General features: G+C 39.2%; 1 protein-coding gene and 1 non-coding gene across 2 annotated transcripts; both read left to right on the plus strand.

The window, feature by feature from the left end:
• Positions 1–20,562: 20,562 nt before the first annotated feature.
• On the plus strand, positions 20,563–20,670 carry LOC131217945 (small nucleolar RNA R71). Its single transcript, XR_009157525.1, has one exon. It is a non-coding gene; the product is annotated as a small nucleolar RNA R71 (small nucleolar RNA).
• A 10,436-nt stretch (positions 20,671–31,106) lies between these two features.
• On the plus strand, positions 31,107–31,892 carry LOC131217494 (uncharacterized). Its single transcript, XM_058212430.1, has one exon. It carries the CDS (start codon positions 31,107–31,109, stop codon positions 31,890–31,892), a length of 786 nt encoding a protein of 261 aa, XP_058068413.1.
• The last annotated feature ends 40,197 nt before the right edge of the window (positions 31,893–72,089 follow it).

Here is a 72,089-nt window from a genome sequence, read left to right on the forward strand (position 1 = left end):
TGCACAAATCTCTAGTGAGCATGCGTTTTTCAGACATTGAGGGTTTATTAGTTAAGTTATGGATAGGAATACCCTCATCATTCACAGGAATTTCCATAAGGGCTGAAATTAAATGACGATCAACGTTAAAAGGCCCTTCTCTAGTAGAAATTTGAAAAGTTAAATTATCCTGTGAGAAAGCACTAATACATGTAAACATGGATTGGGTAATGGACCGGTATGCAGGCCCACCCCAATGCAATAAGTTAACCCAACCTACAGCTTCAAGCATAGGAAGGATGTCAAAAGGTGCAATGTGATTAACATCAACAGGATGTTCAACAATAACATTACGTGATCTAATGTTGATGGATCATCATTGGGAACAAGAAGATGACGTTTAGAGATAACGGTCAATCTGGAGGAAGAAGAAGGACCACGTGAAGTAGTTTTTTTTACCTCTAGAAGCCATTTGCAACAAGGATTTTAAGAAAATAGAAAGTTGCAAAGGATTGAGAAGTGGGTTTAATCAAAACAGATTTTTCACAATCCAAACCCCAAATCTCAATGATTTTTAAAATAGAAAGCTTCAAGAGAGAAAAGGAAACAATCTAGACACAAATCTGCAAGAAAAATTGATTTGGAACACTAACCTTGAAGAACTTGAAGGATGGGTTCGACAAGTCGAAGTTCGGCTCCAAGGAGAAGAAAGAAGAAATGAGGAAGAAAGTGAAAAATCCCCAATTTGAAGTGAAACCCGTGTTTCACGACTGGTCGTGAGTATCTACAACCGGTCGTAGGACGACTGGTCGTGTATACTCACGACTGGTCGAAGAAACCCCAAAAATTCAAATTACTTGCAATTTAAACAAAAATTGGAATTCAATCTAGCAAATATATACACTATAATACAAGTAGGCATAAATAATCAATTTAAAATACACATGCCAAGATCAAATTTCATCTTTTTGAACCTGCTTTTATCGAGAGGTTTTGTGAAAATGTCAGCTCGTTGATCTTCAGTAGGAATATATTCTAGAGATATAACTTTTTCTTCTACTAATTCCCTTATATAATGAAATCTAATGTCAATGTGCTTAGTACGAGAATGCTGAATAGGATTTTTTGAAATATTTATCGCACTGGAATTATCACAATGTAATAACATAGAATCCTGTTTAATTCCATAATCACTTAGCATTCGTTGCATCTAAACAAGTCGTGTACACGCATTACCAGCTATAATATACCTTCAGCTGTTGAAAGTGATATAAAATTTTATTTCTTACTAAACCAGAAACTAGACAATTTCCAATAAAAACATCCAACCACCTGGTTGATTTTCTATCATCTAGATTACCACCCCAGTCAGAGTACCCAACTAATTGGACATTGGTTTCATGAGGATACCAGAGACCAAGATTTACAGTACTTGCGACATATCTAATAATTTGCTTGACAGCAATCAAGTGAGATTCGTTTGGATCAGATTGATATCTTGCGCAAATACCTACACTTAGAGAAATATCAGGTCTACTAGCTGTTAAATATAACAAACTACCAATCATACTCCGATAAAGTTTTGAGTCAACATTTTTACCATTAGAGTCTTTTGATAGTTTCAGGGTAGTACTCATAGGAGTATCAAAATTCTTACCATTCTCAAATCCAAATCTCTTGATTAGATTCATGGCATACTTAGATTGAGAAATGAATATTCCTTCAGGTTGTTGCTTTACTTGCAATCCAAGGAAATAAGTCAATTCCCCAACCATGCTCATTTCGAATTGTGATTTCATCAAATCTGCAAACTCAGTAGTCAAGTCAGTACAAGTTGATCCATAAATGATATCATCAACATAAATCTGCACCATTAAGATATGATCATTATGTTTCTTAACAAATAGAGTTTTATCAACAGATCCCATTTGAAAATTATGACTTAAAAGAAATTTTGTTAGTTTCTCAAACCATGCCCTAGGTGCTTGTTTTAATCCATAAAGTGCCTTTTTAAGCTGATATACATGATCAGTATTTTTGGAATCTTCAAAACCCATTGGCTGTTCAACATAGACTTCTTCATGTAAATCGCCATTTAGAAAAGCACTTTTTACATCCATCTGATAGATCTTTATCTTTCTAAAACATGCAATGGATATAAATAGTCTGATAGATTCAAGACGTACTACTGGTGCAAAGGTTTCATCGAAATCAATCCCTTCAATTTGAGTATAACCTTGTACCACCAGTCTAGCCTTGTTTCTAATTATATTTCCACATTCGTTAGACTTATTTTTGAAAATCCATTTTGTTCCAATGATGTGTTTATCTTTAGGTCTTGGTACGAGATACCAAACATCATTTCTTACGAATTGGTTGAGTTCAACTTGCATCGCAACAATCCAATTCTCATCAGCCAGAGCTTCTTTTACGTTAGATGGTTCAATTTGGGATGTAAAACATACATAATTACATATATCCTCAAGTTGTCTACGGGTGCGAACACCGGTGAGAGGGTTTCCAAGAATTTGTGTGGTTGGATGATCTTTAACAGTCCTCAACTCAGAATCAGTCTGATTCAATGAAGTATCGGGTTTATCAATGATTAGTACTTCATCATTATCTGAATTAGAAATTGGTGTGTTTAAGTGATCATCAATGACAACATTAATGGATTCTTGAATCACACCATTCCTTTTGTTCAGAACTCTATAAGCTCGACTGTTTAAAGAATATCCTAGAAAAATACCTTCATCACTCTTCGTATCGAATTTTCCCAAATTTTCACGATCACGTAAAATATAGCACTTGTTGCCAAAAACTCGAAAGTATTTAACAGTAGGCTTTTTATTGAACCATAATTCGTAAGCCGTTTTATTATTATCTTTGCTAGTGTATACTCAGTTAATAATATAACAACCTGTGTTGACTGCTTCAGATTTTTAGAGAGCTTCATGCTATTCAACATGACATTAGCCATTTCTTGAAGCACCCTAGTCTTTCTTTCTACAATTCCATTTTGTTGTGGAGTTTTGGGAGCAAAGAATTCATGTAATATTCCTTGGTCGGTACAGAACTTCTCAAAATTACTATTCTCAAATTCAGATCCATGATCACTACGAATTTTACTAATTTGAGAAGATTTTTCAGTTTGAATCCTTTTGAGAACTTTTCTTACTTCTTCAAGGGTTTCAGATTTATCCCTTATGAAGACTACCCAAGTAAATCTGGTAAAGTCATCAACTATTACCAAGATATACTTTTTACCACCACGACTTTCTGTTCTGGTAGGTCCTATCAGATCCATGTGGAGAAGTTCGAGTGGTCTTGATATGGTATTTGAATTCACCTTTTTGTGTGAATTCCTTGTTTGTTTGCCTATCTGGCACTCACCACATATTTTATCTAATTTTTGAAGTTTGGGTAAACCTCTTACAAGTTCTCGTTTGCTCAATCGATATAAATTTCGATAATGTACATGTCCAAGACATTTGTGCCATAAATCCATCTCGTCTGTATAGACCATGTAACATGTTTGATTAGATGAGCTGGATTTGCTAATAATATAGTAAGTTTCAGACGTTCTATGTCCAGTTAATATTACAGAACCCTTATTGTTTATTATCTCACAGCTTTGATTAGAAAACCGAACATTATGGTTATTATCACATATTTGTGATATACTAAGCAAGTTATGTTTTAAGCCTTCAACGTATAAAACATTTTTAAACACCGGAAGATTAAAAAGTTGAACCGTACCTTGGCCTATAATGTTTCAGTTGCTACCATCACCAAATGTGACTGAACCATCAGTCCTATCTTTCAGATCGGTGAATAAAGCTTTGTCACCTGTCATATCCCTGGAGCATCCACTGTCTAGGTACCACTTTGAATAACTTGTTGTTTTGAAAGCAGTGTGAGCAACCAAGCAGGTGACTTTAGGAACCCATTTCATAACTGTTTTAGGTTTAGGAACATAGTTGGTCTTCTTTTGTGTATATTTGTAGGAATGACCTATAGAGTTAGATTTTAAGAGCTCCTTGAGTAAATCAACTATCTTTTCAGCTAGTGGATTTCGTTTCTGATTAAAGTTGACATGGCTGTTTCTAGGTTTTTGAAAAGTTTTTGAATTTTTAAAAAAATCTTGATAAGTACTTTTCCCTTTTGAGTTTGAGGACTCTCCTTTAACAAACATAGGAGGAGTATACTTTTGTTTAGGAGATAGATTTTTATCATAGCCCAACCCGGATCGATCGCCACATTTTCTTGATTCGGATAAAAGTTTCTCTAACTTTGGATCACCTTGGGCATATTTCCATGTGTCCTTTAAACTCAGAAGAGAAGATACTTCAGTTTTAAGTTTCTCAATTTCAGATTTTAAATCAATAATTAGAGAGTTTTTGAATTCCAAATCGCATTTTGATTTTTCAAAACAATCTAAAATTTGTGATTTTTCTAAGACAAGTGATTCAAAACAATTTTTGAGTTTAGAAAACTTTTCTTTTTGAAGTTTAAGTTTGACAGCAATTTTACAACTTTCCTTATATAGGGCATTGTAAGCATCTTGAAGATCATCTTCATTTTCACATTCACTATTCAGATTTTCTTCACTTGTAGAGTCATTATCTGAAAATGTGAATTTGGCTAGAGTCATGAGAGCTTTAACCTCATTGCCCGACTCAGTTTCAGAATCTTCTGATTCAGAAGTACCTTCAGAATCAGATGATTCATCCCATGTAGCCAACATACCCTTCTTCTTGGGTTTGTCCCTTTTAGGACATCTATTTGCTAAGTGCCCATATTCTTGACAGTTGTAACATTGACTATCTTTCAAAGATTTTCTAGATTTGGGTCTAAACTTCTTTTTATCATTTGATTTTTGAAAATCAACCCTTTTCTTGCTATTGAAAATTTTGTAAAATTTTTTAGCTAAAAGAGCCATATCATCTTCTGAATCAGAATTTTCTTCTGAATTACATTTAGAAGATTTTAGTGCGATAGATTTACCTTTATGAGCTTTAAAGTTTAACTCGTAGGTTTGTAGAGAACCAACTAGTTCTTCTACCCTCATATTATCCGTATCACGAAGTTCCTGGATCGCGGTTACTTTAGAATTGAACCGTTTAGGAAGTGAGCGTAGTATTTTTGCACACACTTTACTTTCTGGGATTTTATCGCCAAGACCCCACATTGAGTTTACAATGTCATTCAATCTAGTGTAAAAGTTCATAAACATTTCATTTTCCTCCATATGAATTTCTTCAAATCTGGTTGTGAGGAGTTGGACTTTAGATTTTTTGACAATTGTAGTACCCTCGTGTGTCATTTCTAATATATCCCAAGCTTGCTTTGCGGTACAAGAAATGATTCTTTTGAACTCATCCGGTGATAGTGCGCAAGTAATTGCATTTAGTGCTTTAGCATTTGCACTACTCTCACTTTTCTCAAGAGTGGTCCATTGGTAATATGGTGTGACTTTCATAGATTTTGAACCATCAACCCCAGAAACTTCCATGATAGGAGGTTTCCATTCAGTTGGTGTGGCTTGCCACACACTCTCATCCATTGATTTGAGGAAGATCCTCATCCTGGCTTTCCAATAGGCATAGTTGGAGCCATCAAAGGGTGGAGGCCTAGTGACCGAAAGGCTATCAAAATTTGACATCTTAAATAGCTTAAATCGTTAGCTCAGAATTAAATAAAAAAAAAGAGCTATTAGGCTTTGATACCACTTGAAAAGGCCTAGCTATATGTCCTAGAGGGGGTGAATAGGACAATGCCAAATAAAACTTATAACAGCGGAATTTAAAATGAATATGATAGCCAAAGTAAATCACAATGCAGGAAATTAAAATAACCTCAAAATTCAGATCTTGAGAGGTTGATACAAATGTTATTCTAAGGACAACCTTACACCAAAATCGAGTTTATGGTAGGACAACCTTATTTCTAGAAAGATCTTTGTATCAAATCTCAAATCGAAGAGGAATACGAAAATAAATACAAATTGAATAAATTGTAATTAAAAATGTATTGTTCTAGGGACAGCCATACACCATAAAAATGGCAGGGCAACCTTGCCGGAACAACTTTCAAATGAAATTGAAAATCAAGCTGATAAAGGAATAGCAGAAAATAAATTCTAAACTATTACAACATTCTCACAAAGCTTGAATTAAATAATTACAACATTCACCACCATACATACATCCCACAAAAATTAATTAAAGATTAGAAGAATAAATCAATCAACCACAACACAAGGGTTTATAGTGGTTCGCCTGTGTGTTCACCAACTGTTATACAACAGCCACACAAAATGCTACTCCACTCCTAATATCCTCACACAGGGGATATTAGCGTTCACTAAAAATAGGTTTTCCCGGGTTCACCCAAAACCTTTACAATTGTGTCTTTGTATGTGGGCTTACACAATTAAAAAAACCCCACTTCTGAGTTTTCCTGGCTCTCCTCAGATAACCAATACAACAAGATTTTTCTGGCAAATCTTGAAAGAAACCAAAACAAAAAGGAATTTACAATTAAATGTAAAATACCTGATTATCTCCTTCGTTGTAGCAGCCCGGTAGAACCAAATCAGAGTAGATGATTGAATGTCCAAGTTCAATGTCCAGTACTCAATTACAATGGTTCTAATTCTAATAGATTTTAAATTAAACCTAATAGGGCTTGCCTTAATTGATTTTGATTCCAAAGAAAGGGAATAATAATTCCTCTTTATCAAATCAGATTGGAATAGCAGAAACAAAATCAATTAAAATAAAGCTAAGGAAAGAGAATATTAAATAAGCACACTTAGCTTAGATGGAGTACAGAATTATCTCTCAGAAGTTCGACGAAGATTGTCTTGAATGGATTAAGTAATTCAATGATTTCTTCTGAGATTCGTGCACTATTTATAGGTGAGCAGATCGTGTCTTCGACTGGTCTAGGGAGCTCTTCGACTAGTCAAAGCAACAACAGATATTTGAAAAATCCGGCGGGATATGCTCTGACCATTCTACGACTGGTCGAAGATCTCCTACGACTGGTCGTAGGTCACCTACGACTGGTCGTAGCTCTCCTTCGACTGGTCGTAGGTCCTAAAAAGCTTCGCTGGAATTCGAGTCGAAGATGTTCGATTGGTCGTAGATGCAGTCGACACTGTTCCTACGACTGGTCGAACAGATTTCTGGACTAGTCGAAGCCTAACAGATTTCATTCGGAATTTGTAATAAACTCACGACTGATCGAGGAATTTCTTAGACTGGTCGAAGCAACTCTAGGACTAGTTGAAGAAGGCCTAGGACTAGTCGAAGAACAGACCAATCACATGTAAAATAAACATTCGGTTTATGTATCCGAAATGACCTACTTCTAAGGTCAACCTATGGTCAGTCAAACCTCAATCATGAAGTATGGACATTGAAACATTAGGAACAAGTGACCTTGAAGTATGAGCCTTGAAGTCTTGATGTAGATCAATCTTGAAATCTTCATGTAGCTCAATCTTGAAAGGGTCTTGAGTTCTGCCTTGTACTCTTCTTGAAGTCTTGCAGCTTGAGTCTTGTCTTGTGAGCTTTGCTTGTTGTGAGCTTAGCTTGCTCATGAACGTTCATCCTTGAGAGAGCTTCACTTATGCAAGTTATATATAACATAACAGTGATTTTGGCACCACAAATTTGACAACAGACAGGGATATAAACTATAGCACTTACACATGCCACCAAGTTTTGCTTCAGGAGGATACGAGTTGAGGGTGACAAACCTGGACCATCAACGACACAGTGTCGCCCACCACAGCCTATGGATAGGCCACCTATCGATAATCGACCTCCGTTTCAGAGAATCGTTACTCCACTACAGAATAGAGCCCCTGCGATACAGGTATTCTCTATGTCCATAGAAGATCGGAATAGGGACACTCCTTGAGTTGTCCAAGGTACAACTTATATCAGAAGTACTCCATTATTTGTTCTATTTGATTTTGGTTCAACATATCCCTTGTTAGTGCATCTGTAGCTAAAGAACTGAACTTAGAATTAAGCTGTCTAGAAAGACCCTTAGTCATAGCATCTCCCATGGGAGGATTTGTAGAAATAGTGAAGTTTTATCCTGCATGTCTGGTTGTTTTGGAAGGCCACAAGACGCGTATAGACTTGGTCATTATGAATATGAAACAATTTGATGTCATTATTGGTATGGACTGGCTTACCCAGGCTCATGCAATATTATACTGCCATGACCGAACGGTTATAGTAACGTTACCTGGGCAGTCACCCTTTACAATACAAGGAAGGCGTCAATATGAGACCTATGAGGGTCTACGGGCTTTGAAAGAGGCAGAATCACTAGAGATCACAATCGATCAGATACCAGTTGTTAGTGAATTCTCAGAAGTGTTTCAAGACATACCGGGATTACCGCCAAGGAGAGAGGTAGATTTTACCATTGACCTCCTACCCAGTAACACCCCGATATCCATGACCCAATATAGAATGCCGCCAAGTGAAATGGAAGAATTACAGTTACAGATCGATGAATTATTGGGGCAGGGATTCATCTGCCCTAGTGTATTTCCATGGGGCGCACCAGTGTTATTTGTGAAAATGAAAGACGGATCGCAACGCCCTTGTATCGACTACAGAAGATTGAATTAGGCTACAGTAAAGAACAAGTATCCCCTACTATCGATGACTTATTCGATCAACTCGAAGGCGCCAAATATTTTTTAAAGATCCATCTCAGGTCGGGGGATCGTTAGTTGAGGGTAAGAGTAGAAGACATTCCCAAGACAGCGTTCCGCACCAGATATGGGCACTACAAATTTTTGGTGATGCCATTTGGACTCATTAATGCGCCTATGGTATTCATGGACTTGATGAATCAGGTCTTTATGCCATACCTAGACTGATTCGTCATTGTCTTCATCGACGATATCTTGGTGTATTCCAAGAATCGTGAAGAGCATGAAGAGCACTTAAGAACAGTTCTAAAGACCCTTCAGGAAAGACAGTTGTATGCAAAGTTATCAAAATGTGACTTCTGGAAGGAGGAAGTAAAATTTTTTGGGTCATGTTGTGAAAAAGGAAGGTATTGCGGTTGATCCAACCAAGGTCAAAGTAGTAGTGTAATGGGAATGACCTGACATAGTCACTGAAGTTAGAAGCTTTTTGGGGATGGCTGGATACTATCGACGTTTCATAAAGGAATTTTCTTATATCGCTCGACCCCTAACTTAGTTGACTAAGAAAAATGTGAAATTTAGTTGGAGTACTGAAGCAGAGACGTCCTACCAGGAACTAAAGAAAAGACTCACCACGGCCCCTGTACTTACACTTCCAGAAGTAGGGGCCAAGTACGTGGTCTATAGCGACGCATCGCAAATAAGGCTTAGATGCATACTCATGTAGAATGAGAAGGTAATCACCTACACTTCTAGGCAGCTGAAGAAACATGAAGAAAATTATCCTACTCATGACCTGGAACTCGCCGCTATAGTCTTCGCCTTGAAGATTTGGAGACACTACTTGTATGGGGAAGAGTTTGAATTATACTGCAATCACAAAAGTTTGAATTATATCTTCACTCAGAAAGACCTGAACATGCAGCAATGTCAATGGATGGAAACATTGAAGGACTTCAAATTTAAAGTATCCTATCATCCTGGCAAGGCGAACCTTGTAGCTGATGCCTTGAGTCGAAAGAGGAATCACAAAGTCATGGCCGGCCTCATGATAAGAGCAAAGGACATGCTGAATTCTATTCAGGATGATGATGCACAATTATCTTTCAGAGGACCGAGTATTCTAGTAGCTACATTGGTTGTGGAACCAGCCCTAATTCATTGTATCATCGAATCGCAAGATCAGGATGAATCACTGAAGAAGTTGAGGCTGAGGTGTGTAAGCGAAGGAATGCAGGACTGGTATGTCACTCGGATGGCGGCCTGAGATACCGAGGCTGTATCTGTGTACCGAAGGTGCCAGAATTAAAGCAGGCAATACTGAGCAAAGCTCACAAATCCAGTCTAACCGTTCATCCTGGCAGCACAAAGATGTATTGGGACGTCATGCATCAATATTGGTGGGAAAATATGAAGTGGGATATTGCAGAATTCGTTACAAAGTATCTCACCTGCCAACAAGTAAAGGCAGAACACTGTAAGCCACCAGGCCTTTTGCAACCATTGCCACTCGCCGAATGGAAGTGAGACTGTATTAGCATGAACTTCATCTCGGGATTCCCAAAGACACGTGGGAACCATGACTCCATCTAGGTAATAGTTGACAGACTTACCAAGTCAGCCCGGTTCCTCCCTATACGTGTGAGTAATTCAGTTGATGACTTAGCTAAGTTGTATATTCGGGAAATCGTTCGTGCATATGGTATTCCGCGGGAGATTATGTCGGATCGCGACACCAGGTTCACTTCCACTTTCTGGAAAAGATTATAAGAAGAGTTGGGTACAGAGTTGAAATTTAACATAGCATTTCACCCCCAGACAAATGGTCAGACTGAAAGGGTGAATCAGGTGCTAGAGGACATGTTGAGAGCCTGTGTGTTGGACTTCAAGGGCAGTTGGGACGAGCATATCCATCTCGTAGAGTTCGCTTATAACAACAATTTTCAAACTAGCATTGTCATGGCTCCATTTGAAGCTCTATATGGACGACCTTGTCGAGCACCATATTGCTAGGCTGAAGTTGGAGAGAAAAGCTTATTGGGACCAGAGCTAGTCTAGGAAACTATAAAGAAGATCGATCTAATTCGGAAGCGCCTGCGCATGGCTCAGAGCAGGCAGAAGAGTTACGCAGACAATCATAGGCGAGATTTAGAATTTACTGTCGGTGATCACATATTCTTGAAGATCTCCCCTATGAGGGGCATCATGCGATTCGGGAAGAAAGGGAAGCTCTCCCTGATTCATTGGGTCTTTCAAAATCATGGGCAGAGTGGGAGTCGTTGCCTACCACCTAGCTCTTCCACCAAAGTTTGCCAATATTCATAATGTTTTTCACATATCTATGTTAAAGAAATATGAATCGGATGCATCTCATAACATCAGCTGGGAGGAGATCGAGTTGAACGATGACAGTAGCTACATCAAAGCCCCAGTTCACATATTGGATCACAAGGAGCAGATTCTGCGCACCAAAACCATTCCCTTAGTGAAAGTTCTTTGGTCTCGTCGTGGAGTTGAGGAGGCAATGTGAGAGCGTCAAACTGAGATAGAATAAAAGTATCAGCACCTTTTTGACGACCCTACTTAGGTACAATTTCGAGGACGAAATTCTTTTTAGTGGGGGAGATTATAATGACCCTAAAATATTTTCTTTCTTTGTATAAATTCCCAATTTAAATAAGATGAATCATCCCACCTAAAACAATTATCAAATCTTAGACAACCCCGTGATACTAACTAACATGACTAAATGAGAACTAACTATCTAATCGAAATAGTCAACACTAAACCATCTAGCGCAAGCCTTTACAAAGTAGAAACAAGCTAATCGTCGGTCCAGGGCAAGTTATAAACCCTGTTTGAGAACTCGACGACTTGATCCCATCCACTACTACAGCCGTGGGTAAATACCAACCCTTCAAGGCTGATGGATGGAGCTGATCGGCCTAGACCAGATCGTGGGACCTACATTTGATATGAGGGTGTACACGGACTTCATACACACACCGTGCACAAAATCTCCATCTCGGGTCAAAGCAGTTTGACCCGATAGAAATCGTTAAAGCTAAGGAAATTTAAAATTTCCTCTCACCCAGCGCTGCTCCAAAAATGGACCGACCATTTGATAGTGTAAATGACCACTTTCCGAATACAGTAACCAAATCCACAGCATCCATCTGATTTGTTGGGTCTCACCGATCACGTCCATGTCGAGATTATATATTGAAAACCACCTTGCCATCGCTGTTAGCAACCCAGCAAGCAACGTACAAGAAAGATGCTGACGGGGAAGCTATACCCACATCCGCCACACCTCTGACCAATCCGACCGTTGGAAACAGACAGACGGAGGCCACGTACGTGGGGAAAATCTGTGTCAGCCCTACGATTTCCAGAAATGGATCCCTATGTTCCTAAAGGCGGAAGAAAAAACTTCCGTTTTGGGTAAGAGCGATCTCCAACCTTCTCCGACTTCTGAAAGCTTCCCTTGGGCAGATCCTGCTCGTCCGTGTTAGGGCTATTCGAAATCTCGTAAGGAGAGCTGAGATTTTGGCAAGATGCCGCATCCATGTGAGTCACCGCCTTTCCAAGATTAGAGTCATAACCAATGGTCCTTGTTCACCGTTGGGTGGGCCACGCATGCCTCCTGGGCGTCATCCAAACCGTTTGGACGTAACTGATCCACTGATCAGTCGGCCATTGCAAAACCACCGTTATCAGTCCATCATCTTCTCTAATCTAGTTGGTGAACCCACATCAATCTAGCTGGTGGACGTAACTGATCTACAGAGAAGTTAATCATTTCACTGATCCAAGCCGTCCAAAGTGTGGTCTACCTCGCCAAAGTGTCATCTGGAAAAACCGATTAGACCCATGCTAGGATTTAGCTAAACTACTAAACTCTTATGATGAGTTTCACAGACCGTCTCTCGCTGAATGACATGCTAATCCTAGTAATTAGCAGTAGAAATATCTAAAATGGGAAAGAACTATAAATACCCATTTTATTAGGGTGAATCCTAAAAAAATGGAGTAGAAAAATAGTAAGAGAGAGAGAAATCGTTTAAGAGAGCACAGCCGAGAGAGTTGCATGCATTGTAGCAACTCGACTTAGCTAAGTTGTCGACTTGCCGTGAAGCTTACTGAGAGGGAAGAAGGTGATAGTGAGAGGGAACGAAGAAAGAAGGAAGAGAGAGAGAGAGAGAGAGAGAGAGAGAGAGAGAGAGAGAGGCAGGAAAGGTCAGCTACTGGAACAAGCCGATTAAAACCTCTCAGAGCCAGCAGTAGGCCCTATTTCATGTAGCTCAAATCCCCAGCCAACTCAGGTAATAACAACCAAACTCATCACTGTCTTACATTCATATCAAACTAGTTGACGTCCAACTGAATTCTCTGCTGTAACAGACTGTTCCACCTCGAAACGACACTTGAAACCGAGTCTGGGGTTGTGAATTCGAGTCCCGATGAACCCGGAGCTAGCTCATCACGTCCAAATCCTTTCAACATCCAAGAGCAACCTCTGATCAGGTAAATTCATCCATTTTCCCTGTCATTGACAAATTCCACTCACTGACCGACTGATTTCACAGTCGGCTCAACTCAGCTACGAGTTGAGTGACTCAACACCCTCTTGGCATGAAAATCCCAATCTGCCTTCATGGTAGTGATCGATTTTCCTGGAGCTGGGACAGGCACTGCAAGCCAAGCTTTAGTTCGCCAGAAACAAGGGGTGGAAGTGCCATTTATCCTTGAGTTACTATTGAGTCAACGGCTCAGGTACGGTGTGAGGTAATAGATCCCAACTCAGTTGGGCCTAGGGAGCTGATTGCCCTAGTTAACCTGAAACATAGTTGGGGGCAATCGAAGCTTGCCCGGTTGGGAACTAACCCAACCGGTTTCCCCAACTGAGCCAACTCACTGCTCAATAACGGACTGACTCGGTCAGTTTCCCGACTGAGTCAAGTCGACTTCGATCATCTGGAGATGATTTGAGTAACATGATATTCCAAGGATTAGCAGCCTAACCTTGATGATGGTAGATCTCTTAAAAAATAACTTCTCTAACTATTAGTTGAAAAATCCACCTGAGTCAACTCAATCATGACTCACTGGAATCTTGAAATGCCTCATTCAGGTACTATTTGCAACTAACATCCTTAAAAGATACTTCACTACAGTCAATCTCAAATCAAGTAAGTGAAGGCAATCTCAAATTATCTATAATCCATGCCTAAGCTAGAAAAGAGTTTGATTTACATTCTTTAGTTTAGGAACTCATAGACTCACCTTATAAGAAGGCTCAAGTTAAGAAGGACGTTCTCTCTAGGTGAGGGATATCCCACATGGCCTCCTCATTTCATTGATTTTCAAATTAGCTTAATCTTAAAAGTATGAAGATAATATAATTATGTGAATGTTCATGTTGCTTCTTAAATTGATATTAACAATCATGTAGGATTGTTTGAATCTGGTTGTTTTGATTCATCTTATGAGAATTGTGCCGTGCTCTCTAAGTCACACTTAGCATTACCTTGTTATATGTGCACTTTCACTAACTATGTTTGGAAGTAATAAATCTCATCTCCATTGAATGATAAATTTACTCCATAATACATATTATATGCTAGAGTCATTCTAACATGAATCTATAATGTTTACAATCTTAGAATGGTATACTATTCCTTTCAATTCTAATTAGTTTTGCTTAATGTGAGTGATATGCAAATGCCTAGTTATCAAGTTCTATATGATCATAGGGTGATTTAGACTTAAGTGTGCATGCTCCAAGTTACCTTTGTAATAGTAAATGTTGAGGCATGATTCTACTAGTAACTACTAGCATGATGATACCTAAACTTATTCTCAAGTCATATAACGAACCCTAGGTGTGGAATGCCAACCATGGTGGGAAGTAGAATGAACTTGTCTAAATGCTAAATTTCTTGATATGTCACACCTATGGGCCCCATTTTGACTTAGAGGAAGTAAATTACTTTATACTTAGCTCTTGTTGAATGTTTGACATCCTATTAAAGGCCACAAGCCTTGATCATATTTATGAAGATAACCTTGTGCATGAGTGTCATGGTGCATGACATCCATACATGACAAGTGAGCTTTTTCGAGTGCTCATTGTAAGCCACATCCTGTTCGAATTTCTGAAGATATTATCCTTTCAGTTTTACTCATGGGTTATGTGCATTTGAGTCACTTTGGCTGCTCTTTCTTTTCATGAGGTTTTTCCGGGATTAGACACTCCTCGGGCGTACCCCGCGTATTTTTCCAGGAGTTATCCTTGGGTGCACTCACCTGCATGGTCTTTTTCGGGTGGCTAGTTCTCCTTAGGTGTATCTTTGAATATTTTTATAGGTAAACTAGTTCTCCTTGGGCGACCCTTTATTTTGACAGCTGGATGGGCATCCTTAGATCTGTGACTTAAGTATACATTCATACATCCATACATTTGTTTATAATTTCATGATTAATCTCCTTGTAATTTGAATATTTTAATTTAAACTATTTTGGAATGACATAATATGTATGAATCCGTGCGGAAAATTTCCACTGAGTTTTCACTCACCCAATCGTGCGGTTGCACCAAATAGACACAGGTATGATAGAAGAAGATGGCGCCTATAATGGGACTCCTAGTGCAGCTGATGAGGAGTATGGAGAGGAGGGATAGTATGCTGATACGGTTAAGCCAGTGGAGCTTAATTAATGTTATAGGATTTATCTTCTTTCTTGTTTTTAGACATTTGCTTATTTGAATTTGTAATTAAAAATCCCCTGTTGTGGGATCTTGCTTTGCTTATTACTTTTATTCACGTATGTTGACTCCTTTATTAGTTTATACAGCTATTACATCTCGTGTTTATAAATTGTGTTGGTAATTAGTTGAATGGTAGTTTTATTTCATGTTGTAACCCTCGGATCTCGTACTCGATCGATTGTCCTCGGGTTATGAGAATCAGGGTGTTACAACCGGTTAACTTCAAGTACTGACATAGTATTCAGTATAGTCCCCATCTATCTAATCATATCATCATCAAAATCATGGGAGTGGGCTAGGTATGTCTCTAAAGGGTCAGAGAATAAGATTAAAAGTTTTCTATATTTCACGAAAGAGTCAATCATGTTAATGTCATGGAAGTCGTCATCATTCTTGAACTGTTTGCTTGTGTTGAAAAAGATATTAAACTCCAATGTCATATTCCCGAAAGACATACTCATGACTCCATTCCTGCAATTAATGATTGTGTTTGAAGTGGCAAGGAATGGGCGACCATGAATCACGGGAATTTGAGTGCTCATGTTACTAATGGGTTACATTTCCAGGATGATAAAATCTATCGGGTAGTAGAATCTGTCAACCTGGACGAACACATCCTCAATTACCCCTCTCGGTACACGAATTAAGTCATTAACAAGTTGTAATGTGGTTAGGGTAGGTTTTAATTCACCCATACCTAACTATTTGTAGACCGAGTAAGGAATCAGATTTACGCTTGCTCCTAAGTCAAGAAGTGCGTGCTCAATTCGGTAGTTCCCAATTACACAAGGTATGGTTGGGTTACTCGGATCTTTGCATTTCTGTGGCACATCTTGCTTTAGGATGGCACTCGCTTTTTTAGTTAAAAAGATTTTCTTTTAAATATTTTACCTTCTTTTGGTCGTACACAGATCTTTCAGAAATTTGGCATATGAAGGTATTTGTTTAACCGCACCCAGTAAAGGAATATTGACCTTCACTTATTTCAACACCTCTAGAATGTCCTGAGAGTTAGAGAGAGATTTTGGTTCAACCAGCCATTGGGGAATGGGGCAATCGTCTTGCTTTGAAGTTCCGGTTTCAATTCTTGTGGAGCAGTGTTAGATCTATCATCGTTGTCCTCTTCCGGGTCCTTAGGCTTTTCAACCCTAACTGGAATGGTTTTATCAATGGTCTTACCACTCCTAAGAGTGGTTATAGATTTAACTTGCTCCATCTAATTTGAAGAGCTTAGATCACTTATCTCATATTGCGGTTTAGGATTGGGGAGAGGTTGAGCAGGAAGCATCCCCCTTTCTATAACTGTAACACATGAATCCATCTTTTGTATAAATTTTGTAAGTTCTCGTATTGCTTGGGTAAGCTCTTGAGTTTGTGTGGAATTTTGAACCAGTTCTTCTTGAGGTTTCCCTTATTTTGGAATTTGATTGAAGAAACCTTAAGGGGTAGCAGTTTGTCCATTCCTTCAACTGAAATTTGGATGATTTCTCCAATTAGGATTGTATGTATTGGAGTTAGGTCCATTGAAAGGTCTTTGGTAATTGTTCACGGAGCATTAGATTCCTTATTCAGCATCTCTTGAAAGGCAGGTATTGTTGGACAATTTTCAGTTTTGTGAACATTGCAAGTATAAATACCGTAAACAGTTTCTTTAACCTTATCCTTCTTCAGTTATGGCCTTAAATTTTCTTATGAGATTAACCATTTTAGCATTGATATCATCATCCTCCTTCAGAAGGTATAATCCACCCCTTACCTTTGATTGAGTGGGCCTAGAAGTGGTACTTGATTTTGGGTATGTGTCCCATGATTTTGCATTTTCAGTAAGTCTATCCAAGTAGTCCCACACATCATCGACATTTTAATTCATACATTCCCCATTGCACATTGTCTCGACCAATTGGCGCATGGAAGATGTCAGACCATCATAGAAAAAGTGTGTAATGTGCCACATTTCAAAACTGTGTTGTGGGTATGAACTGACAAGATCCTTAAACCGCTTCCAACATTGGAAGAATGTTTCATCCTTCCTTTGGGCGAAGTTCATGATTGACTTTCTAAGGGTATTCGTTTTATGATGTGGAAAAAATTTCTTTATGAATTCTCTTATCATGTCATTCCATATGCCAATAGATTGGGGACGTAGTGAATGCAACGACGTCTTAGCCTTCTCTTTCAAAGAAAAGGGAAAGAGTTTCAGTCTGACCGTTACTCAGACACGTTAGGAAAATATAAAGTGGATATAATCTCATCAAACTCTTTTAAGTGTAGATATGGACATTCAGATTCAAGTTCATAGAATTTTAGAAGGAGTTGGATCACACCTAGCTTAATATCCATATGTCCCATATTTTCTGGAAAAACCATGCATGAGGGTGTGCTCACCCCCGCCGGTTGTAGATAATCTCGTAAGGTACGAGGTGGGGATTCTTGATGCACCTCATTCTCATCCTGGACTTCCTCAACCCGAGGTTGAGGTTGTCTTCCCAGTTGATTGGTAGCCATAACCTCAATTAACTTTGAGAATTTCAAGTGGTGTTTAATCCTGCGATGGATAGATAACCCCTCAACCAATCTTCCTTTACCCAAGAGATGTAGAGTATTGTCATGGACCCATTGGGCATCAAACACTCTTAGCCCTTAATTTCAGATTCTAACCTAAACCTAAAAGAAAAAAAGGAAATAGAAATATAGAAATAGAGAGAGAGAGAGAGAGAGAGAGAGAGAGAGAGAGAGAGAGAGAGAGAGAGAATTAGAAAGAAGTTACCAAATTAGAAGTTCCTAAATTAAGATCCTGCAAAACAAAACAAAACAAGTCAGTTTCTAAAAAAAATAGAAATTCTAAAATTAGAAAGCTTCTAAAAATAAATTAGGAAAGTAAACTAGTTTCTAAAAAAGGAAAGTTTCTAAAAACAGAAAATTAAAAAGTTTCTAAAGAGAGAAAATAGAAAGTTTTTAGAAAGAGAAAAGGAAAGTTCCTAAACCTAGAATTAGAAAGTAGATCTAAGAAAGTTTCTTAAAAAAAAGTTAGTTTCTAAAACCAAATTAGGAAAGTTTCTAAACCTATAAATAGAAAGATAAGTTAGTTTCTAAAATAATTTAGAAAACCCTAATCCTAAAAATAGAAACTAGAAAAACCTTAATCTTAACCTAATTCTAAAACTAGCTATTCCTAGAAAAATGCAACCGTTAGTTCCTAGCAACAGCACTAAAAGCTTGTTCACAACCCCAAGTGTAGGGTCGCGATGTAGTAATAATATCGGTGAGACCGAGGTTGAATCCACAGGGACTAACTCATGAGTATTCTGAAAGCAACTAGAAGTAGAACTAGAAAAAGATGTAAAACTAATTCTGAAGTGATTAAGAGTAATTGTGAGAGATTTAATGAAAAAATTAAGAAAATCAAAGGTGGGAAATTAGGATTTACAAGGATCCCCTTGTAGGTTCTCAGGATGTTACCTTTCTTGATTCAAGGACGAAGAGATTTGTCAGATTTCTGAACTTCTCATGGATCTAATCATCAATGGATGAGAGCTATGATGATTTGGAAGTGATTCCATCACCTGACCATGCCCAGGAGACAAGGCAAATAATAAGATCTACCAATCATAAGAGAATTGTGAAGGTTAGGAAGGATTTCATCATCCTGCCATGCCCATGGGACGATGGTGAACAATAGGATCTCCTAATTTCACAATCTCAATTCAGGAAAAGAAGATATCTCAAGCTATTGCAGATCTATTGTAATTTGTCACAACAAACCATTAAAAACTAAAAATATTCATTCACAATCAAACTAGAATCTACGAGAGTTCAATAAAACATGAATTAAAACAAAGAAAACATCCCAATCACACTATAAGCTTCACCTCTTAGCCCTAGCTAATAGGTTTAGCCAACCATAGACATGATTGAACTAAAAACTTTTAAGAAAATCATGAAAACAACTAAGAAAAGGGGAGAAAAACTCTTGGCGTGGGCTTCTTCACATTTTTACTCCACTCCACAAACCTTAGATGATGCCTAGGGACATCCTAGGGAATCTTATTTATAGTTTTATAGTACCTCCTTTCGCACCGACTTGGAAAAATCTAGAAACTGCCTCAAATTTACGCAGTTTTTCAAAATGGACTTCACTTTGCGTAATTTCACAAAATGACCCAGAGTTTCAGAATATACTTCTTCAGGACACTTTCAGGAATATGTTTGTTTTCAGGACAATTTCAAGATTCCTTTTCTTCACTTCAAATATTTGATTCTCTTCATTCCTCACTTGGTTTTCTTGGATCTTTAGTATGTGAATTCTTCAATCTTGGCCTTCTAAGATCCATCCCTTACCTTGATGATTCTTGAGCATCAAATCTATGCTTTTAGCACCCTTTTCAATCCAAGTTCTTAAATTCACCTTGTAACATAAACATAAGTAAAATAGAACATTAAACATTATTATGTTCATAAAACCAAGATATAAATGAGGGATAATATGCAATATGTGACCCTCAACGGCATACCCTGATTAAAAAGATCTTGGTTTTGCATATGTTTTAAGATTGGATCCTCTTGAGGTTTTATTTGATTTAGAAATTGGTTAAGGATCCCTTGAGGAGTAGCAATTTGTCCATTCCTCCAACTGAGATTTGGATGGTTCCTCCAACTTGAGTTATATGTATTTGAGGTGGGTCCACTGAAAGGTTTTTAGTAGTTGTTCATGGCATTCAATTGCTCATTCAATATCTCTTGAAAAGTAGGAATTGTTGGGCAATTTTTAGTTGTATGTATGTTACAAGCACGAATATCACAAACAACTTCTGTAGCCTTTTTAGGTTCTACCTTTTTAAGTTTCATGGCCTTGAATTTTCTTGTGAGTTTGGCCAATCTTGCATTTATATCATATTCCTCTTTTAAGACATAAATTCCTCCCATTTCCTTTGATTGAGTAAGCTTAGAAGTCGTAGTTCTTGAGGAGGTATCCCATGATTGCACATTTTCAGCAAGTTTATCAAAATAATCCCATGCATCATCGGCTTCCGTGTTTATGAATTCCCCATTGCACATCATCTTCACAAATTAGAGTATGGATGAGGTCAATCCTTCATAGAAGAAGCCTGTTATATGCCATGTTTCATAACCATGTTGTGGATATGAATTTATGAGATCCTTAAATCGCTCTCAACATTAGAAGAAGGTCTTATCTTCTTTTTGCACAAAATTCATGATTGTTTTCCTTAAGGTATTCATTTTATGATATAGGAATAACTTTTTAAGGAACTCCCTTATCATCTCAGCCCATATGCCAATGGACCGTGGTCTTAAGGAATGTAACCATGACTTAGCCTTTTCTTTCAAAGAGAAAGGAAATAATTTCAGTCTTACCATATCGTCAGACACGTTCCGGAAGTGTAGTGTAGATATGATCTCATCGAACTCTTTCATATGTAAGTATGGACTTTCAGATTCTAGTCTATGAAACTTAGGAAGGAGTTGAATCACCCCCGGTTTAACATCCACAGTTCTTACATTCAATGGAAATATCATGCAGGAAGGTGTACTCACCCCCGCCGGTTGTAAATAATCTCGTAGAGTACGAGGCGGGGGTGCATAATGCACCTCATTCTCATCCCGGGCTTCCTCAACTGGGTGTTGAGGTTGATGTGCAGCCATCACTTCTACTGACTCAGAGGGTCTCAGGTGGTGTCTAATCCGGTGATGGATATACAACCCTTCAACTAATCCTCCTTCACTAAAGAGACGAAAAGTGTTATTACGGACCCACTTGGGCATGAAACACTCGCAGCCCTTAAGTAGCTAAACAGTTAAAATCTAAAAAAAGAAAAATAAAACCACCAAAAAATAAGAAATCTAAAAAAAAATAAGAGAGATTGGAGAGAGGTTACCCAATTAGGGTTGCTATGTTAAGATCCTACAAAATAGAAAACAAAGTTAGTTTCTAAAAACAATTTCAAAAAATCCTAACCTAAAAGTATAACAGAAAAAAATAAACCCTAATTTTAACATAATTCTAATACCAATTAATCTCAGAAAAATACAACTTTAGTCCACATCAACGACACTAAAAACTTATTCACAACCCCAAGTGTAGGGTTGCTAAGTATTAATTACTCGGTGAGACCGAGGTCGAATCCACAGGGACTAAACTTATACGTATTTTGAAAATAACTAGAACTAGAACTAGATAAAGATCTAAATCTAAATTTGAAATAAAAGAGATTAATTGTGAATAATGTTGATTTAAAACTATCAATTGAAAGGTGGGAACTAGGGTGCCAAGGATCCACTTATAACTATCAGGATGCTGCCTTACTTTGATTCAAGATACACAATTAAAATTGGAGTCATTTCCTATCTAATTGGAAGATAAAACAATTAAATCAAATCTCTAAACTTTTTATTGAGCTAGTCCTCAATGAAGGGGTATTGTGTGGATTGGAAGGGATTCCATCACTCTACCATGCCCAGGAGATGATGGTGAATAAAAGGATTTACCAATCTCATAATCTCAAAACAGGAAAAGAAGATATCCAAAGCTATCACAACATCTATTGTAATTTGAGTCATAATAAATTATAGGAAACTGAAAATATTCCTTTAATATCAAACTAGAAATCAATGAGGTTCAAGAAAAACAAGAATCAAAGTAAGAAAATCATCCAATCACGTTATAAGTTTCACCTCTTAGCCTTAGCTAAGAGGTTTAGCTAGCCATAGACATGATTGAATCTAAAACTGTAAAAGAAAGCATTAAAGATAAACAAGGAAGGAAGAAAAACTCTTGGGATGCTGCTCCACCCTTTGGTTCTGCTTATCAAAACCTAATTCATGTTTAGAACTCTATAAAGAACCCATATTTATAGCCTTTGTCCGACCGTCTTTGAAAACTGCCTCAAATTTACTCACTCTGCATAATGCCATCAATGTCATCAAACAGTCTTCGATGTCATCGAGCGTAACTTGAATCCGGAAGTCGCGCCTTTTTGCACTGCGTAACGCCATTTGCACTGCGTAACTCTTCATGTCATCGAACCTTCCTTCAATGCATTGAACAATCCTTTAATGTCATTAAAGGGTGTTCGATTAGTCGGCAATGTGTCAAGAGTGTTCCAGCAAGTTGCTCTAAAAATTCACAAAAATCTTGATATCATCGAACTGCCTTCGATGACATTGAGCAGGTCTTCAGCAATCGAATAGGGCTTCAATGTCATCGAGAACTGTATCTAATTTGTCTAGTAACCAACTTGATTTTCATGTAATTCTTCGATGTCATCGACCTATGTTCTATGTCATCGAACATTGGCTTCGATGTCATCGACCGATGGTCGATGACACGGACAGTGAAATTTCTGCACTTTGTGCTTTCAACTTCCATCCTTCTCCACTTGGTTTCCTTAAATCTTGGGGTCTTGAAATCTTCAATCTTGGTCTCCTAAGATCCATCCCTTGCCTTGGTGACTCTTAAGCATCAAATCCATGCTTTTAACATTCTTTTCAATCCAAGCTCTTAGATTCACCTTGCAATACAAACATGTATAAAATATACCCACTAAGCATTATCATGTTCGTAAAACTAAGATATAAACAAGGGTAAATATGCAATATTTGACACTCAACAACAGATCGAAGAAGATGTAAGTTTTTATGCTCAAGCACAATCAAGTTTGTCAAATTTCGTAGTCATAAAAGGATCTCAAGCTCTTATGAAGATACTTTTCGACAACTTATGAAGATATGTTATCAACTCGATCAAGCGTCTTAGGGAAGATTCAACATCTTAAGGCATGAAAGTACATGGTTCGAAGATCGGAACACTCTGGATGAGTCAACCATCAGGTGATATAACCTTTGATTGATCTTAGGTTAGGTGTATCTTTCATAGTGTCTTAATGATAATCTTTTATGTTAAAATACGCTCTAGTTTGGCTAGCTTGACATCTGGTTTGGCCAGCCTAACTGTCTTTAGATAACCCTACATGATTCAGGTAAGTTTATAGATTGAACAAGATTTTTCGGAGCATATTTGGCCAGCTCGATCTTGGGTTTGGCTAGCTGAACATGATCGTTCAGCCAGCCCGAATATGTTCGGTCAAGTTTCCGGCAATGCAAGATTTTGGATTTCAGGCAAATTGGGCCAGCCGAACCCTGTGGTCAGCTGGCCGAACCTCCGAACTGGAGGTTCGGCCAACCAATTTTTGAAAATTCTTATCTTGTGAAATCTAATGATCCGTTGGAATTCGGCCAGTCGAACCTAAAATCGAGCTAGCCAAATTTCCAATTCCTTTGGCTGTAATTAGAGGCCTTCTCTCATTCATTCTGACAACTAAATTCATTGAGAAACCTCCTATAAGAAAGAGATAAAGTCAGACCCTTCTTAAGCTTTTGAGCGGTAATTCTAATATTTTGTTTTAGCTTATTTTATTCTCTTTCTCAAGTTGCTTTAACTGTTTGTAATAGAGTGATCTAAACTCTACTTGAGATCTAAAGAGTAGAATTCACAGCACCTAGGGTTTTTGTTTATATTGAATACACAATAGATCCCTATATTCTTTTCAGTTGAACTCACACACGGCTTCATCAATATTTCAAGAACAAGATCACTGCAATCAGGCCATAGTAACGTCTTCGCTTGCCATTGGAAGATAAATACTATAAATTTATTTATTTCATTTTGGATTTTTTTAAGATAGCTCGGAAATCTCAGTAGGTTTGTTTATGGTGATCCCGTGAAAATCACAAAGTGGGTTTTGTTGTGATAGCCTATGAAAATCACAAGAACTGTATTAGGTTGTTTAGGTGACCCTGGAAAAACCTTAAATAGTGAAAGTCAAAATTGCGAGAGTAGTAATTTTGGGAGTGGAGTAGGTGTGGGTTTAAGCACCAAACCACTATAATTTCTTTGTTCATTATGGTGAATGTTTTTATTATTTACATGCTTGTCTTGTAATTAATTTACTCTTACTAAGTTTGATATTTTGATTTCAAAGATGTCGTGAAATAAGATTGTCCTACCTAGGTTGTCCTACGAATTATTTGATATAAAAAATTCAATAGTATAAGCAATGGAGTATTATTGTTTTATTATTCTGCATTATATCGAAATATTTAGCATAGTCCTATTCACCCTCCCTCTAGGACATCTATAGCTTGTCCTTTCAGAAGATGAAGTTGAAAATGAGAAAATGGATTTTTTCCCCCTTCTTGATTCATTTCATACCAGATTCAGCTAGCTCGAGGACGTGCTCGGTTGGCCAAATTTCTCGGTCAGCTATGGTTTGACCAAAAATCCATTTTTTTATATTTGTTTTTCTATTTTCTTTTCTTTTCATGCATATATTATTTACAAGTAAAAAAAGAGAGAATAAATGCAAAAAAATAGAATATTTATTTAACAACACATAATCCACTATCATGCTTTAAATTAGAGAATCTGACACTATCAAGTGGCTTAGTCAGAATATCAGCAAACTGCTTCTCTGTTTGAATGTATTCTAGCACGATGGTCTTATCTTCAACTAATTCTCATATATAATGGTATCATACATCAATGTGTTTTGTACGAGAATGTTGAATAGAGTTTTTTGATATATTTATAGCACTTGTGTTATCACAATATAAATTCATCATATTTTGAGCAATTCCATAGTCAGTTAACATGCGTTTCATCCACATGAGATGAGTACGAGCATTCCCTGAAGTAATATATTCTCCTTCTGTAGTGGATAAAAATACAAAATTTTTCTTCTTGCTCATCCATGATACAAGACAGTTTCCAATATAAAAACATCCACCACTTTGTGGATTTTCTATCATCAACATTACCTATTGAGTCTGCATATGTGTATCCTACTATTTGTACAGACGTATCATGTGGATACCACAAACCTAAGTTAACAGTACTTGTAACATATCTGATTATTCGTTTAATAGCAAATAGATGAGATTCTTTAGGGTTTGATTCATATCTAGCATAGATGCCTACACTGAAAGAAATATCAGGTCTTCTGGCAGTTAAGTGCAGTAGACTACCAATCATACTATGATAAAGTCTAGAGTAAACACTTTTACCTGATTCATCTTTTGATAATCTAAGTGTTGTACTCATAGGAGTATTAAAATTCATACATTTTTCAAATCCAAACCTCTTTACTAAGTTCATTACATATTTGGTCTAGGTGATGAATATTCCATCTTCGAGCTGTTTAACTTGAAGTATAAGAAAATAATTTAGCTTGCCGACCATACTCATTTTGAACTCTGATTTCGTTAGATCTGTAAACTTAGAATAGAGATCAGTGCAAGTTGATCCATAGATAATATCATCAACATATATCTAAACAATTAAGATATTATCATTATATGTTTTGACAAATAAGGTTTTATCGACACTACCCATTAAAAAATTTTGACTAAGCAAAAATTTATTCAGTTTTTCATACCATGCCCTTAGGGCTTGTTTTAAACTGTATAATACTTTTTATAGACGATATATATTATTAGGAAGTTTGAGATCTTCAAAACCCTTTGGTTGTTTAATATAAACTTCGTCGTTTAAATCACTGCTTAGGAAAGTACTTTTAACATCCATTTGATATATTTTGAAATTTTTATAGCAAGCAATGTAAATAAACAATCTGATAGATTCAAGGTGCGAAATTGGTGCAAAGGTTTCATCATAGTCAATACCTTTGATTTAAGTGTAACCTTACACAACTAGTCATGCCTTGTTTCTTATAATGTTACCTAGTTCATCAGATTTATTTTCGAAAATCCACTTAGTTCCAATCACATGTTTGTCAAAAGGTTTAGGAACCAGATACCATACATGATTTCTAACAAACTGATTTAGTTCATCTCGCATAGCTAAGATCCAACTTTCATAAGCTAGTGCCTCATTACATTAGCCAGTTCTATTTAGAAAGTGAAGAAAATATGATTGCATTTATTTTCTCGCTATCTTCTGGTTTGTACACCAGTATAAGGATTACCAAGTATTTGATCAGTCGGATGATCTTTGACTAACCTCAACTCAATAAAATCTGATGTAGATGATGTTTCAGATTGATTAATCATAGTAATATCACCATAATCTTCATCAAGTTTGGGTGTGATTAGTTAATCATCAATAATAATATTTATAGATTCTTGAATCACCCTAGTTCTTTTGTTTAGAACATGATATACTCGGCTGTTTAAAGCATATTCTATAAATATTCCCTCATCGCTTTTAGCTTCAAAATTGTAAGACCCCGTCCATTTCGTACATTTTCTATGCCTATGTGCACGATGATCGATGCCCTTGGCCAGACTTGGATTGGCTATGCATAATGCACACCCAACTGATCAGAAACCCAAGATTTCGAAACCCTCGCCATATTGACCGTCCTGTCGCCGTGGTCATGGAGGTACCACCCGCGCATCTGTACGTCACTTCGTTAGTGAGATATGCCATGAAGAATCGTTGGTGTATCATGTGTGCATGACACCATATATTCCATTCCACACATGTGCACAATGCATGCTATGCACACATGCACCATGCCACACATGGGTGAGAGAATCTCTACCCATGTGTGTGATGTCACACACTCATACTACCCCTCTCTCATGTGTATCCAAAGTCAACCCTTCTCTATATAACACCTTATTCATGATGTCATCATGCCATACTACCCCATGTCTCATTTAATCCACCATTAAGTCCTAATCATGCATTACTTACCATAATCACTGCCTAAGCTAATCATAACCACATTAATCTAACCTAACCACAAATTTATCAAATTCTCTACTAATACCCCTTCAATCCTCAACATTTCACCATTTCCCTACCATAAGTAGATAGATAGAGAGAGATGAGTGTTCTTGGTCGGCTATCAATCCCATCCCTTCCATCTATCTCAACCATCCATCTAATCCATCAAGGTGAGTACCCCCTCCTCACTCATTCTTAGTTTATTTTCCTTGTGTTCATGTATGGTGGAGATGGTGTTGATGATAATGATATGATTAATGGTGTGGATGCATAAGAGAAGACATATAAAATTAATTTTTTTTATAGACCTCATGTGAACCTATTAATAGTGGGCCCATTGTAATGGTTGTATGCCATCCAAACCATCCAAGTGTGGCCCATTGGGTTGTCCAAACCCACACACACACATACCCATGCACACACATGCACTGCACATATCATTAAAAAAAAAGAGAAGAGAGAGGACGTTATTGCTGCCAGCGTCGAGAGGACACTGCAGTAAGCAGCGTCCCAGCTGCTTGATATAAAGGGAGGGGCTGTGGGACCACAACGCCCCCCCACCCCCCATATATATGTATTTGATCCACACCGTCCATCTGATTTCCCAGGTTATTTTAGGCCTTGAGCCAAAGAATGAAGCCAATCCAAATCTCGGGTAGGCCACACCATTAAAAACCATTTTAATAGTGATATTTACTATCAAAACTGTTAGGGCCCGCTGTGATGTTTCTGTGCACCCAAAAATATTGAATATTGAGCTCGTTGGATCTGTCATGAGCCAGAGAATCCAACAGATGGATGGGATCACCTTGATATGGCCCCACTTAGGAAATAACATAAAAATAAATAAATAAATAAAATAAATAGCAAGCTGGACGCCCTTGCTGTCAGCATTCAAAGGACGCTGTAGCAAGTAGTGTCCTGCTGCTTGGAATGAGGCAGGGATGGTGGGTTCCACCATAGGCCCCACCGTGATGTATGTCGAGCATCAACACCGTGCATTTGATGAGTCCCCTTTAAAAATGGGATATCCCCAAAAATTAGTCATACACGGAACTTAGGTGGCCCACACCATTTAAAGTCATGAGAAGAGTAGATAAAACATATAAAAGCACTTGCTGGGGTCCACCTAAAATTTGGATGCATCTGAAACTTGGTCTGACCCCTCAACCAAATGGGACACACAAAATGGACGGGCTGGATTCATGAGCCGCATCTCGGTGGGCCCAATAAATAATTATGAATGTTTTCAAGGAGGGTAACCCTCTTAACTTTTGTGTGTGGTATAGCCCACACGAGCCACAGATTGACTTGATTTCAAGCCCGAGGCCCACTATGGATTGGTGTATCTGATTGATGGTGTTGAGGGTCAACACGCATCATGGTGGGTCATGCACAACTCAACCTCATGAGAAATCCCCTTGAGCTCCACCGCATAGGACCCATTGTGAATTTTATTAATGTGTGGGCCCAAGAATGTTAAGGCCCATTTTGAGTGCATGCCATGTGGGCCCATCAGTGTTAGTCTTGTTTGGGCCAATCATTGGGCCTCTTCGGCAAGAATTTGTGATCTCCATGTGTTGAATGTATGTCGAACTAATATTGTAATTTTTTTGGAGTGATGATGATGAATTCCTTAAGTGGGCTGATTGTGGGAGCCAAACGGACAACCCAACAAGCCATACAGGTAGGTTATGGCAACCCATTAATCGAATCCATTCTAGTAGATAGTAGCTTTTGATAACAAACAAGCATTATTCATATGTTGGTTGTGATTATCTCTGCTTGTGATGGTGGGACGTGTAATGAGGGTGTATATGATGATGATATATGAAGGAGGTTGGATACTATGATAATACATGTGTACACCTATGCCTATGTGAGCCTAAGGACTACGTGGGGCCACCTCATGAACTGCTTGGAATTGGTAAAAGTGTTCTACTTGTTGATTGGTGGCATGATACTTGTACATAAACCCGTTATGAACCCATTAAGATGGACCACTTAATCCTTATATGCCAATGATTGTGTCGATGGCGCGACCATTTTAATAGACCATATGCGATTCTTGTTGTGTGTTATGCTAAGTGATGGCTTGATAACTAGCCATAAAATGGAGTGGATATGTACACACTTGTGATGCAGAAGGTATAAACACTTGCATAACCTTCTTGACCATGTGTAGGGAGTGCACACCAGACTATTGTTTTACTTATTTGAAATTGTGGTAGTTTTTGGATAGCCCAGCATGTTGAACATGTTGGATTTATGTACAAGCATACATATACATACATCATGGATTTGAGGTGCACATTGTGTGTAGTGTGATCGTGCATGGATGCATGTGCATATTGAGATCACAGGATGATGATGGTGCATTTTGTGCAGATGTTGCACATATATCAGGTCTAGGATGACCGTGGATTGAGGTTGGATGTGGATGTGAGAGGAGGCCGATTGGCCTTAGAGCTACCTTAGGTGCATACATGAGGTAAATGCATAACATTGCTCGTGTGCAAATATATTGCCTGGTATGCTTGTGTATATCATAACATCTTTGTGGGACAGATGGAACACCACAACAACATCGTGGTTGTACTGATGAGACCACCATAGCAACATTGTGGTTGATAAATATGGACATAAAAAATTTGGGTTTCTTTATACTAGGTCCTAGACCCCTGGGTGAAACTCCCTAAACCTCGAGTGGTACCCTCGAGCCTCATCTTCAAGACCGAGCGGTTGCCATGCATCACCTGGTGCCGAAGACCATAGTAGGCCTAACTCCCATCGACATGGTCGAGTGAGAAGAGGTTCGACCACGCCTACCTGAAGAGTTGGAGCGAATGTGGTTGGGTTTGACCAGCCCCTGAAATGGGTCCACTACCAGCGTGCCGGGTGGGTATTGGCATGGCTATAGCCCCCCCATTGACAAGGCGGGTATGGGAGGCCTCTATTCAACAAGTTTCAGACTTACTCTGGATACCAGGTCCCGGTGATTCCCAATGATGATAAATATATTGTGATGTGAATTTTTTAGAGGAGGGCTTGCATGCCTACACATATTCAGCATACATTTGCATATCATCACTTATATTACATCCTATCCACTTGGCCTTATATAGCATTACATATCGTTATGTTTCAGTTTGTGTACTCTGATACATTGAATGTTACTGTATACTTGTACACTACACACACACGAGTGTACTCACTAGGCTTTTTGCCTAAGCTTCCTATTCCCCATTTTTTTCAGGGCAGGAGTAGCTTGGAGGACTTAGCTTTTTAGATACACCTTGTCTCAGCTATATTTTGGTGATGCCTTCATTTTTGTACATTTTGGAAAAAAATATTGTATTTGTATTATGACTAAATCTATAATGAAGGTTGTTGCTTGGTATTATGATCATGGATCTTTATGCTCAGATATATAACAAAAAAATCAGTCAAAAATCTTCCTTGTGGTGTGCCGAACTCGGTACTTGGTGTATAGAAGTTGAGTGCCAGATTCGGGGCATTATAGAAGTTGTCTGTTCCCGGATTTGGGGTGTGATAGAAGGTGGTATCAGAGAATAAGATTTGGGATCACTTACAAGCAAAGTCAGAAGCTAGAAAACATAGAAGAACCTAAACTAGGACTCCCGGTGTCATTAATCGAGAACTTATACGCTATTAGTACCCCTGATTTGTATGAATTTAGGATTCTCAGTTTGAGAACTTAGATTGATGCAGGATTCTGGTTTTAACAAACCTAGAGGTGTGAATTTAGGATCCCCATCTTGAGAATTTACCCAAGGACAAGAATTACTACTAGGAAACTTAGGAAACTATTCTTGGCACCCTAACGTGTGCGTTGGGTGCGAGAGCTCTTCCTAAAATGAGAATCTTCATCTCCTTTGTAGATCATGCCGCCGCGTAGGGCCCAGACTCGAGCTGCAGCGACCCAACAAGCTCCGACCGCCCCCAATGAAACTCAGTCGATCCGAGGATTTTTGGTAAGTATGATGTCATGGATGGAGTGCCAGGAGTGGCGTTTGACCGAGGGTTCCACACCTTCTATCCAGGAAAATATGGGCACATTGTTAAAAGAGTTTCGGCATGTGAATCCCCCAAGTTTTAGAGGAGAGCCGGACCCGATGGTTGAAGATAGGTGGAGAGCTCAGTTGGAGAAGATTTTTATTGTGATGGGGTGTACAAAGGAGCAGAAGGTTACCCTAGCCATTTTCCTATTAGATGGGGAGGCAGAGCAATGGTGGGAATTGGTTTCTCGATCGGCAAAACCTGGTGCCATGTGGAACTGGAGAGCATTTTGTGACTGGTTCAAGAAGAAATACTTTCTGAGCAATGTCCGACAGAAGAAGGTAAAAGAGTTTGAGACACTTCAGCAGGACAAAATGACCATGGCCCAATACAAGGCCCATTTTGTAGAGTTGTTAAGGTTCGCTTCACACTTGATTGCGGATGAAGACTTGAAGGCCCAAAGATTTAAGCTGGGGTTGCGGGGTGTGCTTCGATCCCACGCAGTAGCACAAAAGCTTCCAACATATGATGAGGTAGTGGATTTAGCATTAGTAATTGAGGCTGACCTTGAGGACCAGTTGAGGGACAAAGACCAGAGGAGAGACGGAAAGGGGAAGAAGAAGGTGCAGTATCCAAGGCCCCAACATCCACTACCAAGATCACAGCAGTAGCGGAGACAACATCCAAGACACTAGTAACATCGCCAATAGTGGGGACATGTACCTCCCTAGACAGCTCCGGATCGTGTTTATACACTGCAGGAGAGGGATCCTTAGTCCTCTAGAGACATAGTGGAAGGTATTCTTATCGTATGCTTGACTCCTGGTAGGACTTTATTTGATTTTGGTGCTTCTCATTCCTTTATATATGAGGATTTTATGTGTGCATTAGATTTGCCTATAGTAGAAGTTGGGGAAGGGTTGTTAGTTGCAACGCCCTTAGAAAAGTCTGCAGTTTTGGGCCCGGTGTGCCCATCTTATCCTGTGTATGTGGAGGAGTTTGAGATGCCAACCGATTTGTTCATGCTAAGGATGACTGAGTTCGATGTAATTTTGGGAATGGATTGGTTGGCTTCGTATCATGTTATGATATATTGCTTCGAGAAGGCAGTCATATGCAATATTCCCAGCCAGCCACAGTTTCAGTGTGTTGCGGTGCCTAGAGAAGGGCCATTGGAGGCACTTATGGCTTGCGTGTAGGAGGAGCAGTCATTAGTGTGCATCGACCAACTGTCAATCGTTTGTAGCTTTCCAGATGTCTTTTGGGAGATTCCAGGGTTACCACCTAGGAGGGCTATAGAGTTTTGTATTGATCTGCAGCCTGGTACGCACCGATCTCGAAGGCCCCGTATCATATGGTACCGATGGAGTTGAAGGAGCTACAGAAACAGTTAGATGAGTTGCGCGAATTGGGATTTATTCATCCAAGCATTTCTGCATGGGGTGCACCAGTGCTTTTTGTGAAGAAGAAGGATGGATCGTTGAGGTTCTGCGTGGACTACCATGAGGTCAATAAGGTCACTATCAAGAATAAATATCCACTCCCGAGGATAGATGACCTGTTTGATCAGTTGCGAGAGGCGCAATACTTCTCAAAGATAGATTTGAGATCTGGGTATCATCAGGTACGAGTTCGAGAAGAGGATATCCCAAAGACAGCTTTTCGGACCCGCTATGGTCACTTTAAATTTTTGGTCATGTCGTTTAGACTGACTAACACCAACAGTTTTCATGTAATTGATGAATGAAGTCTTCCACCCATTCCTGGATCAATTCGTTGTCATATTCATTGATGATATTTTGGTTTACTCAAGGACCCGAGAGGAACATGAGCAACATTTGGAGATAGTCCTATAGACTCTTTGTGAGAACCATTTGTATGCCAAGTAGGAGAAATGTAAATTTTTGTAGGAGGAGGTGAAGTTCCTCGGGTATGTGGTCGCTCGAGAAGGAGTGAAGGTCGATCCTGCGAAGGTCGAGGCATTATTACAGTGGAGGCAACCCACTAACGCCACTGAGATCTGGAGTTTCTTGGGTTTAGCGGGCTATAACTGGTGTTTTATTGACGGTTTTTCATGCATTGCCACCCTGCTGGCCAAGTTGACCCGTAAGGGAGCACCATTTGTATGGAGCGATGCCTGTGAGCGAGCATTCATAAAGTTGAAGACTCGCCTAATGAAACCACCGGTCCTCACCCTCCCCTCTGGAGGTGAGGGATTTGTGGTATATATGATGCTTCATGTATTGGGCTTGGTTGTGTATTAATGCAGCACGAAAAGGTTGTAGCTTATGCATCTCGTCAGCTTAAGTTTCAGGAGCAGAACTACCCAGCACACGATCTCCAGTTGGCAGCAATTGTCTTTGCATTGAAGATTTGGAGACACTATTCTATGGGGTGAAGTTTGAGCTCTTTTCAGACCATAAAAGCCTTGAGTATCTCTTCTCCCAGAGTGAGTTGAATATGAGGCAAAGGCGATGGATGGAACTATTGAAGGATTATGACTTTACTTTGCAATATCACTTGGGTAAGGCGAACGTAGTGGCTGACGCTTTGAGTCACTAGCTACGAGGCATGATTACAAAGCTTATGGTTTGAGAGTGGAGGATGCTTAAGGACGTAGCGGATTTTTATTTTCAGTTAAGACTACAAACTTCTGTAGCGTAACTTTCGAACTTATCGATTCAACCTTCTTTGGTATTTTGAGTAATCTAGGCTCAAAAGGCGGATCAATCATTGTAGGCTCATAGAGTAGAGGCCAAGGGAGGCAAGCAGCCGGATTGGAAGATTGGGTCTGATGGTGGATTGTGCTACCGAGGCAGATTTTGTGTTTCGACCATAACAGAACTAAGGCAGGAGATCTTAAATGAAGCGCTTCGATCTAAGCTCACTATCCACCCAGGCTCCATCAAGATGTATCGTGATATGAAGAGGCAATATTGCTGGAGCGGAACGTAGCGCGAGATTGCCAAGTATGTGTCCCAATGTAACACATGTCAGCATGTGAAGGATGAGCATCAATATCCTGCTGGTCACTTGCAACAGTCAGAGGTTCCAAAGTGGAAGTGGGAGCATGTAACCACATATTTCATTATAGGGTTGCCGAGAACTCAACGCGGTCATGATGCCATTTAGGTTATCGTTGATTGCCTGACAAAGCCGGCGCACTTCCTGGTAATACGTTCTTCTTGAACAAAGGATCGATTGGCAAGGTTATTCATTGATGAGGTCGTGAGCTGCATGGTATTCCAGTTTTGATCATATCCGACTCTGATCCGAGGTTCACATTGCAATTTTGGAGGATTTTTCAGAGGGCGTTGGCGACTACCTGGAGATACAACACCGCATATCACCCACAAACTGATGGGCAGTCTGAGAAGGTCAATCAGATCCTTGAGGACATGCTTCGAGCGTGCACTTTGGATTTCTCTGGTAATTGGGACGACCACTTACCTTTCGCTAAGTTCGCATATAATAACAGTTATCAGGTGACCATTGGCATGGCTCCCTTTGAGGCCCTATATGGTAGACCTTGTCGGTCCGCGAGTTGTTGGAGCGAGATTGGAGAGTGATGTTTACTAGGTCCTGAGGTTTTGCAAAGGACTTCTGAGAAGATTGATATTATCAGGCAAAGGATGCATACAGCCCAGAGCAAGCAGAAGAGTTATGCTGATTACCGGCGGAAATCCTTAAAGTTTGTTGTAGGTGACCGAATTTATCTCAAGGTCTCACCCATGAAGGGTGTAGTTCAATTCGGATGTAAGGAGGAGCTCGCCCCTAAATATATAGGACCATTCGAGATTGTGGAGAGTATCCGAGTAGTGGCGTATCGGCTTACACTACCTCCACAGTTGTCTGGCATGCACAATGTGTTTCATGTTTTAATGTTGCGAAAGTGTGAGCCAAGCACATTGCTTGTTATTGATTGGCAGCCACTCGAGGTCACTGAGTATGCGTCATACGTTGAGTAATCGGTTCGTATTCTCGACCGGAAGGAGCAAGTCCTTTGGACAAAGGTTAACTCACTAGTTAAAGTTCAATGGGGACATCATACTGAGGACGAGGCCTCTTGGGAGTGTGAGGCTGATATCCATGAGAAATACCCTCATTTGTTCGATGTATAAAGAATAATCCCTTATTAGATGATATATGTTGATATTTGGTTTCCATACTGATCACTTACATGTGGAAATTTTGAGGATGAAATTTTTATTAGGAGGGTAGATTGTAAGACCCTGTCCATTCTGTACATTTGCAATGCCTATGTGCACGATGATAGATGCTCTTGGCCAGACCTGGATTGGCCATGCTTAGTGCACACCCAACTGATCGGAAATCCAAGACTTTGAAACCCTCGCCATATCGACCGTCCCGTCGTTGTGGTTACGAAGGTACCACCCATGCATCTGTACAACGCTCCATTAGTGAGATACGCCACAAGGAATCGTTGGTATATCATGTGCGCATGGCGCCATATATTCCATTCCACACATGTGCACAACACATGCTATGCACACATGCACCTTGCTAGACATGGGTGAGAGAATCTCTACCCATGTGTGTGATGTCACACACCCATACCACCCCTCTCATGTGTATCCAAAGTCAACCCTTCTCCATACAACACCTTATGCATGATGTCATCATGTCATACCACCCCATGTCTCATTTAATCCACCATTAAGTCCTAATCATGCATTACTTACCATAATCCTTGCCTAGGCTAATCATAACCACATTAATCTAACATAACCACAATTTTAGCAAATTCTCTACAAACACCCCTTCAATCCTCAACATTTTCACCATTTTCCCTACCATAAGTAAGATAAAGAGATAGAGAGAGAAAAAGAGGAGTGATCTTGGTGGGCCATCAATCCCATCCCTTCCATCTAACTCAACCATCCAATTAACCCATCATGGTGAGTACACCCACCTCGCTCATTCTTATTTTGTTTTCCTTCTGTTAATGTATGGTGGAGATGGTGTTGATGATAATGATATGATTAATGGTGTGGATGCATAAGAGAAGACATATAAAATTAATTTTTTTATAGACCTCCTGTGGACCTGTTGATAGTGGGCCCATTGTAATGTTTGTATGCCATCTAAACCATCCAAGCGTGGCCCTTTGGGCTGGCCAAACCCACACACACACCCATGCACACACGTGCACATATCATTAAAAAAATAAGAGAGGACGTTGCAACAAGCAGCGTCCCAACTGCTTGATATAAAGGGAGGGGCTATGGGACCACAATGCCCCCCCTCCCCCCATGATGTATGTATTTGATCCACATTGTTCATTCGATTTCAAAGGTTATTTTAGGCCTTGAGCCAAAGAATGAAGCCAATCCAAATCTCGGGTAGGCCACACCATTAAAAACCATTTTAATAGTGATATTTAGTATCAAAACTGTTAGGGCCCGCTATGATGTTTCTGTACCCCAAAAATACTGAATATTGGGCTTGTTGGATCTGTCACGAGCCAGAGAATCCAACAGATGGATTGGATCACATTGATATGGGCCCCACTTAGGAAATAACACAATAAATAAATAAATAAACAGCAGGCTGGATGCCCTTACTGTTAGCGTCCAGAGGATGCTGTGGCAAGCAGTGTCCTACTGCTTGGAATGAGGCAGGGATGGTGGGTCCCACCACAGGCCTCACCATGATGTATGTCGAGCATCAACACCGTGCATTTGATGGGTCCCCTTTAAAAATGGGATATCCCAAAAAATCAGCCATACACGGAACTCAGGTGGCCCACACCATCTAAAATCATGAGAAGAGTGGATAAAACATATAAAAACACTTCCTGGGGTCCACTTGAAATTTGGATGCATCTGAAACTTGGTCTGACCCCTCAACCAAGTGGGAGACAGAAAATGGACGGGCTGGATTCATGAGCCACATCTCGGTGGGCCCAACAAATAATTATGAATGTTTTAATGGAGGGTGACCCTCTTAATTTTTGTGTGTGGTATGGCCCACATGAGCCACAGATTGACTTAATTTCAAACCCCGGGCCCACCATGGATTAGTGTATCTGATTGATGGTGTTGTGGGTCGACATGCATCACGATGGATAACACACAACTCAACCTCATGAGAAATCCCCATGAGCTCCACCGCATAGGACCCATTGTGAATCCATTGATGTGTGGGCCCAAGAATGTTAAGGCCCATTTTGAGTGAATGCCATTTGGGCCCATCAATGGTAGTCTTGTTTGGGCCAATCATTGGGCCTCTTCGGCAAGAATTTGTGATCTCCATGTGTTGAATGTATGTCGAACTGATATTGTAATTTTTTTGGAGTGATGATGATGAATTCCTTAAGTGGGCTGATTGTGGGAGCTAAATGGATCACCTAACAAGTCATACAAGTAGGTTATGGCAACTCATTAATCGAATCCATTCTAGCAGGTAGTAGCTTGTCATAACGATCAAACATTATTCATATGTTGGTTGCAATTATCTATGCTTGTGATGGTGGGACGTGTAATGAGGGTGTATATGATGATGATATATGAAGGAGGTTGGATACCATGATAATACATGTGCACACTTCTACCTATGTGAGCCTAAGGACTAAGTGGGGCCACGTCATGAACCGCCTGGAATTGCTAAAAGTGTGCTAAGTGTTGATTGGTGGCATGATACCTGTACATAAACCCGTTATGAACCCATTAAGATGGACCACTTAATGCTTGCTAATGATTGTGTCAATGGCATGACCATTTTAATAGACCATATGTGATTCTTGTTATGTGTTATGTTAAGTGTTGGCTTGATAACTAGCTATAAAATGAAGTGGATATGTACACGCTTGTGATGCGGAAGGTCTAAACACTTGCATAACCTTATTGACTATGTGTAGGGAGTCCACACTAGACTATTATTTTACTTATTTGAAATTATCGTAGTTTTTGGCTAGCCCAGTGTGTTGCACATGTTGGATTTATGTACAAGCATACATATACATACATCATGGATTTGAGGTGCACATTGTGTGCAGTGTGATCATGCATGGATGCATGTGCATATTGAGATCACAGGATGATGATGGTGCATTTTGTGAAGATGTTGCACATATATCTGGTCCAGGATGACTATGGATCGAGGTTGGATGTGGATGTGAGAGGAGGCCGATTGGCCATAGAGCTACCTTGGGTGCGTACATACGTAAATGCATAGTTTTACTCGTGTGCAAATATATTACCTGGTATGCTTGTGTATATCATAGCATATATCATAACATTGTTGTGTGACAGATGGAACACCATAGCAACATCATGTTTGTACTGACGATACCACCACATCGGCATCGTGGTTGATATATATGGACACCAGAAATGTGGGTTTCTTTGTATTGGGTCCCAGACCCCAGGGAGAAACTCCCTAAATCTCGAGTGGTACTGTCGAGCCTCATCGTCAAGACCAGGCGGATGCCATGGGTCACTTGGTGCCGAAGACCATAGTAGGCCTGACTCCTGTCGACGTGGTCGAGTGAGAAGAGGTTTGGCCACGCCTAGCTGAAGAGTTGGAGCGAATGTGATTGGGTTTGGCTAGCCCCTGAAATGGGTCTGCTACTGGCGTGGCGGGTGGGTATTGGCATGGGTATAGGCCCCCCACTGACAAGGTGGGTATGTGAGGCCTCTATTCAACATGTTTCAGACTTGCTCTGGATACCAGGCCCCGGTTATTCCCAATGATGATAATTATATCGTGATGTGACTTTTTTTAGAGGGCCTTCATGCCTACACATATTCAGCATACGTTTGCATATCATCACTTACATTGCATCTTATCCACTTGGCTTTATATAGCTTTACATATCACTATGTTTTAGTTTGCGTACTCTGATATATTGATTGTTACTGTATGCTTGTACACTACGCACACACGAGTGTACTCACTAGGCTTTTTGCCTAAGCTTTCTATTCCCCATTTTTTTTTCAGGGCAGGAGTAGCTTACAGGACTTAGCTTTTTGGATCCATCTTGTCTGAGCTATATTTTGGCAATGCCTTCAATTTTGTACATTTTGGAAAAAAAACATTATACTTGTATTATGACTACATCTATAATGAAGGTTGTTGCTTGGTATTATGATTATGGATCTTTATGCTCAAACATATAACAAAAAAAAAGTTCTGTAAAAAATCATCCTTGTGGTGCCCCGAACTCGGGACTTGGTGTATGGAAGTCAAGTGTCGAATTCGGGGCATTACAGAAGCTGTCCGTTCCCGGATTTGGGGCGTGACAGAAGGTGTTATCAAAGCATAAGATTTGGGATCACTTACGAGCAAAGTCAGCAGTTGGAAAACATAGAAGAACTTAAACTAGGTCTCCCACCATCATTGATCGAGAACCTAGATGCTATAAGTACCCCTGATTTATATGAATCTAGAGATATGAATCTAGGATTCCCGGTTTGAGAACTTAGATTGATGCAGGATTCTGGTTTTAACGAACCTAGATGTGTGAATTTAGGATCCCTGTCTTGAGAATTTACTCAAGGACAAGAATTACTACTGGGAAACTTAGGAAACTATTCTTGGCACCCTTACGTGTGCGTTGAGTGTGAGATCTCTTCCTAAAGTGAGAACCTTCATCTTCTTTGTAGATCATGCCGCCACATAGGGCCCGAACTCAAGCTGCAATGACCCAACAAGCTCCAACCGCCCCCAATGACACTCAGTCGATACGGGGATTTTTGGCAAGTATGACGTCGTGGATGGAGCTCCAGCAGCACCGTTCGACCGAGGGTTCTGCATCTCCTGCCTATGAAAATATAGGCACGTTGAAAGAGTCTCAGTGTATGAATCCCTCAAGTTTCAGACGTGAGACGGACCCGATGGCTGAAGATAGGTGGAGAGCTCAGTTGGAGAAGATTTTTACAGTAATGGGGTGTACAGAGGAGCAGAAGGTCACCCTAGCCGTTTTCCTACTGGAGGGGGAAGTAGAACAATGGTGGGAATTGGTTTCCCAATCGGTAAAACTTGGTACCGTGTGGAACTGGAGTGGATTTTGTGACCGGTTCAAGCAGAAGTACACTTTCCGAGCAGTGTCTGATAGAAGAAGGCAAAAGATTTCAAGACACTTCAGCAGGATGAAACGAAGTGACCATGGCCCAATATGAGGCCCATTTTGTAGAGTTGTCCAGGTTCGCTTCACACTTGATTGCGGATGAAGACTTGAAGGCTTGAAGATTTGTGTGGGGGTTGTGGGGTGTGCTTCGATCCTGCATAGTAGTGCAAAAGCTTCCGACATATGATGAGGTAGTGGATTGAGCATTAGTAATTGAGGCTAACCTTGAGGACCAGTTGAGGGACAGAGACCAGAGGAGAGATGGAAAGGGGAGAAGGAAGGTGCTGCAAAGTGGGCCGTGGCATGCCCAAAAGAGTCATGCAGTGAGACCCGCCACCAAACCATCAGCTGCACCAACCTATAGATCATTTGGAGGATCATGTTTTCGGTTCAGAGGAGTTGGGCATATGAGTCATCAGTGCCCTAGCCGCAGCAGTCCCAACAGTAGAGGCCTTCCCAACAACAACAGAGACCTTCTCAACAGCAGCAGTCGCAGTCACAACAACCACAGTATTCAAGGCCCCAACATCCACTGCTAAGACCACATCAACAGAAGAGACAACATCTAAGACACCAACAACATCGACACCAGAGGGGACATGCACCACCCTAGACAGCTCCGGCTCGTGTTTATGCACCGCAGGAAAGGGATCCTCAGTCCTCTGGAGACATAGTGGAAGGTATTTTTATCATATGCTCGACTCCTGCTAGGACTTTATTTGATTATGATGCTTCTCATTCCTTTATATATAAGGATTTTATGTTTGCCTTAGATTTGCCTATAGTAGAATTTGGGGAAGGGTTGTTAGTTACAACGCCCTTAGGAAAGTCTGTAGTTTTGGGCCTGGTGTGCCCATCTTGTCCTATGTATGTGGAGGAGTTTGAGATGCCAACCGATTTGTTCGTGCTAAGGATGACTGAGTTCGATGTAATTTTGGGAATGGATTGGTTAGCCACGTATCATGCTTGATAGATTGCTTCAAGAAGGCAGTCATATTCAATATTCCCGGCCAGCCACAGTTTTAGTATGTTGTGGCGCCTAGAGAAGGGCCATTGGAGGTACTTATGGCTTGTGTGCAGGAGGAGCAGTCACTAGTGCGCATCGATCAAATCGTTTGTAGCTTTCCAGATGTATTTTAGGGGATTCCAGGGTTACCACCTGGGAGGGCTGTGGAGTTTTGTATTGATCTATAGCCTAGTACCGCACCGATCTCGAAGGACCCGTATCATATGGCACTGATGGAGTTGAAGGAGGTACAGAAACAGTTAGATGAGTTGCGCGAATTGGAATTTATTTGTCCAAGCAATTCTCCATGGGGTGCACTAGTGCTTTTTGAGAAGAAGAAGGACGGATCGTTGAGGTCCTGCGTGGACTACAACGAGCTCAATAAGGTCACTATCAAGAATAAATATCCACTTCCTGAGGATAGATGACCTGTTTGATCAGTTGTGAGGGGCGCAGTACTTCTCAAAGATAGATTTGAGATTCAGGTATCATCAGGTGCGACTCCGAGAAGAGGATATCCTGAAGACAGCTTTTCGGACCCGCTATGGTCACTTTGAGTTTTTGGTCATGCCGTTTGGACTGACTAATGCACTAGCAGTTTTCATGTAATTGATGAATGAAGTCTTTCACTCGTTCCTGGATCAGTTCATTGTCATATTCATTGATGATATTTTGGTTTACTCGAGGACCCGGGAGGAACATGAGCAACATTTTGAGATGGTCCTACAGACTCTGCGTGAGCACCAGTTGTATGCCAAGTCAGAGAAATTTAAATTTTGGTAAGATGAGGTGAAGTTCCTCGGGTATGTGATTGCTCGAGAAGGAGTGAAGGTCGATCCTACGAAGGTCGAGGTAGTGTTGCGGCGGAGGCAACCCACTAACACCACTCAGATCCGGAGTTTCTTGGGTTTAGCGTGCTATTACCAGTGTTTTATTGAGGGTTTTTCACGCATTGCCGCCCCGCTAACCAAGTTGACCCGTAAGGGAGCATCATTTATATGGAGCGATGCTTGTGTGTGAGCATTCATAGAGTTGAAGACTCGCCTAACGAAACCACCGGTCCTCACCCTCCCCTTTGGAGGTGAGGGGTATATATGATGCTTCATGTATTGGGCTTGGTTGCGTATTAATGCAACACGAAAAGGTTATAACTTATGCATCTCGTCAGCTTAAGGTTCAGGACCAGAACTACCCCGCGCACGATCTCGAGTTGGCAGCAATTGTCTTCGCATTGAAGATTTAGAGACACTATCTGTATGGGGTGAAGTTCGAGCTCTTTTCAGACCATAAAAGCCTCAAGTATCTCATCTCCTAGAGTGAGTTGAATATGAGGTAAAGGCGATGGATGGAACTATTGAAGGATTATGACTTTACTTTGCAATATCACTCAGGTAAGGTGAACATAGTGGCTGATGCTTTGAGTTGCCAGCCGTGAGGCATGATTGCATAGCTTATCGTTCGAGAGTGGAGGATGCTTAAGGACGTAGAAAATTTTGATTTTCAGTTAATACTGCAAACTTCTGTAGTGCAACTTTCGAACTTTTCGATTTAGCCTTCTTTAGTATTTAGAGTAATCGAGGCTCAGCAGGCGAATCAATCATTGCAGGCTCGTAGAGTAGAGGCCAAGGGAGGTAAGCAATCGGATTGGAAGATTGGGTCTGATGACGGATTGCGCTACTAAGGCAGATTGTGTGCTTTGGCCATGGCAGAACTGAGGCATGAGATGTTAAATGAAGCGCATCGATCTAAGCTCACTATCCACCCAGGCTCCACTAAGATGTATCGCGATATGAAGAGGCAATATGGGTGGAGCGGAATGAAACGCGAGATTGCCAAGTATGTGTCCTAATATGACACATGCCAGCATGTGAAGGATGAGCATCAATATCCAGCTGGTCCCTTGCAGCAGTCAGAGGTTCCAAAGTGGAAGTGGGAGCATGTTACCACAGATTTCATTATGGGGTTGCCGAGAACTCAGCGCGGTCATGATGCCATCTGGGTTATCATTGATCACCTGATGAAGTTGGTGCACTTCCTTGTAATACGTTCTTCCTGGATGAAGGATCGATTGATGAGGCTATTCATTGATAAGGTCGTGAGGTTATATGTTATTCCAGTTTCGATCGTATTTGACCGTGATCTGAGGTTCACATCACAATTTAGGAGGAGTTTTCAGAGGGCGTTAGGGACTACCTAGAGATACAAAACCGCATATCACCGGCAAACTGATGGGAAGACTGTGAAGGTCAATTAGATCCTTGAGGACATGCTTCGAGCGTGCACTTTAGATTTCTCTGGTAATTGGGACGACCACTTGCCTTTGGTCGAGTTCGCATATAATAATAGTTATTAGGCGACCATTGACATGGCTCCCTTTGAGGCCCTACATAGTAGACCTTGTCTGTCCTCGAGCTGTTGCAGCGAGATTGGAGAGCGTCATTTGCAAGGTCCTGAGATTGTGCAGAGGACTTCTGAGAAGATTGATATTATTAGGCACAGGATGCATATAGCCCAGAGTTAGAAGAAGAGTTATGTTGATTGCCGATGGAGATCCTTAGAGTTTGTTGTAGGTGGCCAAGTTTATCTTAAGGTCTCACCTATGAAGGGTGTAGTTTGATTCAGATGTAAGGGGAAGCTCACCCCTAGATATATAGGACCCTTCGAGATCGTTGAGCGTATCAGAGTAGTGGCGTATCGTCTTACCCTACCTCTTTACTTGTCTGACATGCACAATGTGTTTTATGTTTCGATGTTGTGAAAGTGTGAGCCAGGCACAGTGCCTACTACTGATTGGCAGTTGCTCGAGGTCTGTGAGGATGCGTCATACGTTGAGCAACTAGTTCTTATTCTCGATCGGAAGGAGTAAGTCCTTCGGACAAAGGTTATCCCACTAGTTAAGGTTCAATAGGGACATCATACTAAGGACGAGGCGTCTTGGGAGCGTGAGGATGATATCCGTGAGAAATACCCTCATCTGTTCGATGTATAAAGAATAATCCCTTATTAGATGATATATGTTGATATTTGGTTTCTATATTAATCACTTGCATGTGGAAATTTTGAGGATGAAATTTTTATCAGGAGGGTAGATTGTATGACCTTGTCCATTCCATACATTTTCTATGCCTATGTAGACGATGATCAACACCCTTGGCCAGACCTGGATTGGCCATCCATAGTGCACACCCAACTGACCAGTAACCTAAGACTTCGAATTGTCATATCGACTGTCCCGTCACTGCGGTCATGGAGGTACCACCCGTGCATATGTACGACGCTCCGTTAGTGAGATACGCCACGAAGAATTGTTGGTGTATCATGTGCGCATGGCACCATATATTCCATTCCACACATGTGCACAACACATACTATGCACACATGCACCTTGCCATACATGGGTGAGAGAATCTCTACCCATGTGTGTGATGTTACACACCTATACCACCCCTCTCTCATGTGTATCCAAAGTCAACCCTTCTCCATACAACACCTTATACTTGATGTCATCATGCCATACCATCCTATGTCTGATTTAATCCACCATTAAAGTCCTAATCATGCATAATTTACCATAATCCTTGCCTAAGCTAACCATAACCATATTAATCTTACATAACCATAATTTTATCAAATTCTCTACAAATACCCCTTCAATCCTCAACATTTTCCCCATTTTTCCTACCATAAGTAAGATAGAGAGAGAGAGAGGAGTAATCCTGGTGGGCCATCAATCCCATCCCTTCCATCCATCTCAACCATCCATCTAATCCATAAAGGTGAGTACACCCTCCTCACTCATTCTTATTTTGTTTTCCTTGTGTTCATGTACGGTGGAGATGGTGTTGATGATAATGATATGATTAATGGTGTGGATGCAAAGGAGAAGACATAAAATTAAATTTTTTTATAGACGTCATGTGGACCTATTGATAGTGGGCCCATTGTAATGTTTGTATGCCATCCAAACCATCCAAGTGTGGCCCAATGGGCTGGCCAAATCCACACACACACACCCATGCACACACGTGCACATACCATATAAAAAAAAGAGAAGAGAGAGGATGTTGTTGCTGTCAGCGTCCCATTTGCTTGATATAAAGGGAGGGGCTATGGGACCACCCCCCCACCCCCCCTCCCCGCCATGATGTATGTATTTGATCCACACCGTCCATCCGATTTCCCAAGTTATTTTAGGCCTTGAGCCAAAGAATGAAGCCAATCCAAATCTCGGGTAGGCCACACCATTAATAACTGTTTTAATAGTGATATTTACTATCAAAACTGTTAGGGCCCGCTGTGATGTTTCTATACAGCCAAAAATACTAATATTGAGCTCGTTAGATTTGTCACGCACCAGAGAATCCAACAGATGGACCGGATCACATTGATATGGGCCCCACTTAAGAAATAACACAATAAATAAATAAATAAATAGTAGGCTGGACGCGCTTACTGTCAGCATCCAGAGGACGCTGCAGCAAGTAGCATCCTGCTGCTTGGAATGAGGCAGGGATGGTGGGTCCCACCACAGGTCCCACCGTGATGTATGTCGAGCATCAACACCGTGCATTTGATGGGTCCCCTTTAAAAGTGGGATGTCCCCAAAAATTAGTCGTACATGGAACTCAGGTGGCCTACACCATCTAAAATCATGGGAAGAGTGGATAAAACATATAAAAGCACTTGCTGGGGTCCACCTAAAATTTGGATGCATCTGAAACTTGGTCTGATCCCTCAACCAAGTGCGACGCACAAAATGGACGGGCTGGATTCGTGAACCACATCTCGGTGGGCCCAACAAATAATTATGAATGTTTTAATGGAGGGTAACCCTCTTAACTTTTGTGTGTGGTATGGCCCACATGAGCCACAGATTGACTTAATTTCAAGCCCTAGGCCTACCATGGATTGGTGTATCTAATTGATGGTATTGAGGGTTGGCACGCATCATGGTGGGTCACGCACAACTCAACCTCATGTAAAATCCCCATGAGCTCCACCACATAGGACCCATTATGAATTCCATTGATGTGTGGCCCAAGAATGTTAAGGCCCATTTTGAGTGAATGCCATGTGGGCCCATCAGTGGTAGTCTTGTTTGGGCCAATCATTGGGCCTCTTCGACAAGAATTTGTGATCTCCATGTGTTGAATGTATGTCGAACTGATATTGTAATCTTTTTAGTGTGATGATGATGAATTCCTTAAGTCGGTTGATTGTGGGAGCCAAATGGACTACCCAACAAGCCATACAAGTAGGTTATGGCAATCCATTAATCAAATCCATTCTAGCAGGTAGTAGCTTGTGATAACAAACAAACATTATTCATATGTTGGTTGCAATTATCTATGCTTGTGGTGGTGGGACATGTGTAATGAGGGTGTATATGATGATGATATATGAAGGAGGTTAGATACTATGATAATACATGTGTACACCTATGCCTATGTGAGCCTAAGGACTAAGTGGGGCTAGCTCATGAACCGCTTGGAATTGCTAAAAGTGTGTTAAATGTTGATTGGTGGCATGATACCTATGCATAAACCCATTATGAACCCATTAAGATGGACCACTTAATCTTTATATGCCAATGATCGTGTCGATGGTGCCACCATTTTAATAGACCATATGTGATTCTTGTTGTGTGTTATGCTAAGTGATGGCTTGATAACTAGCTATAAAATGGAGTGGATATGTACACGCTTGTGATGCGGAAGGTATAAACACTTGCATAACCTTCTTGACCATGTGAAGGGAGTGCACACTAGACTATTGTTTTACTTATTTGACATTGTGGTAGCTTTCGGCTAGCCCAGTGTGTTGCACATGTTGGATTTATGTACAAGCATACATATACATACATCATGGACTTGAGGTGCACATTGTGTGCAGTGTGATCATGCATGGATGCATGTGCATATTGAGATCACAGGATGATAATGGTGCATTTTGTGAAGATGTTGCACATATATCTGGTCTAGGATGACCATGGATTGAGGTTGGATGTGGATGTGAGAGGAGGCCGATTGGCCTTAAAGATGCCTTGGGTGCATACATGACGTAAATGCACAGTATTGCTTGTGTGCAAATATATTGCCTAGTATGCTTGTGTATATCATAGCATATATCATAGCATGCTTGTGTGATAGATGGAATACCACAGCAACATCGTGGTTGTATTGATGAGACCACCATAGTGGCATCGTGGTTGACATATATGGACACCAAAAATTTGGGTTTCTTTATACTAGGTCCCAGACCTCTAGGTGAAACTCCCTAAACCTCGAGTGGTACCCTCAAGCCTCATCGTCAAGACCAGGCGGATTCCATGGGTCACCTGGTGCCGAAGACCATAGTAGGCCTGACTCCCGTCAATGTGGTCGGGTGAGAAGAAGTTCGGCCACACCTAGCTGAAGAGTTGGAGCGAATATGGTTGGGTTTGGCCAGCCCCGGAATTGGGTTCACTACCAGTGTGCCAGGTGGGTATTGGCATGGCTATAGGCCCACCACTGACAAGGCAGATATGCGAGGCCTTTATTCAATAAGTTTTAAACTTACTCTGGATACCAAGCCCCGGTGATTCCCAATGATGATAACTATATTGTGATGTGGATTTTTTTTAGAGGAGGGCCTTCATGCCTACACATATTCAGCATACATTTTCATATCATCACTTACATTGCATCCTATCCACTTGGCTTTATGTAGCATTGCATATCACTATGTTTCAGTTTGTGTACTCTGATATATTGATTGTTACTGTATGCTTGTACACTATGCACACACGAGTGTACTCACTAGGCTTTTTGCCTAAGCTTCCTATTCCCCCTTTTTTTTCAGGGCAGGAGTAGCTTGGAGGACTTAGCTTTTTAGATACATCTTGTCTGAGCTATATTTTGGCGATGCCTTCATTTTTGTACATTTTGGAAAAAAAACATTGTACTTGTATTATGACTAAATCTATAATGAAGGTTGTTGCTTAGTATTATGATCATGGATCTTTATGCTTGGATATATAACAAAAATAAATTTAGTCAAAAATCTTCCTTGTGGTGTGCCAAACTCGGGACTTGGTGTATGGAAGTCGAGTGCCGGATTTGGGGCATTACGGAAGCTGTCCGTTCCTGGATTTAGGGCGTGATAAAAATTTTCCAAAATTTTTTATTCTCGTAAGATAAAGCATTTTCTTCTGGAAGTACGAAAATATTTAACAGAGAGTTTTTTTTATATCAAACTATAGTTTGAAATTTGTTTTATTTTTAGCTACTTTTATATAAACATGCTTAATATATGACATGCAATATTTATAGCTTCCGCCTATAAAGTTTTAGGTAATTTCATGCTATTTAGCATTACACTAGCCATTTCTTGTCTAACTCTAATTTTTCTTTCAACAACTCTATTTTGCTGGGGAGTTTTTGGAGCAGAAAATTCATATAATATCTCATGGTCATTACAATACTTTTTAAAATTGCTATTTTCAAATTTAATACTATGGTCACTTCTTATTTTGATTACTGATAATTCTTTTTCAGTCTGGATGTGTTTAATTAGTTTTTTGACTTCGTTAAAAGCATCCAACTTTTCTCTTAAGAACGCTACCCATGAATATCCAGTGTAGTCATCAACTATAACTAGAAAATATTTCTTTCCACCTCTATCTCCATTCCAATTGGTCTAACTAAGTCTATATGGAGTAGTTCAAGAAGTATTGTAGGGGCTAAGGAGTTCACCTTTTTGTGACTACTCCTAATTTGCTTTCCTATTTGATAGGCACCACATGCTTTGTTTAATATCATTTTCAATTCGGGTAGGCCACATAAGTGATCTCTTTTGCTCAATTTATCTAGATCTCTATAATTTACATGTCCAAGATGTTGATGCCATAGTCTAGTCTCGTCTGTTTAGACCATGTAACATGAATGAATTGTTGAGCAAAAGTCATCAATGATATAACAATTTTCAGAGGTTCTGCGACCATTTGTCACATGTCCTTGATTGTTAATTATCTCACATCCATAATCTAAAAAATTTACACTATGATTATTATCACAGATTTGAGATATGCTAAGAAGATTGTGTTTTAAGCCTTCAACATATAAAACATTTTTAAAGATGGGTATATTGGGAAGTTTTACATTACTTTTTCCAATGATCTTGCAGTTGCTACCATCTCCAAATGTAACCGAGCCGTCATTAAATTGATTGATGTATGATAGTATGGCCTTATCACCTGTCATATGTGTAAAACATCCACTATCCAGGTACGATCTTGAATGGCTATTTGCTTTGAAAGCTATGTGGATAATAAGACACTTAACCTTTGGAACCCATTTCTTTACCGTTCTAGGTTTAGGAGGATCTCTTACCTTTCACTGTAGTTAGGATTTAGGATTTTTCCTATTTCTGTTTACTCCGTTCTTCCTAGAGTTGGATTTCAATAGCTCTTTGAGCAACTCCACAATTTTATCAGGTAGAGGAGGATTTCTATAATTTCTCGTTTGATATTTGTGGTAGTTGGCATAAGTTTTTACTTTAGAATTTTCTTAAAATTATTTTACATTTTTGTTTAACTCCTTTAGAGTTTCTCCTTTAGAGTTTGAGGATTCTCATTCTACAAATATAAGAGCAGAATTCTTAGATTTCATAGTATTATTTTTAATATAACCCAATCCAGATTTGTCATTACTTCGACGAGATGAGGTTAATAGTTTTTCAAGTTTCTGGTCTCCTTGGGTATATTTCCAAGTATCCTTTAAATGCTTAAGCGAAGAAACTTTGATTTTTAGTTTCTCATTTTTAGATTTAAGAATTTTCAATTATGAAATTTTTAGATTTAAATCCAATTTTGTTTTCTCAAAATAATTAGAAAAATGAGATTTTTCCAAAACAACCTTTTTAAGTTACAATTGAAGTTTGGCACAATTTTCTTTTTGAATTTTTAGTTTAGCCCCAATCTGACAACTTTCTCTGTATAGGGCATCATATGCAACTTGAAGATCATCTTCATTTTCAGAATCACTTTTAGGAGTTTCATAATCAGAAGTTTCACAATCATCTGAAGAAGTAATTCGGGATATAGTCATAAAGGCCTTCAGATCTTTCAGAATTTCTTGGTCAGGTTCATCAGTTTTTAAATTAGATTCAGATTCCGATGATTCATCCCAAGTAGCAATCATGAATTTTCTTCAGATTTATCCTTCTTAGGACATTTTGAAGCAAGATAACCAAATTCAGAATAGTTAAAACATTTGGTATCTTTAGATTTTGATTTTCAAAATTTTGAGTTTCCATTTTTTTTTTTTTTTTTTGTCTAATGCTTTTTGAAAATCTGTTTTATTTTTATTCTTGAAAATTCTATAAAATTTCTTAGCCAACATAGCCATATCATCCTTATTTTCATCAATATCAGAAATTATATCTTTGGATTTAGATTTAGAGGATTTGAGAGCAATGGACTTATTCTCAGGAGCTTTGAAATTTAGCTTGTAGGTTTGAAGAGATCCAATTAACTCCCCAACCTTCATAGTATCGGTATCCCTCAATTCCTGTATAATAATAACTTTTGAATTAAAACTATTAAGAAGTGATCGCCGTATTTTTGCACAAACCTTGCTTTTAGGGATTCTATCTCCAAGAGCCCACATAGAATTAACAATGTCATTTAGTTTCATATAGAAGTCTATGAATGACTCACTTTCTTCCATACGTGTTTCCTTAAATTTAGTTGTGAGGATTTGAATCTTAGACTTTTTGACAATGTTAGTTCCTTTATGTGTCATTTCAAGAATATCCCATGCTTGTTTAGCTGTATCACACGAAATGATTCTTTTGAATTCATCTGGTGATAGAGCACATGTTACTGCATTTATGGCTTTTTATTAGCATTATTTTTACTTTTCTGAACAGTTGTCCAAAAAGTATAAGCAATTTCTTTCATGGATGTGGTTTCATTTTTAGCTACTACTTCTATCACAAGAGGGATCCATTGGGTCATAGTGGCTTGCCATACACTTATCATCAATGGATTTGAGGAAAATCCCCATCCTGACTTTCTAATATGAATAATTTGAGCCATCAAAGGGAAGTGGCCTGAAAATGGATAAACTCTCAAAATTTAACATCTTATAGCTTTAGATCTAACTCTAGGAGGTAAATCCCAAAAAGAGCAAATTGCTTAAAGTATTGAAAGATGAGTTATCGATGTCCTTGGGGGGGGGGGGGGGGGAGTGAATAGGACAATACTAAATTCTTCGAGATAATGAGGAATAAATAAATAAATAATCTAAATCGTTAAAGTATTGAAACCTTGATTCCAAATAATTTGTAGGACAACCTCCACCTAAAATATTTAGGCAGGACAACCTTATTTCACAACATCTTTGAAATCAATCTTTAAAACTAGCAAGAGAATATAAAATAAATACAACATTCACCATATAAAATGGAATAAAAATGACATTAACCATAAATAATAAAAATAAGCAATCACCATAGAGGCATAATGAGTTATAGTGGTTTGATGCTTAAACCCATACCTACTCACTCGCAAAATTACTACCCTCGTAATTTTTTCTTTCACCATTTCAAGGTTTTCACAGGTCACATTAACAACCTTATATAGTTATTGTAAATTTTATGGGCTTACCACAAAACAACCCACTGAGATTTCTGGGCTATTTCAGAAAAACTCAAATGAAACAAAAGTAAATACATGGTACTTATCTTTAAAAGCCGATTCGAAGATGTAACCGAAGCTTGATTGCAATGATATTCTTTCTTGGAATTTGATGAAGCAGTATATGTTCAACCAGAAAGAATATAGGGATCTAATGTATTTTCAATGAATAAAAGATAACCCTAATGATGTAAATTCAATTATCTAAATCTCAAGTAGAGTATGTATTACTCTATTAAATTTGATTAAAGCTAACTTGAGAATAAAATAGAATAAGCTAAACAAAGATTATAATTGCTACACAGATAGCTTGAAGAGAGCCTGATTTTCTCTTTGACTTTGAATATATATATATATATATATATATATATATATATATATATATATATATATATATATATATATATATATATTGTAATTTTTGTTGTAGAAATGAATGAGAGAATGCCTCTATTTACAAGCAAAGGATTTGGAAATTCAATAAGCTTGAAATTCGATTTGGCTGGCCTGATTCCAACGATTGCGTTCTAACGACTCTCGAATTTCATGAGATAAAATAAATAAATAAAATTCGGCTGGCTCAAGTCAAAATTTGGTTGGCGGAATCTCCAATTCGGCTGGCCTAATATAGGGTTTGAATGGCTGAATCTCCCTGAATTACGAAGAAAACCATTGTTGGAAACTTGACCGAACATAAGTTCAGCTTGGCCGAACTTACAATAGAAATTCTGAAAGTTGATGTATACTTGCCTAAATTTTAGTAGGTTAGCCAAATTTGGTTAGGCCGGCCGAACTAGAAGTTGGGCTGGACGAACCTATATGAATTTACACTATCCATGTTATATTTACAACCATGATTTATAAACACGTAAACTAGGGTCATTTTAGGGTTATAACAGCTGATGGCTGACATATACTGAAGCTTTAATCTTGAACCATGCAATGTCTTTAAGGCTTAGGATGTTGAGCTAATCTTGAGTTGATCTTCATGAGTTGTCGAAGGCTACTGGAGTAGGAGTGTACTTGTATTCAATCCGAAACTTGGTCTACGAAATTTGACAACTCTTAAGTGTTCTTCAAATACAAGCACTTACAATGTCTATCATGAAGTTCAATGGTGAAATGTTGATCTTCCTCTTCTAATATCTCAAATGCTTTTTGAAACTTTGTTACAACATCTAGCATGAGATATGTGGAGTTCCACCTAGTTTGAACATATAGGCACAAAGAACTTTTATATGTTATCATCTCCTTTGCACATGCCTTGAAACATTGTTCTCTTTATAGAGAACTCCTAACATAACTCACTGCCCTATAAATTGGAGTTAGTGAATCTTTTAATTCAATTAACCCATCTTTCATAATTAAATTAAGAATATGTGCACAACACCTCATGTGAAAGAATTCACCACCTAGAATGAATGTGTCACTCTTCTTAGATATCTCTTTTCAAATATGCAATAGTAACATCATTGGAACTTGTATTATCCACGGTAAGCATGCATAATTTCTTTATACCCCATTCCATAAAATGAGCTATAAGGCAAATGTAAGAAAGCTTCTGCATAGAGGTCCATGAATCCGTAGTGAGACAAGGTCTTTGATTTGAGTTCATTAACAAATCATTCAATTTTTTTTTTCAGTTACATACATTGCCATATAATCCCTTACCATTGTAGTACCTGACACTATTTTGAAATTAGGTTGCATCATGCTGCAAAAGTAACAAAAACCTTCATGCTCAACAAACTTAAAAAGAAACTCATCTATGATTATCATTTTTGCAAGTGCTTCTCTACATAGATCTTGGTCAAATTTCCAAACACTAAGGGTACTACCACCATCTTCTGATATTGATTGCATTGACAAAAGTCTTTGTTTCTCATATTATTGTGAGAAATCTTGGGACACTTTGAAATATGTTTTCTCAAAGAGCTAGTCGTATTCTCACTCGACCATGCATAGGCTGAATACAATAGTAACATCTAGCACCTTTCGCTTTTCCATCCCCTTCATTTACAATTTTGGTTAAATGATCCCAAACTTCAAATTTATGACTATTTTCTTTATGAGGATATACCTTTTTATAAGATGGAGAATTAGTAATAGCCAGCTGCTAAGGATTATTTCTCTTTGGTACTTGAGATCTAATAAGAAACACAAAAATAATAAAATAAATACCAAAAATCAATAAAACACCCAACATTCAATATATTTACCAAAAATCAACAAATTGATAATTACCAACACAGAGAATGACGATGAAGCCGTTGTTGAAGTTCACAATGAGACAAGAGAGATAGAAAGATGTCAGTAGGGTTAAGGGGGTCGACGAGGCTGGCTAGTGTGGAAAATAGAGATGAAGAGAGAGAGGTCAGCAATTTTGTAACGGTAGAGAGCCAGTGGTTGGCCCGTGTGGAAAACAGAGATAAAGAGTGAAAAATGAGCTCCAAATGTCCTAAAAGAGAGGGGGGAGGGGTGAATAGGACAATACCAATTCCTTATAAAATATTGTAAAAATAAAATTCTTAATAGCACAAAGTATTGAAACCTTGATTCTAATTAATTCAGAGGACAACCTTCACCTATTATTTTAGGCAAGGCAGCCTTATTTCACAACGTCCTTGGAATCAATCTTTCAAAATAGTAAAAGCTAGAGAATCAAATAAATCAATTACCACAAAAGCACAAGGAGTTATAGTGGTTCAGTGTTTAATACATACCTACTTTACTCACAAAATTACTATGCTCATAATTTTGACATACCAATATATTAAGGTTTTCACAAGTTCACCTTAATAACCTCTTACAGTTCTTGTGATTTTCACGGGCTTACCACAAATCAACGCAAATGAGATTTTTGGGCTATCTTAATAAACCCAAATGAAATAAAATAATAACAATACTTATCTTCAGAAGGCATGATGTTGATTTGAAGATGAAGTCGAGGCTTTGAGCAACGATCTTCTTTCTTTAATATTGATGAAGCAATGTATGTTTAACCAGAAAGAATATAGGGATCTAATGTTTCTCAAAGAATATAAACCCTAACTAATGTAGATTCAATTCTCTATTTCTCAAGTAGATTATAGATTACTCTCTAATTACATTTAAAACTAACTTGAGAAAGGGAATTGAATAAGCTAAAATAAGAATAATAATTACCACACAGATAGCTTTGAGAGGACCTGAGTTTCTCTCTGACTTGTAGAAGGTTTTTCACCGTTTTTGTTATTAAAATGAATGAGAGAAGGTTCCCATTTATAGCTAAAGGAATTAGAACTTCGGCCATCGTAAAAAAAAACTTTAGTTGGCTAAATTTCAATGATACTGTTCTAACAACTATTGAATTTTATAGGATAAGATTTATCAAAAATTTGGTTGGTCGAATCACCTATTAGGCTGGCCAAATACAGGGTTCAGCTGGCCGAATCCCTTTAAAATATGAAAGCTTCCATTATTGGAAACTTGACTTGAGACACCTTCGGGCTGGTCCAAGCCAAGTTTAGCTGGTTGAACCTAGAGTTGGGCTGGCTGAACTGGCAACAAATTTTTCTATTTTTTATTGCTATAAACTTGGTTGAGGCTGAGGTTGGGTTGGCTGAATGAAATTCGGCTGGCCAAACTTTAGTGAATTTACACTATAAATTATACATTTTAAATATTTAAGACCATGTTTCAGAAATACCTAACTGAAGGTCTTTTTTAGGGTCATTCAACCTGATGGTTGGCATACACATTGATCTTTATCTTTAACTTTAAATCATGCCAAGTCTTCTAGTCTTGTGATGTTGAGCCGATCTTCATGAGGTGCCATAGAGGACTAGAGTGTACTTGAGATCTAACCAGCATTTTGTTACGAAATTTGACAACTACATGTGTGCTTTGAATACAAGCATTTATAGAGGGAAAGAGAGAGTGAGAGAGAGAGAGATGTCAGTGTCGAACTTCCGGTGCTGGTGCTGGTGGGTATAGACAAGAGAGAGAGAGAGAGATGCCAGTGGTGGTGGGTATAGTCAAGAGAGAGAGAGAGATGCCAGTGGTGGTGGGTATAGACGAGAGAGAGAGAGAGAAAGAGAGAGAGAGAGAGAGAGAGAGCCGTGCGTTCAACCAGCGACTCACCCAGTCGTAAGGTCGATGGGCGTCAAGCGGTAACTGTCTTGAGTGAGAGAGAGAGATGGGGAGGTTGTATTTGAGATTTTTGAGAGATTAGTTTTTTTTTTTTGGTTTTTTTGTTTTTTTGTTTTTTTTACTTTTTATGTTTTTTTTTTTTTAATATTTATTGACTAGATGGTCTGATTCCATGTTTGGTTTCAAGTTTAGTTCTACGGTCCGGTTCGGTTCTATAGAACTCCAAACTGAGAATTGAACTGAACTAATCGGTTCTTTGGTTTTCGAAACTGGAACTGGAACCGGTGCACTTCAAAACCGGATGGAACCATGCAGTTCAGTCCTTTCCGGTACGGTTTATCGATTCTATCGGTTCCATGTGCACCCCATTGGTACCACTTAGTAAGCCGATTGACTGCAACAATGGCAACGATGTCCTTGGTGGCATGATGTGGCTCAACCTTTATGGGGCCATTGTGATGTATGTATTATATCCATGCCGTTCACTCATTTTTTTGCTCATTTTAGGCATGAGCCTAAACTTAAAGCAGATTTATAGCTCAAGTGGACCACCCCACAAGTATATTGTGGAGATTATGACATTAACCATTGAAATCTTCCTAGAGCTACAATGTGTTTATTTTCCATCTAATATGTCAATAAGGTCACACATACCTGGATAAAGGTAAAACACAAACATCATCTTAATCCAAACCTTTTGTGGCCCCAAGAAGTTTTCAGTGTTGTTGGTCGCTCGGTTTGTTTTCTATTAGACGGGCGTGCCAGAATTGATGAAGTAGCTCGATTCAAACTGATTAACTTTGACCCAAGTGCTAAAATAAGCAGATACATCCAATCTGATCGCAACCAGAATTCGAGATGATCAGTCGCTTACTTCATCACTTACAGAACTTTATAACGATCCAGCAATAATCAGAAGATGGGAGTTCTTCCTTCGAAGATGGGTTTCTTTGTGCCTTTCACAAGAAAAAAGGAAAGGGAAAAAACTCATAATGATTCATTAGGAGCAATTGCAAAGATGTGTCTCTTGAAAGAACTAAAAGAACTGTTTGATATTAGATAAAGAACAAATCCAGCTTGTGAGCGAACTTATTACAACTAAAGATTATGGCTGAGAATTACCCTTGATCCTATGATAAGCCGAGATAAATTGATAAATTTGATTGATTGTTGTTTGTTGGTTGTTTTTTGAGATCCTCTTTCTCTGTCACATTCCTATGCTATTTAGGGCCTGTTTCATTTCTACAGTGATCGTAATTACCATGTAAATGGGTAATAATTATTTACATAGGTAATAACTACATCGTTCCAGATGCAAACACTGACCATTACTTTTTAAATATTAAAAATGAGGACTTTGTGAACTAAATGTGGGGCCCATTGCGATGTATGTGGCTTATCCACACCATCCATCTGCTATGCAGGCTGAATTTTGGGCATGAGCCTAAAAATGAGGCCGATCAAAAGCTCAAGTGGACCAAACTCCTGTTGAGACTCGAATATTGCATATTTTTCCCCATTTATATCTTCGTTTTATGAACATGATACTGCTTAATGTTATATTTTATACATGTTTGTGTTGCAAGGTGAATCTGAGAGATTGAATTGAAAAGAATGTTCAAAGCATGGATTTAATGCTTAAGAATCACCAAGGCAAGGGATGGATCTTAGGAGACTAAGATTGAAGATTTCAAGACCTTAAGATCAAAGGAAACCAAGTGAGGAATGAAGAGAATCGAAGATTTGAAGTGAATTTGCGCGATCTTTGACTCGTCCAAGCTCTGCTTCGACCAGTCTAAGTTTCGACTTGTCTAAGCTCTGCTTCAACTAGTCGAGAAAACTTTAACTCGAACTCCAGTAACATCATATTCTAAATTCATGCGATCTTCAACCAGTCAAAGGTAGTTCTCGACCAGTCGAAGGTGGTCCTCGACTAGTCGAGGGTTATGCAGATTTTATGCGGAGTGCATAAATTTGAGGCAATTTTGCGATTTTATGGACGAAAGGCTATAAATAGGGATTTCCATGTGATTTTTAGGATATCTAGGGTTTCAAGGAGCTAAGCCAAAGGGTGGACAAGCCTCTTAAGAGTTTTTCTTCTTTCCTAGTTTGTTTTTAATGCTTTATTTTGGGGTTTTGATTCCAATCATGTATATGGTTGGCTAAATCCTTTAGTTAAGGCTTAGGGGTGAAGCTTGTAGTGTGATTAGGGTGTTTACTTTTCTTTGATTCATGTTTTGTTGAACTCTCTTGGATTCTAGTTTGATTATAAGGAATATTTTTAGCTTTTAATGGCTTGTTGTGACAAATTACAATAGATTTGCGATAACTTTGACTATCTTCTTTTCCTCTTTGAGACTATGGGATTAGTTAATCCTATTGTTCACCATCGTCCCTTGGGCATGGTAGGGTGACAGAATTCCTCCCATAATTCTCCTCTATTGATGATTAGATCCATAGAAGTTCAGAGATTCAATCATCTCTCTCTTTTTCCAATTGGATAAGATAGGACTCTAATTCCAATTGGATTTCCTGAATCAATCAAGGTAGCATCCTGATTGCTACAAGTGGATCCTTGGCACCCTAGTTACCACCTTTAAATTGATTGTTCAACCTTATTCACAATTACTCTCTTCAATTATTCAGATTTCTACTTTAGCTCTTCATCTAGTTCTAATTCTAGTTACTTTTAGAAAACAGACAAGTTCAGTACCTGTGGATTCGACCTCGGTCTCACCGAGATTATTACCAGATTGCGACCTTACACTTAGGGTTGTGAACAAGTTTTTGGCGCCGTTGCCAGGGACTAACGGCTATGCTTTTTTGAAATTAATTAGTTTTAGAATCAGGTTAAGATTGGGATTAACTTTTTGTTTTATTTTTAGGTTAGGATTTTTCTCAATTTTTTTTTTTAGGAACTAACATTGTTTTCTGTTTTATAGGGTCCTAACATAGAACTCCGATCCGTAACATTCTTCTAACTTCTTCCCTCTACTTGATTTTCATACTTGCTGTAGGAATTAGAAAATATGATTAAAATTTAGTGTGGTTCATGCCCTCGCGGGTAAGGAACCATACTCTAAGATCTTTGAGAAAAGAAGTTTTGGTTGAAAAATCGATTGACAAGTTAGAAAATCCTCAAATATTTTGAAATATCTGAGAGCATGGCTCAAGAACATCGGATTGATGAAGACCCTGTGCATCACACCCCACCTTTTAGGACGATGCGTGATGAAGACCCAGTGCATCACACCCCACATTTTAGGACGATGCGTGATGAAGACCCTGTGCAACACACCCCACCTTTTAAGACGATGCATGATGAGAATGAAGTGCATCGAGTTCCCCCGGTTCGAACTTTACGAGATTATTCACAACCGGTGAGAACAAGTTCACCTTCCTGCATAATTCTTCCAATCAATACAGGAAACGTGAATTTCAAACCTGAGATAATCCAATTACTTCCTAAGTTCCATGGACTTGATTTAGAAAATCCATATATACATATTAAAGAATTTGAAGAGATTGTTACAACCATACATTTTAATGATGTTCCTCCTAATACAATTAGCCTCAAATTATTTCCATTCTCTTTAACAGAAAAGGCCAAATCATGGTTTCATTCCTTAAGGCCTAGATCCATTGGCACATGGGCCAAGATGAGCCTGGAGTTCCTTAAAAAGTTCTTTCCGACTCATAAAACCAACGCTCTTAGACAGGAAATAATGAACTTCTCCCAGAAAAAAAAATGAGATCTTCTTTGAATGTTGAGAACGGTTTAAGGACTTACTTCTCGCCTACTCATACCATGGTTATGAAACTTGGTGGAAAATTGATCTTTTTTATGACGGACTCAGTCCAAACATGTCTCAATTCATACAGATGATGTCTAATGGTGAGTTCACGGATAAGAAACCAGAAGATGCATGGGATTACTTTGACATGTTAGCTGAAAATGTTCAATCATGGGACACATCAAACCAAGCTAGTACTCCTAAGGAAGTGCTAAGAGAGATAAGAACGCATGTACTTAAGAAGGAGGATGATATTAATGTACAGTTGGCAATTCTCGCACGAAGAATTGAGGACTTGGAATCTAGGAAGGAATCAACTCAGCATAAAGTAGTCGTCGAAACCGTATGTGGAATTTGTGAGAGCGATGTACACCTAATAAAAGATTGTCTTACAATCCCAGCTTTTCAAGAGGTGTTTCATGTTCAAGCAGATACTACAAACACGTATAAACGACCACTTAGTGCACCAAATTCTGACATGCATACTCTTGATGAGTGGAACATTGATTAGGGAAATGAACCAACTATAAATGTAACTAATTATCCACAAGGGCTATTTAATGGACTTCCACTAAGGAGAACCCTTGAAGATATATTAGATGTATTTAGGCAAGAGCAACTGTAGGCTATGAATGAGCTTAGAGCTTCAGATGTAAGACTTGAGACACAACTGAATGTTAGGGAGACTGGGATCTTTTTGGCCCAATCGCAACCTGACCCAATAAGAAAATGTGAAATATGTGATCTCAACTCTTCAACTCAACATTTGGAACATGTTAAAACTATCACCACCTTGAAAAGTGGAAATAAAATAGACAGAGATTCCAAGGAAGGTTGAGAAACCTAAGGAGTCTAAAAATTCAAAGGATGGTGGTGAATCTAATAATGCTCCATATGACAAAGAGCCATTGCAGGGATACAAACTTGTGGCCTCGTTTCCCCAACGTCTCATCACATAAAAAAGACTAAGTGAGAATCAAAATATTCTAGAGATTTTTCAACAAGTCAAGATTAACACCCCCATGTTGGATGAAATTCAAGTCTCATCTTATGCTAAATTCCTGAAAGATCTGTGTGCGGTAAAGCGGAAGTTAAACATACATAAGAAATCATTTTTGACTAAACAGGTGAACACCATAATTAATCGAAACACTCCTCCAAAATATAAGGATCCTGGATATAAGGCCCGTATCCTAGTCCGTACTGTTCCTTAAATTCCCGCAATCCTCCCCATCGAATTTCGGCAACCCATGACCTATAATCGGCGTTTGCACACAACTTGTACTAGTGCGACCGCGCCGCCGCCATGGTTTCAACGCTGCGTCTTGGCACCGATGCGATACCCAGGCCAGGAGTTGTGGGCCCGCGTTTATCTCAAGAAAAATACCGCGCATTGTGAATTCCAAGAAAATCTCTACCCAATCCATCAAATCAATCAATCAATACTAGTCAAGTACACATCCCATCACAACCCATCCCTCTCTTACACAAGCCATCCCCAAAGTCAACCCTCATGTCACTCACACCCATCACTCACCCATCCCTCTTCATCCCATCACATTCTCTCTCCCTCTCGTTCTCTCCACCATTTTTCAAACAACCAAGAGAGGACCGCCCAAGCTTCCAAGAGAGCCAAGTGTGGCCCACTTCCTCCCCCCTCATCTCTCATCCTAGCCCTTCCATCTTCATTATCCTCCATCAAAGTTGGAGCCAAGAAGCCTAGCATTCCAAGGAGCTTAGAATATTTGCAATCGGTGGTGTTTTGTAGGATTATATTGTGTTTGTTATGATGGGCCAAGTGGGGCCTACCGATTGATGGTATGGATCTCACTTTGGAACCTAGGTGTGGCCGATAGCCCCCATCATGATGTTTATTTTCCCATTGAGAGAAGATCATCTAGACCTTGCATTTTTGGTGGAAAGGGGATCTCCACCATTGATTTTTTATTATTTAGGGCCCACATGATTTGATACCCATTTTGATGTATGTATTGTATTTACATGGCCCACCTAAGGAGGGCTCATAGTGGTGGAGCCCTTCCCCTCCATCGCACACCATCCCTCTCTCTCTCTGTCACTTTTTCCCTGTTACGGCCCACCTTGATGAATGAATTAGATCCACACCGACCACCAGTGGCAGCCACCTTGCTGTCCACCATTTGGGCAGACTCTGTTTTGAAGGAAAAACAATATCAGCTTGATCTAGAGTGTGGTGGGCCAACCAGGTAGGGCCACCATGATTTATGCATTTTAACTTGTCTGTCCAATCTGCTAGACGTGGGCCCCACACCATGCGACGTGCCATCCAGGCCGTCCATCCACGGGACGTCCAGTATGACTGGACGGTAGGGAGAGCATAAATATTAGCTTTATTCAAAGCTCTGGTGGGCCACACGTGTGGACCCACCACTGATGTATGCATTTCATCCAAGCAGTCCATCGTCCACATGTGGACGGTGGGACCCATGTGATGTATGTGGTTTATATCCAAGCCGTCTGTCCACTGTTGGGACGTGAGGCTGACATGATACATGTGTTGTGTATCCTCACCGTCCAGCCTGCTAGACGGTGGGATTCCATCATGTATGTGTTTTCCCTCCCATCCGTGCTGCCTCCAGCATGTGGAGCCCACCTTAATGGCGTGCTGCCTCCAGCACGTGGGACCCACCATGCGGATTGGCTGGAGTACCCCCACCAGCTAACTAGCTGCTGTATTGATGTCAGCAAGTTCTATGGGGACCACCAACCACACAACTGTTGTATTGACGTCAGCAAGTTCTATGGGGACCACCAACCACACAACTACTGTATTGACGTCAACAAGTTATGTGGGTCTGATCATAGGTACGTGTTATATCCAAACCATCCACCCACCATCCAGATGCGTGGATGGTGGGGCCTGCCTTGATACGTGGGACCCACCTCTTTGTATGTGTTTCATACATGTCGTCCGTCTGTGGATTCCATCAACGTGGCCCACCATTAGGTATGTATGGATCCACACGATCCATCCAGGCCTCTCTGGCCCGATGAATCAGATTCAAATCTTAGGAGGAGTGAACCATCCACCACGTGCGGACCACTAGATATATGTGTTGTATATCCATGCCATTCGTCTAGACAATGGGACCCACCTGATGTGATGTGCATCCACATCGTCCAGTGGTCTAGACGGTGGGAACCCACTTAGATGTATGTATTCTATACACACCGTCCATTTGCAAGCAGAAGGGCCTGCTTGCTTGTCCAGCGGCAACAGGCCCACCTTTGATGTATGTTTTGTATGCACACAGTCTAGGCCACTGGCAGGCCCATTTTGGTATATATGAGGCCCACTATGTATGTGTGAGGCCCACCTATTGTGTTTGAAGCCCACTGTAGTATGTGAGGCCCATCTGTTATGTGTGAAGCCCACGGTGTATGTGTGTAAGGGTGGGACTCATCGTGATGTATGTATTAACTATCCATATTCTAAGGCCCATTGGGATGTACATGAGGCCCTGCTGTGTGGCCCATTATGATGTATTTGAGGCCCATGGGATAGGGCCCATTGTAATGTATTTGTGGCCCGTGTATAAGGCCCATGGTGATGTATATGCGGCCCATGTAATAAGGCTCATTGTGATGTATTTGCGCCCGTGCATAAGGCCCATGGTGATGTATATGCGGCCCATGTAATGAGGCCTATTGTGATGTATATGCGGCCCATGTATGAGGCCTAAGTGATGTATATGTGGCCCTGTATGAGGCCCAAGTGATGTATACAAGGCTCTTATGTGAGGCCCGATGTGATGTATACGAGGCCCTTATATGAGGCCCAATTATGATGAGTGATTCCACCACGATGTATGTGTTATATTCACACCGTTCATCCATATCTCTAAGGCCGTGGGCCCCATTGCCTTAAGAGGCCCACCCTGATTTATGGGCTATATGCCCACCATAGGGCTGCCTTATGAGACCCATCATGATGTATGTATTACATACACGATATCCATCCATTTCCCTGATTTGTATAAAGGTCGTGGGCCCCATAAAGAGTTAGATTCAAATCCTAAGTGGACCACACACTAGGAGACAATAGTGGTTAAATGTCCCCCGTTGAAATCCTCCCTAGGGCCTGTTGTTAAGCCCATTACCTTGGGAGCAATGATGGTTAAATGTCCACGTTGTAATCTCCCTAAGGCCCATTGTTAGGCCCATTCTCATCTCCTCTTATTGGGCTTACCCCAAACCGTTGGGCCCCCATTGATGATTATATTACCCACCTTCCCTTATTTGGCTATCCCAAACCTTTAGGCCCCCATTGATGATACCCATCTCACCCCACTGGGCAAACCCAAGCCTTTGGGCCCCCATTGATGCTAGTGATACCCACCTTTCCCTTGATTAGGCTATCCCAATCCGTTGGGCCCCCATTTGATGATGGTGTTTTCTACCATACCTTGTAGGATTATCCTAACCCTGAAGCCCACCTTGTGTTGAAGAGGCCAAGCTATATGTCCTAGAGGGGGGGTGAATAGGACAATGCCAAATAAAACTTATAACAGCGGAAATAAAAAGCAAATGATAGCCAAAGTAAATCACAAAGCAGTAAATTAAAATAACCTCAAAATTCAGATCTTGAGAGGTTGATACAAACGTTGTTCTAAGGACAACCTTACACCAAAAACCAGAGTTTATGGTAGGACAACCTTATTTCTAGAAAGGTCTTTGTATCAAGTCTCAAACCGAAGAGGAATACAATAATAAATATAAATTGAATTGAAATAACTTGTAATTAAAAATGTATTGTTCTAGGGACAGCTATACACCATAAAAATGGCAGGGCAACCTTGCTGGAACAACTTTCAAATGAAATTGAAAATCAAGCTTATAAAGGAATAGCAGAAAATAAATTCTAAGCTATTACAACATTCTCACAAAGCTTGAATTAAATAATTACAACATTCACCACCATACATACATCCCACAAAAATTAATTAAAGATTAGAAATATAAATCATTCAACCACAACACAAGGGTTTATAGTGGTTCGCCTGTGTGTTCACCAACTGTTATACAACAGCCACACAAAATACTACTCCACTCCTAATATCCTCACACAGGGGATATTAGCGTTCACTAAAAATAGATTTTTCCAGGTTCACCCAAAACTTTTACAATTGTGTCTTTGTATGTAGGCTTACACAATTAAAAAAACCCCACTTCTGAGTTTTCCTGGCTCTCCTCAGAAAACCAATACAACAAGATTTTTCTGGCAAATCTTGAAAGAAACCAAAATAGAAAGGGATTTACAATAAGATGTAAAATACTTGAATATCTCCTTCGTTGTAGCAGCCCGGTAGAACTGAAGTCGAGTAGATGATTGAATGTCCAAGTTCAATGTCCAGTTCTCGATTACAATGGTTCTAATTCTAATAGATTTTAAATTAAACCAAATAGGGCTTGCCTTAATTGATTTTGATTCCAAAGAAAGGGAATAATAATTCCTCTTATCAAATCAGATTGGAATAGCAGAAACAAAATCAATTAAATAAAGCTAAGGAAAGAGAATATTAAATAAGCACACTTAGCTTAGATGGAGCACAGAATTATCTCTCAGAAGTTCGACGAAGATTGGCTTGAATGAATTAATTAAATTGATGATTTCTTCTGAGATTCGTGCACTATTTATAAGTGAGAAGATCGGGTCTTCGACTGGTCTAGAGTGCTCTTCGACTAGTCGAAGCAATAACAGATATTTGAAAAATCCGGCGGGATATGCTCTGACCGTTCTACGACTGGTCGAAGCTCTCCTACGACTGGTCGTAGGTCACCTACGACTGGTCGTAGGTTTCCTTCGACTGGTCGAAGAAACTATTAACCATCGCTGGAATTCGAGTCGAAGATGTTCGACTGGTCGAAGATGCAGTCGACACTGTTCCTACGACTGGTCGAACAAATTCCTAGACTAGTCGAAGCCTAACAGATTTTATCCGGAATATGTAACAAACTTACGACTGATCGAGGATTTTCTTAGACTGGTCGAAGCAAGTCTAGGACTAGTCGAAGAAGGCCTAGGACTAGTCGAAGAACAGACCAATCACATGTAAAATAAACATTCGGTTTATGTATCCGAAATGACCTACTTCTAAGGTCAACCTATGGTCAATCAAACCTCAATCATGAAGTATGGACATTGAAACATTAGGAACAAGTGACCTTGAAGTATGAGCCTTGAAGTCTTGATGTAGATCAATCTTGAAATCTTGATGTAGCTCAATCTTGAAAGGGTCTTGAGTACTTTACCAACTTCCTTGTACTCTTCAGCTTGAGTCTTGTCTTGTGAGCTTTACTTGATGTGAGCATAGCTTGTTCATGAATGTTGATCCTAGAGAGAGCTTCACTTATGCAAGTTATATATAACATAACAGTGATTTTGGCACCACAAATTTGACAACAGACAGGGATATAAACTATAGCACTTACAATCTCCTCCTTTGTCAAATTAGTGACAAAACAAATAACCAAGATAAACAAAAGTAAAACAACTGGTTAATACCTGCAAATCATTAATACCTGCAAATCAATAATCAATATTCAACATTCAACCAGTTTCAACATTCAACCATTTTCATTCAACAAGATCAAACATATACTCCCCCTCACTCCCCCTGAGTAACATAACCAATGCTACTCCTCTCACAATCACATCGTTAAGAACAAACCATTCTCTCCCTTTTTGTCACAATATGACAAAGGAGAACTAAATAAAGGAATACATGAGAGTAAACATGAGGAGGTAAGAGAGTATAACAAAAGAGTGATAGCATCACATAAATATCCAGCATAAAACATAGATAATATCAAACTCAAAGTCAGTCAAATGCTAAGTTATGAAGTTATTACATACCAAAAGTCTCATAAAAACTAGTCAGAACTAGAACTTGAAGATGGAGCAGGAATAGAGGGATCAAGTTGGTGCATGCCTTTGTTCAAGCGCCTGAGATATTTGTGCATGTACTTGAATTGCAAATCATGAGCAACAGACATGTTTTCCAACTTTACATTTATATTCTCAACTTTACCCTCTAATGCACTCAGACGTGCATCAACATCAGATGGTATAAAATCTGGATCATTTGCTGAGTCAGAATCAAGTTCCTCAAAAATGTCATCCATATTAATGTCAACACCAGCTTCTTCAGGACCACCACCACCACCACCACCTTGTTCAGGAAGCAGATCCAACTTCATCTTATTGATATTCGTATTGTTGAAGATCAGATGATGGATTGGTGCCTCATCAACAGGCATATCAACTAACATATGAGTAGCCAATACAGTCATAAAATATGCAAAAGGAATATCACTATGACCAGGATGGAGTCGAAACTGAAGAATGAAATGACAGATTAAGGATGGCAAACAAATTTGAGTACCATTGAAAATAGCATGGATAACACGAACCATAAACGAAGTCAAATCAGATTTATTACCCGAACGAGGATACAGATTAAACACAAAGATTCTGTGGAGAATTCTGTATTTGGGTAACAAATACCTTGCGGGGAGCGCATTCCCTTTTTGAGTCCATTGAACATCCATGTTGCACAAGTCTCTAGTGAGCATGCGTTTTTAAGCCATTGAAGGTTTATCAGTTAAGTTATGGATAGGAATACCCTCATCATTCACAGGAATGTCCATAAGGGCTGAAATTAAATGACGATCAACGTCAAAAGGCCCTTCTCTAGTAGAAATTTGAAAAGTTAAATTATCCTGTGAAAAAGCACTAATACATGTAAACATGGATTGGGCAATGGACCGGTATGCAGGCCCACCCCAATGCAATAAGTTAACCCAACCTACAGCTTCAAGCATAGGAAGGATGTCAAAAGGTGCAATATGATTAACATCAACAGGATGTTCAACAATAACATTACGTGATCTAATGTCCCTAACATATGATGGATCATCATTAGGAACAAGAAGATAACGTTTAGAGATAGCGGTCGATCTGGAGGAAGAAGAAGGACCACGTGAAGTAGTTTTTCTACCTCTAGAAGCCATTTGCAACAAGGATTTTAAGACAATAGGAAGTTGCAAAGGATTGAGAAGTGGGTTATCAAAACAGAATTTTCAAAATCCAAACCCCAAATCTCAAAGATTTTCAAAATAGAAAGCTTCAAGAGAAAAAAGGAGACAATCTAGACACAAATATGCAAGAAAAATGGGATTTGGAATACTAACCTTGAAGAACTTGAAGAATGGGTTCGACAAGTCGAAGTTCGGCTCCAAGGAGAAGAAAGAAGAAATGAGGAAGAAAGGAAAAAATCTCCAATTTGAAGTGAAACCCGTGTTCCACGACTGGTCGTGGGTATCTACGACCGGTCGTAGGACGACTGGTCGTGTATATACACGACTGGTCGAAGAAACCCCAAAAATTCAAATTACTTGCAATTTAAACAAAAATTGGAATTCAATCTAGCAAATATATACACTATAATACAAGCAGGCATAAATAATCAATTTAACATGCACATGCCAAGATCAAATTTCATCTTTTTGAACCTGCTTTTATCGAGAGGTTTTGTGAAAATGTCAGCTCGTTGATCTTCAGTAGGAATATATTCTAGAGATATAACTTTTTCTTCTACTAATTCCCTTATATAATGAAATCTAATGTCAATGTGCTTAGTACGAGAATGCTGAATAGGATTTTTTGAAATATTTATCGCACTGGAATTATCACAATGTAATAACATAGAACCCTGTTTAATTCCATAATCACTTAGCATTCGTTGCATCAAAACAAGTTGTGTACATGCATTACCAGCTGCGATATACTCAGCTTCAGCTGTTGAAAGTGATATAGAATTTTGTTTCTTACTAAACCAGGAAACTAGACAATTTCCAATAAAAAAAACAACCACCACTGGTTGATTTTCTATCATCTAGATTACCAGCCCAGTCAGCATCCGAGTACCCAGCTAATTGGACATTGGTTTCATGAGGATACCAGACCAAATTTACAGTATTGCGACATATCTAATAATTCGCTAGACAATAAAGTGAGATTCTTTTGGATCGATTGATATCTTGCGCAAATACCAACACTTAGAGAAATATCGGGTCTACTAGCAATTAAATATAACAAACTACCAATCATACTCCGATAAAGTTTTGAGTCGACATTTTTACCATTAGAGTCTTTTGATAGTTTCGGGTAGTACTCATAGGAGTATCGAAATTTTTGCCATTCTCAAATCCAAATCTCTTGATTAGATTCAAGGCATACTTAGATTTAGAAATGAATATTCCTTCAGGTTATTGCTTTACTTGCAATCCAAGGAAATAAGTCAATTCCCCAACCATTCTCATTTAAAACTGTGATTTCATCAAATCTGAAAACTCAGTAGTCAAGTCAGTACAAGTTGATCCATAAATGATATCATCAACATAAATCTGTACCATTAAGATATGATCATTATGTTTTTTAACAAACAGAGTTTTATCGACAGATCCCATTTGAAAATTATGACTTAAAAGAAATTTTGTTAGTTTCTCATACCATGCCCTAGGTACTTGTTTTAATCCATAAAGTGCCTTTTTAAGCCGATATACATGATCAGTATTTTTGGAATCTTCAAATCCCATTGGTTGTTCAACATAGACTTCTTCATGTAAATCGCCATTTAGAAAAGCACTTTTCACATCCATCTGATAGATCTTTATCTTTCTAAAACATGCAATGGATATAAATAGTCTGATAGATTCAAGACGTGCTACTGGTGCAAAGGTTTCATCAAAATCAATCCCTTCAATTTGAGTATAACTTTGTACCACCAGTCTAGCCTTGTTTCTAATTATATTTCCACATTCGTCAGACTTATTTTTGAAAATCCATTTTGTTCCAATGATGTGTTTATCTTTAGGTCTTGGTACGAGATACCAAACATCATTTCTTACGAATTGGTTGAGTTCATCTTACATCGCAACAATCCAGTTCTCATCAGCAAGAGCTTCTTTTACGTTAGATGGTTCAATTTGGGATGTAAAACATACATAATTACATATATCCTCAAGTTGTCTACGGGTGCGAACACCGGTGAGAGGGTTTTCAAGAATTTGAGTGGTTGGATGATCTTTAATAGTCCTCAACTCAGAATCAGTCTGATTCGATAAAGTATCGGGTTTATCAATGATTAGTACTTCATCATTATCTGAATTAGAAATTGGTGTGTTTAAATGATCATCAATGACAACATTAATGGATTCTTAAATCACACCAGTCCTTTTGTTTAGGACCCTATAAGCTCGACTGTTTAAGGAATATCCAAGAAAGATCCCTTCATCACTCTTTGTATCGAATTTTCTCAAATTTTCACGATCACGTAAAATATAGCACTTGCTGCCAAAAACTCGAAAGTATTTAACAGTAGGCTTTTTATTGAACCACAATTCGTAAGCCGTTTTATTATTATCTTTGCTAGTGTAGACTCGGTTAATAATATAGCAAGCTATGTTGACTACTTCAGCCCAAAGATTTTTAGAGAGCTTCATGCTATTCAACATGACGTTAGCCATTTCTTGAAGCACCCTATTCTTTCTTTCTATAATTCCATTTTGTTGTGGAGTTTTGGGAGCAGAGAATTCATGTAATATTCTTTGGTCGGTACAGAACTTCTCAAAATTGCTATTCTCAAATTCAGATCCATGATCACTATGAATTTTACTGATTTGAGAAGATTTTTCAGTTTGAATCCTTTTGAGAACTTTTCTTACTTCTTCAAGGGTTTCAGATTTATCTCTTAAGAAGACTACCCAAGTGAATCTGGTAAAGTCATCAACTATTACCAAGATATACTTTTTACCACCACGACTTTCCGTTCTGGTAGGACCTATCAGATCCATGTGGAGAAGTTCGAGTGGTCTTGATGTGGTATTTGAATTCACCTTTTTGTGTGAGTTCTTTATTTGTTTGCCTATCTGGCACTCACCACATATTTTATCTAATTTCTGAAGTTTGGGTAAACCTCTTACAAGTTCTCGTTTGCTCAATCGATATAAATTTCGATAATGTACATGTCCAAGATGTTTGTGCCATAAATCCGTCTCGTCTGTATGGACCATGTAACTTGTTTGATTAGATGAGCTGGATTCACTAATAATATAGCAATTTTCAGACGTTCTACGTCCAGTTAATATTATAGAACCCTTATTGTTTAGTATTTCACAGCTTTGATTAGAAAACCGAACATTATGGTTATTATCACATATTTGTGATATACTGAGCAAGTTGTGCTTTAGGCCTTCAACGTATAAAATATTTTTAAACACCGGAAGATTAAAAAGTTGAACCGTACCTTGGCCTATAATCTTGCAGTTGCTACCATCACCAAATGTGACTGAACCATCAGTCATATCTTTCAGATCGGTGAATAAAGCTTTGTCACCTGTCATATGCCTGGAGCATCCACTGTCTAGGTACCACTTTGAATGACTTGTTGCTTTGAAAGCAGTGTGAGCAACCAAGCAGGTGACTTTAGGAACCCATTTCATAACTGTTTTGGGTTTAGGAACATAGTTGGTCTTCTTTTGTGTACATTTGTAGGAATGACCTATAGAGTTAGATTTTAAGAGCTCCTTGAGTAAATCAACTATCTTTTCAGCTAGTGGATTTCGTTTCGGATTAAAGTTGATATGGTTGTTTCTAGGTTTTTGAAAAGTTTTTAAATTTTTAGAAAAATCTTGATAAGTACTTTTCCCTTTTGAGTTTGAGGACTCTCCTTTAACAAACATAAGAGGAGTATACATTTGTTTAGGAGGTAAATTTTTATCATAGCCCAACCCGGATCGATCGCCACATTTTCTTGATCCGGATAAAAGTTTTTCTAACTTTGGATCACCTTGGGCATATTTCCATGTGTCCTTTAAACTCGGAAGAGAAGATACTTCAGTTTTAAGTTGCTCAATTTCAGAGTTTAAATCAACAATTAGTGAGTTTTGAATTCCAAATCGCATTTCGATTTTTCAAAACAATCTGAAATTTGTGATTTTTCTAAAACAAGTGATTCAAAACAATTTTTGAGTTTAGAAAACTTTTCTTTTTGAAGTTTAAGTTTGACAGCAATTTTACAACTTTCCTTATATAGGGCATTGTAAGCGTCTTGAAGATCATCTTCA

The sequence above is a fragment of the Magnolia sinica genome, chromosome 10, assembly GCF_029962835.1.
Source record: "Magnolia sinica isolate HGM2019 chromosome 10, MsV1, whole genome shotgun sequence".
Classification (NCBI taxonomy): Eukaryota; Viridiplantae; Streptophyta; class Magnoliopsida; order Magnoliales; family Magnoliaceae; genus Magnolia; species Magnolia sinica.

Excerpts from the sequence above, each read along its gene's own strand:
- LOC131217494 (XM_058212430.1), top strand. The coding sequence starts at position 31,107 with ATGCCGCCGCGTAGGGCCCAGACTCGAGCTGCAGCGACCCAACAAGCT.